At 45.2% G+C, this 72,089-nt stretch overlaps 1 protein-coding gene across 1 annotated transcript; it reads left to right on the top strand.

The window, feature by feature from the left end:
- Window positions 1-35,044: 35,044 nt before the first annotated feature.
- LOC123411830 (sucrose:sucrose 1-fructosyltransferase-like) lies at window positions 35,045-39,545 on the top strand. Its single transcript, XM_045104783.1, has 4 exons — window positions 35,045-35,571; window positions 35,746-35,754; window positions 36,519-37,357; window positions 38,426-39,545. The coding sequence occupies exons 1-4, from the start codon at window positions 35,139-35,141 to the stop codon at window positions 39,125-39,127; spliced, it is 1,983 nt and encodes a 660-aa protein (XP_044960718.1). The 5' UTR covers window positions 35,045-35,138; the 3' UTR covers window positions 39,128-39,545.
- The last annotated feature ends 32,544 nt before the right edge of the window (window positions 39,546-72,089 follow it).

Here is a 72,089-nt window from a genome sequence, read left to right as displayed (position 1 = left end):
CGTAACTGGATGATTATAAAGGTGCACTACGAGTATCTCCGAAAGTGTCTATTGAGTTGTACGAACCGAGACCGGGATTTGTCACTCCATGTGACAGAGAGGTATCTCTGGGCCCACTCGGTAATCCATCATCATATTGAGCTCAGTGTGACTAAGGGGTTAGCCACGGGATGCTGTGTTACGGAACGAGTAAAGAGACTTGCTGGGTAACGAGATTGAACAAGGTATAGCGATACCGACGATTGAATCTCGGGCAAGTATCATACCGATAGACAAAGGGAATTGCATACGGGATTGATTGAATCCTTGACATCGTGGTTCACCCGATGAGATCATCGTGGAACATGTGGGAACCAACATGGATATCAAGACCCAACTGTTGGTTATTGGTCGGAGAGATGTCTCGGTCATGTGTGCATGTCTCCCGAACCCGTAGGGTCTACACACTTAAGGTTCGATGACCGCAGGGTTATAGGGAAAATAGTGTACGTGGTTACCGAAGGTTGTTCGGAGTCCCGGATGAGATCCCGGACGTCACGAGGAGCTCCGGAATGGTCAGGAGGTAAAGATTGATATATAGGATATGAGGTTTCGGACACCGAAAGTGTTTCGGGCGTCACCGATAACGTACCGGGACCATAGACCGAAAGGGTTCCGGGGGTCCACCGGGAGGGGCCACCAGCCCGAAGAGGCTTCATGGGCCAAAAGGTGGAAGGAGAGACCTACCCAAAGTGGGCTGGTGCGCTCTCCCCTCTCAGCCCAAGACGCAAGGAGAGGTGGAGGGGGCAAACCCTAGGCGCACAGGGGCCCAAGGCCCACCTAGGGCGCCGCCCTCCTCTCCACCTTGGCCGTCGGCCCTCCGTAGCCATCTAGGGCTGCCGCCACCCCTAGGAAGGGAACCCTAGGGGTGCGCACCCTCTCTCCCTCCCTCCTATAAATACCCAAGTTTTGGGGGTGATTTAAGATACGAAAACTCTATCTCTCTCTCTTGGCGCAAAGGAGAAAGGGTAAGCAATTCAGTATGTCTGATATTAGAAGGAGAAAGGGTAAGCAATTTAGTTTGTCTGATATTAGACAACTCGGTTTACGGAAGCTGATGTTATTTATCTTCCTTGCCGTTTGCTAGTGACGTACTCTGGTCTTTGAACGCCTGGCCAGCCTTCGGCTGCACGTTGTAGCCTTCGGCCTTCATTCCCAAATCACTAATCGAGGATACTCCTTTCAAAAGTCACTTTTATCTTTTCAGATTAAGACAAGTGGCATGCTGTATGTACCAGAGAGTTCTTTTTTTCATAGATCCATTTATTTTAAATGTTTTATTTCTTAAATCATGCGTCCAAATTTTGAAAATTAGATTTTAAAAGATTTTGATGGTTTTTTACACACAAAAACGGACAAAAAAGACGTACGAAACCAAACCGGGAGCACATTCTTAGAGGCACGACCATGCTTCCCGTGGAAGCAAATTCGTGCTCCTCGTAGAAGAAGAAAAAGGAAAACATGTTTTATTTTTTTTCTTTTCGAAAGGCATCACGGAAGTAAATCCTTGCCTCTTGCGGAACCAAATCCGTGTCTATTGAAAAAAAACACGTTTTTTAAAGGCACAATGCAGAAGCAAATCCTTGCCTTTTGCGGAAGAAAATAAAGAAAATACGCTTTCTTCGTTTCGAGAGGCACCTGCCTCTCGCAGAAGCAACGTCGTACCTCTCGTCTCCGTTTCCAAGAAACACAGTCGTGCCTCTCGAAAAAGTAGTTTTGTGCCTCTTGCGAAAGTAAAAAAATGCATTTTTCTCATCCAATTGTTTTTTATTTTTCTTTGTTCAAAATTTGAAAAAAAAAGTGAAAAACAGAGAAGCCAAAAAACCCATGAAAGCAACCATCTAAAAACCAGAAAACGCATGAAAAAAATAAAATAAAATAAAATACGAAAAAAATGCCCAGAATGCGACACGTTTCGGGGCTTAAGCAAGTGACTCGCTCCAAGCGTGGCCCTTGGGAGGCTTGCGAAAGGGTGCACCTCCATAAGTATTACAGGCCGGGCACTGCTATGGATCGCTTATATAGCAAGCAATACGACAATGCGTCGCTCACAACCACACTCGGAACCGTTCGCTACGCCTGCCTACATGGGCCTGGCCCAGAATATTCAGCACGACAATCTTGACCGAACCACTGAACGCGCTTTAAAGTTACTAGCACAAATGCCCGTGCGTTGCAACGGGAGAAAAATGAACAATGAAAAAAATGTAGTCCATTGGTAAAAACGTACGTGGATACTGTAAAAAAAGAGGCACGTACGTAAGGTCGATTATAAAATATGTACAAAGAAAGAACCTAGTGCAAGTACATCATGTCCAAACATTTATCAAATATTGATGCTTAACATGTCCAAAGATTATAACATTTATAAAATATTGATGCTTGAGTTAACATGTTACGATACAAATAGTCGATACAAAATAAAGACAAATATTGATTAGCAATATATTCTATATAGTATTTTTAAAAATATTTAACATGTAAAATAACAACATATTCAAACTCTACACATTTTTCTAATCAAGTTTCATATATAACATGTCTAAATTGGATTTACGGTTTAAAAGATATTGTTATTTGAAAATTTATATTTATTCTGAATGGACTTCGAGGTTATTAACACATATGTAAGGGGTTTACGTATAAAATTTAAAAAACGATTCACTGGCTACAGTTTGGACCGTGGGTTATTTAGCATGAAAGTAAGGGGGTCTTTTGTAAAATGTGAAAAAAACGGTTGGCCTCATTTATAAACGGACCGCGGGTTATAATAGCTTAACTCTATGCGGGTTATAAACGGACCGCGGGTTATAATAGCGGGTTATTCACGGGCTACAAGAAGCCCACCTACGCATCGTGTGGCCCATGAATCGGTCGAATAGCTTAACGACGGGGCGTACCACAACTGCAACTGAGCTCATAAGGACTGTAGAACTAAATCATACCACACATGCGAACTGAGCCACAGTTCAGAGCAACAAAAAAAACATAATATGCTTCTCACCGATGATGGGCATCCCTCTTTTCTTGAGCAGCAACTCTATGTGAACTTATTTACAATTGAAATACAAACACATAGAACAAGCAAATCAAAAGCGTCAACTGCAGTGAGAACCAAAATAAGGTAGAAATGAACTACACGCCTGCAGCTCACCTGACATGTGCAGAATCAGTGAAACTAATTGAATCAGTCACAACGAAACTCAGTAAGTCTCACTGTCTCTCTGCTCAACACCTAGCACATAGTAGTAATAAATAGCGACAATGAACAACCAACAACAACACCCCAAAGCAGTCTGAAGGAACCTCCATTACTTTCTCTCTTAAGCATAGCCTGCACTTCAACATCAAGTGTTGCGATAGCAAAGTAGTCTTCACGACTATAGTTTCCTCCTCTCTAATGGCGGTGAGCGTGAGCCATCTTGCCGTCAACTTATTGTCCTCAATCACAAGAATGTTTCCATTGTCCATAGCGATGACCTCCTTCAATCTGCATCATCATCACAACATATTAAGCATCCGAGTAACTACGATTAATTGATACCTCTGGTACTAAAGGTGTAATCTAGGTGTGTTTGGCCGTGTGTGCAACAAATTCTGTGAAAATCAATCCTACAAGGATTTGAAAGAAAATCTGCAAATTTGTGAGATTTTTTTTTGTGATTGTGTACATCACCGCCGTGCAGATTGCAGAGTACTTGCAAAATATTAAGCTTATGACGAACTGAGATTAAATGTACTTGATAGTTGATAATGATGCTACCATCATCGATTGTAACTGCTGCCAGCTACTTATGAGGCCTAATTAAAAAAAATTTGGAAGGACGTTTGTGTGTGCTCTGCTTACGCCAAGTGCCTACTAACACGTGCATAACACAAGCCATTTAAAGTAGACAATCTTATTCCCTTTACCTTTACAATTCAGCTATAATTATTAATTATTATTTTGAAACATGTATCATAAAAGGGTAAGGATGCAGATTAATATCTAAGTAGTAGTAGTAGTGAGTAGTTGATGGTACGCAATGGCAATCTGTGTACCATGAAAATCTGCATAATATAATGTGACAAAAGAAAAGAACCACATAATAGAATATCAACAATATGATCCAACATATAATTAATGATCTTGATTCTCCTTTCTGTAACATAGGGATCTTAGAAATAATAAGTTTAATCCGAGTTTTAGATTAATAATAAGTTTAGTGGCTGAAACACCCAAGCTCCACATCAATACTTAACATGAATTTCTTCAAGTTGCACCTCTTTTAGATAACAACACAAAAGATGGTAGATGAATTCCTCCATGGTCAGTACAACCGCTGGAGTCGTGCTCCTCAGTGCTAGTTCAAAAGAGGGAGAGAGATTGGTTAGTTCATACTGGTTTTTTAGGAGGCAAATGACTTTGTGCTTCTTTGTGCTACTTGCAGATAAACAAAAGAGAGAGAGAGCAGGTCAGATCGGCCTCACCAGTTCCGCCACATGTTGCCGCCGGTGAAGACTTCCCACTCCTCCCCAATCTTGCTTGGCAGACCACATGACCTCGCCATCTACTCATCAGAGGTCGCACAACCGCATGTGTCCATCTCGTGCAGCTGCGCATCATAAGTCGAGGCGGAGATCCGCCGACGCCACTCGCTCTGCCTTCATGCCGATTCTCCTCCCATACAATCTTTTCTTGCCACGCTATGTGCTCTCCAGCATGCCCTTGCGGGTGCTCGACGTTCGCGCTGCCTCCATCCGCAAGCGCCAAGCCCCACCTCTCGCGGCGAATCCAGTCCACCTCAGATGGCTGCACGAGATCCCGCCGTTTTCTTGCATTGCCACATGCACACAGAGAGGAGCGGGAGCCCCGCATGTCGCGCCTCCTCTTACTCCCTGCTGGCAACCAACACCATGTCCGTCGCCACCTCGTTGTTGCCGGGGATCTGGATGCCGGCTAGTAGAGATCACCACCTCTATTTTCTATCAGGCGACAGACGCGGTGGGTTGGGGGCGACGGGGGCGTTGCGTCCGTCCGGCTCCTTAGGAGCGACTTACGTCCGGAGTGCGGGTTGAATAGCCAAAACAGCAGGGGCTCTTTTACAAAACGACCACGACGGGTTTTCCGACAGAAGCAATATTCGCTTTATTATTATAGGTAGAGATAAACGGATATATAAAAATGGTCAGAACTTTCCAAACCAGGTTTTTACCACTCCCTCTGTCCACTTCTATAAGCCGTTGTAGACATTTCAGACAGCGTGCAAAACAATTCAATTCAGTTGTCTGAAATTACTTATAATTTGAATTGAGGGAGTATAAAAAGTTCACAAGTTCAAACGAATTTCCATTAATTTTAAAAGTGTTCACTGATTTTAAAACTTGTTTGCAAATGCAAAATAATATTTACAAATTTTAAAATATGTTTGTGAAATTGAGAAAAATGCTTAAGAAATCTAAAAGTATTTTTTAGTTAATATGATAAAAAATCATGAATTTCTTTTTCATGAATTACAAAATTTCTCATGGATTGACAAACTATTTTTTAATTCAAAAGATGTTCACACATTAAATATTTGTTACTGTATTGGAAAACAAATGGCTGAGTTTTTTTTGAAGGAATTGACGGTGAGTTAAAAAAATGAACTCAAAAATGTTTGTGAATTTGACTAATCTACACTAATTAAAAAGTATAGAAAACATTAATTAGAGGGGAAAAGAAAGAGAAACAGAAAATAAAGGTGAAGAGAAACTTCTGAAGCCTTTCTAAAATCGGTCGAAATCTCGTCCCAGCGAACCGCTAGCTGTCCAAAATGGGCCGGACGAAAGAGTAGCCCTAGTGGGCCATATCTCCTATACATATCTAAAGGCGAGTTCTCTAAAACATTTTAAAAAAAAAAGTTGTCTCAAAAACAAAAACCTGTATCTATAGGCGATATATTTAGAGCAGTGCTATGCGTACGATATTTTTCTTACGATTTTTGTACGACACTGCTCAGCCACCCTTGGATCAGATGTATGCATCAATGGTAATCGTGGGATCAGAACGTCGGACGTGAATCGTAACTATCAGGTCGTACGCAGAGCAATTTCGATATATTTATACCCAAAACGAGACGCATGCAGCATACATATGCCAGGCTACAATTAATCAAGTTGGTAGATGGTAGTAGACACGGAATCATATCGATAATCCCATAATGTTGATCTTAAAGAATTCTTTATATTTTTTTGAACGGTGATCTTAAAGAAATGTTAGCTAAAGAATTGGATGGAGGTGGCAAACCGCAAAATGCATGGCCAGGGATGCACCCGCAAACCGCAAAGTACATATATATACATGGCCGCGAAAGTTGGTTGTATAATTCCATTCACTTGCCCCCGCGCGCGCGCCATGCATATGGATCGGATCGGATCGCATATATAGCATCAAAGGCAGTCGACTCATCACGTACTCAGCACATGCACAGGTCGACATTCATGGATGGTTCCGCCACCCATCCGTCTCAACGTGGCGTTGCTCCTCCGTACAGAGACAGCCGGCGTGAACTACCCCATCATCCAATGCATATACGCTCATGACTTGCCTGATTGGTGTTGATGATCGACATGGTGGCATATATACCCAAATGGGCAAGTTGATCCATCACTTGCATGCTCGATCTATGCCTAACTGGCTAACTCTGTCTCTCTCTCCCTCTCTCTCTGCGTGTGTGTGTGTGTGTATGCCCCTAATCAATCAATCAATCAGTAGATCGATTGATTGCTTGTAGCAGGGGTTTTCAGTACGCGCGCACCTAACGACCGATGAATCCAATTTGAGGCCGGGCGGCACATGCAGCTCATCAGCTCCGCTCCACATGCATGTATAGAAACTGTTACGTTAAGCTGGCCGCAAGAGATGAGGGAAAGTAAGTTGGCCGCATGCATAGCCATCCATACCCGGACGGGGATTTTTTGGAGCATGCATGCATGGTTTCATGCAGTGCCCAAGGGAGAAACTTTTTCAATGTATGGCCGGTGTAAGCATTCAGGCCCACAAAATTCAGACCATCAGGTATTCCTAGACCCCAAAGTGCATATAGTATGGAAGTGCAAAGTTTTGTGGTGTGGCGGAGGCCAAAGCTTGCCAGATTGCTGCCTCCGACACTCATTTCATGCGCACCGGTTAGGACAGTAATAAAATAGAAAAGAAATACTAAGATATTTTTTTTATCAAAAAATCTATTTTTTTTATTTAGTATACTTATAATCGATTGTTATATTTGTGTTTGAAGTTTTGCAAAGAAATGACATCCGTGATTCTCTGGGCAAAAATACCAAAATCAAAGCTGTATTAAAAATATTGATTAATGAATAGTAAGACCACAATTGTATTTTCTTCACTAAGAGCACCTACACACGGGCACCCTAAACCCCTCTCATACGCCCGGGCGGACGTCTCGATCAGTGGTCAAAAGAAATGATGCATACGGGCGTCTTAAACGGGCCTCAAATGCTCGGGTTGGCCGCCCCCTTCATATCCAATCCAAATGTAGGTCGGATATGGGGAGGCCCAGACACGACCGGGCGTGTTTGCCGCGTCAGGCAGATAAGAGGGTCCCATACGAAATCGCCCGGAAAATCGAACAGTTCAACCGACGTTTTCCTCTAGTGGGGATGTGAACCCCGCATGGGGCCACTCTGCCCTGCCGTTCGAGGCCAAAGTCCAGAAATTTATGCCAGCCAGCGTTCTCCAACCCTAGTCACACCCACCTCCTTCCCTTGTGCCGTCATCCCCAACCCATCCACATCTCTCCCGCTCCATCGCTTTTCTCGCACCGTCCGGTTTCGCCATGACCCAACAAAAGAAGACGATGTAAGATATGCTCATGCCCGAGCGTCGGTTCCAAATTGAGGTGGATATTTGGGTAAGGCGCGCCGCCTGCATCGCAGCTGGCCTGCCTTCGAACTCGCCAGAGCTAGATGAGCAACAAGAGGAGGAGGAGCCGGAGCAACATGCGGATCCGGAGGAGGATGACACGAACCAGTCGGAGGATGAGCTCGCGCCGGTTGTGGCCATGGCAGAGTTCACGGTCGCCCAAGCAGCGAAAATGGCTTAGCAGCAGGCCATCTTCGAGTCTTTCCACCATTAGGCCTATGTCGAGGCGAACCGACAGTTCATCCGACAAGAACTGGCGGCGACTGACACGCTTTTGGCATAGAGGCGGAGGCAGAAGACGGGGTGGAGCAGCCGGAGGAGCCGTAGTTGAGGCTACCGCTGTCGTGGGTATAAGTCTGACAGTAGAAGTGTAGGGTACGAAAGGATGGGTAGAGCCTTAGCTACGGCGAGGATGTATGAGTTCAGGCCCCTCTACGGTGGAGGTAAAAGCCCTACGTCTCAGTACTCTTGGGAGCTTAGTGTCGAGTGGATTATAGGATTGCAGCAAGTGCCAACCCTTGCACCAGTGGGGAAGGGCGGCTTATATAGAGTGCGCTGCCCTTCATAATGGCCCGGTGGACAGGGGTGGAATAGTGGCGAATAAATGCTTACGTTACAGGTAACGTAAGCCTTAAATGTTAATAAGGGTGTATGAAAACGTATGTCTGTTGCCCTCCTGGGACGTTACGATGTATAGAGTGGATTCCAGTCGGTACGTTAAATATGCTCCGAGTGCTCGTCGCCGACTGGATGATGGAGGCGTCCTTAGTTCAGTCGGAACTGTCTAAGGGCCTTGTCCTCTATGAAGGGTAGTCCTTGGGTAGGACCTATAGGACAGACCTATGACCCTACCCTGGGACTATAACCCCATCATTAGTCCTCGAATGGATCGGGGTTGGAACGATGAAGTGATGTCTGGAGTATGGAACCGACTGGTATGGAGGTGACTTTAGTGTTGTTTGCCTCGATCCATTTTATCCTTTCAACCAGTGATCCGAGTGGATATACGAGTGAAACAAACCGTTAGGGACCGAGTGCTTCCGCGAAATCTTTCGACGTGACTGGTCAAACTGATAGCGCCGGATTTTCCGGGATCCTCAAATTTCGGTTGCCGCGCGCTCAGCGGGGATGGCGACATCGCCATCGAGTAGGTTTTGCCTCCTCGATTACCGCGCCTTTATCTTCTCCAGTAACATCGCAGCGGCCGGTTGGGGAGATAAGATTTCGGGTCCAGCTGTTAGTGATGTTGGAAATATTTGTTTCCCATGCGACGTTCCCCAACAAGTGACCCAGTCGGAAGCTTATTTAAGCCTCTCCGGCGGGATTTCCTGTTGCGCTGCTCATCTTCCTCGCATTAATCCCGCAGCTCTCTGCACGCCTCAAGCCTCCTCCTTCCCCTCCTCCTCTGCGGATCCGTCGCCTTCGCCATGACGAAGGGGCAGACCAGCAAACTCGAGTCGCAGAAGAAGAAGAAGAAGAAGAAGGGGGCGGCCCCTACTCAGCGGCGGCAGCGGGCGGTGCCGGCGGGTTGGATCCAGGGGGATTTCCTCCCCTCCTCGGTGACAGAGGATGACTTGCTAGAGTTGGTGGAGCACGGCATGATCGTCAACAAGTCCTGGAGGCTGCCGGAAGGCGAGACGGAGCCGACTCCAAAGGAGGGGGAGCACGTTCTGCTGCTCAACCACGTGTTCAGAGGCTTCTCCCTGCCTCCCCATCCTTTCTTCCGAGGTATCATGACTTATTTCGGGGCGCGGCTCCATCATTTTCCTCCAAGCGCAATAGCCCACCTTGCTGCATTCGTCACCCTTTGCAAGTGCTTTATTGGATGTGCCCCCCCCCACTGGGGGCTCTTTAAGTACGTCTTCTCCGCTAGATCCCAAACCGTCAAAAAGCTTAGCCAGTCGGACGATAAGACCCATATCCTCCAGCTCTGCGGGGGTTTAGGCTTCCAGAAGAAAACAAAGAGTAGCTACCCCCTCCTCCAGTTGTCCGAGTCAGTTAGGAACTGGCAATCGTCCTGGTTCTATTGCCAGGACATTGCTTGTCTGGATGCTTCGAGTGGGTTGCCACCTTTTAGCCTAGACCGTCCGGGCCCTCCCAGGAAGCTTGTGCTCTCTAAGGGGGAAAGGATCCAGATCCAGCCTTTGGTCGACGTGCTGATAGCCGTCGTCCGCAAGGGAGTCACCGGCACGGACCTGCTCGAGACTTTTTTGGGTCGGCGCATCCAGCCGCTGCAGGCCCGACACCACGCCATGTGGCACTACGCGGGGCCTTCAGACTCCACTCGGTCTCATCCCGAGTGCGTGAGCGGGGAGACTGTGAGAGCGTGGGTCCGCGACATCACATGCGCGTGTTATAACCCCGAAGGAGCCCGACGGGTGAAGCCCTTCCGCGCCGACAATCCTCCTCCGAATGAGGTGAGCACATCTTGTCGAGTGCTTTTAATCTTCTTAGATTTATTGCTTTTCTTGTCCCGCCGAATGACGTTGCCGACTGTGTTTTGTGCAGGAGTGGACCAACTGGTATTCTGCCGTCTTGAACGGGAATCCAGCCGAGGAAGAGGAGGGCAGCCAGGAGGGCAGCGTGGATAGCGTCGAGTACGTCTCCGACAATGGGGAGACGGAGGAGGAGACGGAAGAGGAGGAGGAGGAGGATGGGGAGCAGAGCTCGCCACCTTCACTACCAGAGCACCGAACTAAGCGCCGTCACGATCCCGCTGTTCCGCCGGCTCCTCCAGCGGTCCCGAGTGCTCCGCCAGCCCCTCCCGTGGCTCCGAGTGCTCGAAGTATGAAGAGGACTAGGGACACTGCTGCCGAGCCCGTGAACCAGCCGTCCAAGGTGGCCAAACCTAGTGGGCCTAAGCCTCGGAAAGCTTTGCCATGGATGAGGATCGTTGTTCCTGTCGCCTCAGCGTAAGTGTCTTGTTCTTCCATCTTCCTTCAGTATCCGATTGAACTCATGCTTATCCGTCGAGTGGATTTCACTCAACAGAGCTGCTACCTCTGCCACCTCTCTGCCGTGCCAGGACGATGATCCCATGGACATGGATAACGCCGCCACATCCCAGCAAGGTACGTTGTCACGACTCTGAGAGCTGCATTACTGTTTCACAAGTGTTGTCCTTGATCTTGACCTTTTTCTGTAATTTCATTTTGTTCAGTCGGGCTTCCTTCGGAGGTGGTCCATCTGGAGGACGACGACCAAAGGGGGTCGGAGCCAGTTTTGGTGCCTGTCCCTGGGGTTATCCCATCTACTTCCGCTCCCACCATGAACGTGCCGCCGACTGAGATGGTGCCGCCGACTAAGACGGTGCCCCTCATGGCAGAACCAACTGGAGCGGAGCTCGGGATGCCCAGGGAGTCTTCTGTCGCGCCCGCGCCGGGTCCATCAGTTGTTCAATATGACGCCCGACGCCTCCCGGAAGACCAGGTGGGGGCCGCCAAGGACGCCATGGTGCAGGTGGAGCTGATGGTGGGTGACGCCAAGGGAGCGTATGACTCCATCGCGTCTCTGTATAAGAAGAGCTTGGAGCTTCGGGACGACATCCGAGTAAGTGCGCTAGTAAGTGTTTATAATCCTCTTGGCACCCACTGGGTGTTTCAGCGATACACTCGGATAAAGTAGGATGATTTTGCAGTGGGTTCACTCCGAGTGAACCCAGTGGGTGTAGTCCCCGAGACTTCTGCCGAGTGCTTGCACCGACAGTTGTCTTTATATGTATTTTCCGTAATCTGAACAGATCAGAGCTGATCTGCCCGAATGGTACCAGTGGGGGCACTCCGAGTGCACCCACTGGGTGTAGTCCCCGAGAGTAGTGTTACTCGGGTCGAGTAATAGTAATCTCATAATGTTGTTTGTTTGCTATGGAGCTCGATAGGGCCGACCTGTTCGAGCTTCATACCAGTGGGGTCACTCTTAGTGAACCCACTGGGTGTAGTCCCCGAGACCGCTGTCGATTGCTTGCATCGACAGGGGTCTGAAGAGTTTTGGACTTTGATTGTTTTGTCATATGTGTCGATACTTTTTCCTTGTTGAATGTGTCTGGTCCTCCCTTTGTGTCTATTTGGCACAAGACTTGCGAAATGGGATATGCGTACAATGCTCTGAAGGCTGAGAAGATTCAGCTTGCTGCGGACTTGGAGGCGGCTATGAATGACATGGCTGGTGTGAAGGAGGCTCTTGCTGACCGAGAGAAGTCTTTGGAGGAGTCTCGGGAGTCCAACAAGGCATTGCTAGCCGAAGTTGAAAAAATGAAGAGTCAGAGATCTGAATGGATGGGCAGCTGAAGGTGATGAACACTCGGTGCATGGCGCAGGAGAACTACGATAGCGACTGGGCGAGGAAGATGGTCACACTGCTTGGTGGTAAGTTGTTGCCGAGTGCTTCTTGACTTTGGAGTTCACTCTGCGCTTACTTTCTGCTTGTCTTTTCTGTGCAGAATTCTGTCGGGACGTTGAGGCTGAAGCAGCCGAAATTGAGCGGTCGGTTGTTCCGAATGTTCCACTCAGCGATGAAGCTAACCGGGACATGCTCCGAGCGCATTATCGCCTTAACAGGGTGGGCCCTTTCATTGGCCGCCTGAGAAAAGTTGTCGGCCGGATCGACAAGGAGCTGTGGCCTGAAGACGACTCCCGACAAGAAATAGATGGGTTGATGACTCGGCTGGAGGACGTCCCAAGCAGAGTGCAGGCATGGAAGAAGTCTGCCGCTCGGTGTGGTGCGGACGTGGCGCTATCTCTGGTCCGAGTGCACTGCAAGGAAGCCCGCGAAGAAAAGATGAAGACGTTGCATGTCGCCAACACCAAGAAGCTTCGATTCGAAGATTTCATGGAGACCTTCCTCGACACAGCCACCCGCATTGCAGACAGAATCGACCTTGACACCTTTGTGGAGCCTGCCAGTCCCGGCGACGCGTGAAATACTTTATGGTGAACGCACATTTACCTCGGTATGCCGAGTGGTATCTGTATTAAACTTTGGCCACTGCTGTTGGCCGTCAAATTTGTGGTTCGGTGTGGATAAGCTTGATTCACACCGAGCCGACTGATCGTAGATCCAACTTTGAATTCGAATCGGATCTTTTGCTCTTCCTTCGCTGAGTTTTTTTTGACACGATTTTGGTTCGTGGTTTTTGTTTGGCGTCTCTTGGTGAAGCCAATGGCAAACATGCGGAGCATGTAGTTATCAGTTGTCTTTGTTGGGGAACGTCGCATGGGAAACAAAAATTTTCCTACGCGCACGAAGACCTATCATGGTGATGTCCATCTACGAGAGGGGATGAGTGATCTACGTACCCTTGTAGATCGTACAGCAGAAGCGATGTGAGATCGCGGTTGATGTAGTGGAACGTCCTCACGTCCCTCGATCCGCCCCGCGAACAATCCCGCGATCAGTCCCACGATCTAGTACCGAACGGACGGCACCTCCGCGTTCAGCACACGTACAGCTCGACGATGATCTCGGCCTTCTTGATCCAGCAAGAGAGACGGAGAGGTAGAAGAGTTCTCCGGCAGCGTGACGGCGCTCCGGAGGTTGGTGATGATCTTGTCTCAGCAGGGCTCCGCCCGAGCTCCGCAGAAACACGATCTAGAGGAAAAACTATGGAGGTATGTGGTCGGGCAGCCGTGAGAAAGTCGTCTCAAATCTGCCCTAAAAGCCCCATATATATAGGAGGAGGGAGGGGGACCTTGCCTTGGAGTCCAAGGGACTCCAAGGGGGTCGGCCGAGCCAGGGGGGAGGACTCTCCCCCCCCAAACCGAGTCCTACTTGGTTTGGTGGGAGGGAGTCCTTCCCCTTTCCCACTTCCCCTCCCTTTTTTTTCCTTTCTTTGATTTTTTCTTCCTTGGCGCATAGGATTTGGTGGGCTGTCCCACCAGCCCACTAAGGGCTGGTGTGACCCCCCCAAATACCTATGGGCTTCCCCGGAGTGGGTTGCCCCCCTCCGGTGAACCCCCGGAACCCATTCGTCATTCCCGGTTCATTCCCGGTAACTCCGAAAACCTTCCGGTAATCAAATGAGGTCATCCTATATATCAATCTTCGTTTCCGGACCATTCCGGAAACCCTCGTGACGTCCGTGATCTCATCCGGGACTCCGAACAACATTCGGTAACCAACCATATAACTCAAATACGCATAAAACAACGTCGAACCTTAAGTGTGCAGACCCTGCGGGTTCGAGAACTATGTAGACATGACCCGAGAGACTCCTCGGTCAATATCCAATAGCGGGACCTGGATGCCCATATTGGATCCTACATATTCTACGAAGATCTTATCGTTTGAACCTCAGTGCCAAGGATTCGTATAATCCCGTAAGTCATTCCCTTCGTCCTTCGGTATGTTACTTGCCCGAGATTCGATCGTCAGTATCCGCATACCTATTTCAATCTCGTTTACCGGCAAGTCTCTTTACTCATTCCGTAATACAAGATCCCGCAACTTACACTAAGTTACATTGCTTGCAAGGCTTGTGTGTGATGTTGTATTACCGAGTGGGCCCCGAGATACCTCTCCGTCACACGGAGTGACAAATCCCAGTCTTGATCCATACTAACTCAACTAACACCTTCGGAGATACCTGTAGAGCATCTTTATAGTCACCCAGTTACGTTGCGACGTTTGATGCACACAAAGCATTCCTCCGGTGTCAGTGAGTTATATGATCTCATGGTCATAGGAATAAATACTTGACACGCAGAAAACAGTAGCAACAAAATGACACGATCAACATGCTACGTCTATTAGTTTGGGTCTAGTCCATCACGTGATTCTCCCAATGACGTGATCCAGTTATCAAGCAACAACACCTTGTTCATAATCAGAAGACGCTGACTATCATTGATCAACTGGCTAGCCAACTAGAGGCATGCTAGGGACGGTGTTTTGTCTATGTATCCACACATGTAAATGAGTCTTCATTCAATACAATTATAGCATGGATAATAAACTATTATCTTGATACAGGAATTATAATAATAACTATACATTTATTATTGCCTCTAGGGCATAATTCCAACAGTCTCCCACTTGCACTAGAGTCAATAATCTAGCCCTCACATCACCATGTGAATTACATTGTAATAAATCTAACACCCATACAGTTCCGGTGTCGATCATGTTTTGGCCGTGGAAGAGGTTTAGTCAGCGGGTCTGCTACATTCAGATCCGTGTGCACTTTGCATATATTTACGTCCTCCTCCTCGACGTAGTCGCGGATGAGGTTGAAGCGTCGTTTGATGTGTCTGGTCTTCTTGTGAAACCTTGGTTCCTTTGCTAAGGCAATGGCACCAGTGTTGTCACAGAACAAGGTTATTGGATCCAGTGCACTTGGCACCACTCCAAGATCCGTCATGAACTGCTTCATCCAGACACCCTCCTTAGCCGCCTCCGAGGCAGCCATGTACTCCGCTTCACATGTAGAATCTGCTACGACGCTTTGCTTGGAACTGCACCAGCTTACTGCACCCCCATTAAGAATAAATACGTATCCGGTTTGCGACTTAGAGTCGTCCGGATCTGTGTCAAAGCTTGCGTCGACGTAACCTTTTACGGCGAGCTCTTCGTCACCTCCATACACGAGAAACATCTCCTTAGTCCTTTTCAGGTACTTCAGGATATTCTTGACCGCTGTCCAGTGATCCACTCCTGGATTACTCTGGAACCTGCCTGCCATACTTATGGCCAGGCTAACATCCGGTCTAGTGCACAGCATTGCATACATGATAGAGCCTATGGCTGAAGCATATGGGACGGAGCGCATATGCTCTCTATCTTCATCAGTTGCTGGGCACTGAGTCTTACTCAATCTCGTACCTTGTAACACTGGCAAGAACCCTTTCTTGGACTGTTCCATTTTGAACCTCTTCAAAACTTTATCAAGGTATGTGCTTTGTGAAAGTCCTATCAGGGGTTTTGATCTATCCCTATAGATCTTAATGCCCAGAATGTAAGCAGCTTCTCCTAGGTCCTTCATAGAGAAACTTTTATTCAAGTAACCTTTTATGCTCTCCAAAAGCTCTACGTTGTTTCCAATCAGTAATATGTCATCCACATATAATATTAGAAACGCCACAGAGCTCCCACTCACTTTCTTGTAAATACAAGATTCTCCAACCACTTGTATAAACCCAAATGCTTTGATCACCTCATCAAAGCGTTTGTTCCAACTCCGAGATGCTTGCACCAGTCCATAAATGGATCGCTGGAGCTTGCACACCTTGTCAGCATTTTTAGGATCGACAAAACCTTCGGGTTGCATCATATACAACTCTTCCTGAAGAAAACCGTTAAGGAACGCCGTTTTGACATCCATCTGCCAAATTTCATAATCGAAAAATGCAGCTATTGCTAACATGATTCTGACGGACTTAAGCATCGCTACGGGAGAGAAAGTCTCATCGTAGTCAATTCCTGGAACTTGTGAAAAACCCTTTGCCACAAGTCGAGCTTTATAAACGGTCACATTACCGTCAGCGTCCGTCTTCTTCTTAAAGATCCATTTGTTCTGAATAGCCTTGCGGCCCTCAGGTAGTATCTCCAAAGTCCATACTTTGTTCTCATACATGGATCCTATCTCGGATTTCATGGCTTCTAGCCATTTGTTGGAATCTGGGCCCACCATTGCTTCTTCATAATTTGCAGGTTCATTGTTGTCTAACAACATGATTGTCAAGACGGGATTACCGTACCACTCTGGAGCAGCGCGTGATCTCGTCGACCTGCGTGGTTCAACAGAAACTTGAACTGGAGTTTCATGATCATCATCATTAACTTCCTCCTCAACCGGCGTTGCAATCACAGGGGTTTCCCCTTGCCCTGCGCCACCATCCAGAGGGATGAGAGGTTCGACAACCTCGTCAAGTTCTATCTTCCTCCCACTCAATTCTCTCGAGAGAAACTCCTTCTCGAGAAAAGTTCCGTTCTTAGCAACAAACACATTGCCCTCGAATTTGAGATAGAAGGTGTACCCAACTGTCTCTTTTGGGTAACCTATGAAGACGCACTTTTCCGCTTTGGGTTCCAGCTTCTCAGGCTGAAGCTTTTTGACATAAGCATCACATCCCCAAACTTTAAGAAACGACAACTTTGGTCTTTTGCCATACCACAGTTCGTATGGTGTCGTCTCAACGGATTTTGATGGTGCCCTATTTAAAGTGAATGCAGCTGTTTCTAATGCATAACCCCAAAACGATAACGGCAAATCAGTAAGAGACATCATAGATCGCACCATTTCTAACAAAGTACGATTATGACGTTCGGACACACCATTACGCTGTGGTGTTCCAGGCGGTGTTAACTGCGAAACAATTCCACATTGTCTTAAGTGAGCACCAAACTCGAAACTCAGATACTCACCCCCACGATCAGACCGTAGGAACTTGATCTTCTTGTTACGATGATTTTCCACTTCACTCTAAAATTGTTTGAACTTTTCAAATGTTTCAGACTTGTGCTTCATCAAGTAGACATAACCATATCTACTTAAATCGTCAGTGAAGGTGAGAAAATAACGATATCCGCCGCGTGCCTCCACGCTCATCGGACCACACACATCGGTATGTATGATTTCCAACAAGTCACTTGCACGCTCCATTGTTCCGGAGAACGGAGTTTTAGTCATCTTGCCCATGAGGCATGGTTCGCACGTGTCAAGTGAATCAAAGTCAAGTGACTCCAAAAGTCCATCAGCATGGAGTTTCTTCATGCGCTTTACACCAATATGACCCAAGCGGCAGTGCCACAAAAATATGGCGCTATCATTGTTTACTCTAACTCTTTTGGTCTCAATGTTATGTATATGCGTATCTCTATCAAGATTCAATATGAACAATCCTCTCACATTCGGTGCATGACCATAAAAGATGTTACTCATAGAAATAGAACAACCATTATTCTCAGACTTAAAAGAGTAACCGTCTCGCAATAAACAAGATCCAGATATAATGTTCATGCTCAACGCAGGCACTAAATAACAATGATTTAAGTTCATCACTAATCCCGATGGTAGTTGAAGTGACACGGTGCCGACGGCGATTGCATCAACCTTGGAACCGTTTCCTACACGCATCATCACTTCGTCTTTCGCCAGCCTCCGTCTATTCCGCAGTTCCTGCTTTGAGTTGCAAATGTGAGCAACAGAACCGGTATCGAATACCCAGGCACTAATACGAGAGCTGGTTAAGTACACATCAATAACATGTATATCAAATATACCTGATTTTTCTTTGCCCGCCTTCTTATCTGCCAGATACTTGGGGCAATTGCGCTTCCAGTGACCCATACCCTTGCAATAGAAGCACTCTGTTTCAGGCTTAGGTCCAGCCTTGGGTTTCTTCGACGGATTGGCAACTGGCTTGCCGCTCTTCTTCGAATTGCCCTTCTTGCCTTTGCCGTTTCTCTTGAAACTAGTGGTCTTGCTCACCATCAACACTTGATGTTCTTTACGGAGTTCAGACTCTGCGACTTTCAGCATCGCAAACAACTCGCCGGGAGACTTGTTCATCCCTTGCATGTTGTAGTTCAACACAAAGCCTTTATAGCTTGGCGGCAGTGATTGGAGGATTCTGTCAGTGATAGCTTCTTGCGGGAGTTCAATCCCTAGTTCAGCTAGACGGTTTGAGTACCCAGACATCTTGAGCACATGTTCACTGACAGACGAGCTTTCCTCCATCTTGCAAGCATAGAATTTATCGGAGGTCTCATACCTCTCGATCCGGGCGTTCTTCTGAAAGATAAACTTCAACTCCTGGAACATCTCAAATGCTCCATGACGCTCAAAGCGACGTTGAAGTCCCGGCTCTAAGCCATACAAGACTGCACATTGAACTATTGAGTAGTCCTCCTTACGTGCTAGCCAAGCGTTCTTAACATCCTGATCAGCCGTAGCGGGTGGTTCATCTCCTAGCGCAGCATTAAGGACATAATCCTTCTTTCCAGCTTGTAAGATTAGCCTAAGATTACGAGCCCAGTCTACAAAGTTGCTTCCATCATCTTTCAACTTAGCTTTCTCTAGGAACGTATTAAAATTGAGGATGACACTTGCGTGAGCCATGATCTACAACACAAATATATTCAAAGCGGACTTTAGACTATGTTCAAGATAATTAGAGTTCAACTTAATCAAATTATATGCTAAACTCCCACTCAAAAAGTACATCTCTCTAGTCATTTGAGTGGTTCATGATCCACTTACGCTATCCCAAGTCCGATCATCACGTGAGTCGAGAGTAGTTTCAGTGGTAAGCATCCCTATGCTAATCATATCAACTATATGATTCATGATCGACCTTTCGGTCTCATGTGTTCCGAGGCCATGTCTGCACATGCTAGGCTCGTCAAGCTTAACCCGAGTGTTCCGCGTGCGCAACTGTTTTGCACCCGTTGTATGTGAACGTTGAGTCTATCACACCCGATCATCACGTGGTGTCTCGAAACGATGAACTGTAGCAACGGTGCACAGTCGGGGAGAACACAATTTCGTCTTGAAATTTTAGTGAGAGATCACCTCATAATGCTACCGTCGTTCTAAGCAAAATAAGGTGCATAAAAGGATTAACATCACATGCAATTCATAAGTGACATGATATGGCCATCATCACGTGCTTCTTGATCTCCATCACCAAAGCACCGGCACGATCTTCTTGTCACCGGCGCCACACCATGATCTCCATCATCATGATCTCCATCAACGTGTCGCCATCGGGGTTGTCGTGCTACTTATGCTATCACTACTAAAGCTACATCCTAGCAAAATAGTAAACGCATCTGCAAGCACATATGTTAGTATAAAGACAACCCTATGGCTCCTGCCGGTTGCCGTACCATCGACGTGCAAGTCGATATTTCTATTACAACATGATCATCTCATACATCCAATATATCACATCACATCATTGGCCATATCACATCACAATCATACCCTGCAAAAACAAGTTAGACGTCCTCTAATTTTGTTGTTGCATGTTTTACGTGGTGGCCAAGGGTATCTAGTAGGATCGCATCTTACTTACGCAAACACCACAACGGAGATATATGAGTTGCTATTTAACCTCATCCAAGGACCTCCTCGATCAAATCCGATTCAACTAAAGTTGGAGAAACCGTCACTTGCCAGTCATCTTTGAGCAAAGGGGGTTACTCGTAACGATGAAACCAGTCTCTCGTAAGCGTACGAGTAATGTCGGTCCAAGCCGCTTCGATCCAACAATACCGCGGAATCAAGAAAAGACTAAGGAGGGCAGCAAAACGCACATCACCGCCCACAAAACCTTTTGTGTTCTACTCGAGAAGACATCTACGCATGAACCTAGCTCATGATGCCACTGTGGGGGAACGTCGCATGGGAAACAAAAATTTTCCTACGCGCACGAAGACCTATCATGGTGATGTCCATCTACGAGAGGGGATGAGTGATCTACGTACCCTTGTAGATCGTACAGCAGAAGCGATGTGAGATCGCGGTTGATGTAGTGGAACGTCCTCACGTCCCTCGATCCGCCCCGCGAACAATCCCGCGATCAGTCCCACGATCTAGTACCGAACGGACGGCACCTCCGCGTTCAGCACACGTACAGCTCGACGATGATCTCGGCCTTCTTGATCCAGCAAGAGAGACGGAGAGGTAGAAGAGTTCTCCGGCAGCGTGACGGCGCTCCGGAGGTTGGTGATGATCTTGTCTCAGCAGGGCTCCGCCCGAGCTCCGCAGAAACACGATCTAGAGGAAAAACTATGGAGGTATGTGGTCGGGCAGCCGTGAGAAAGTCGTCTCAAATCTGCCCTAAAAGCCCTATATATATAGGAGGAGGGAGGGGGACCTTGCCTTGGAGTCCAAGGGACTCCAAGGGGGTCGGCCGAGCCAGGGGGGAGGACTCTCCCCCCCCAAACCGAGTCCTACTTGGTTTGGTGGGAGGGAGTCCTTCCCCTTTCCCACTTCCCCTCCCTTTTTTTTCCTTTCTTTGATTTTTTCTTCCTTGGCGCATAGGATTTGGTGGGCTGTCCCACCAGCCCACTAAGGGCTGGTGTGACCCCCCAAATACCTATGGGCTTCCCCGGAGTGGGTTGCCCCCCTCCGGTGAACCCCCGGAACCCATTCGTCATTCCCGGTTCATTCCCGGTAACTCCGAAAACCTTCCGGTAATCAAATGAGGTCATCCTATATATCAATCTTCGTTTCCGGACCATTCCGGAAACCCTCGTGACGTCCGTGATCTCATCCGGGACTCCGAAAAACATTCGGTAACCAACCATATAACTCAAATACGCATAAAACAACGTCGAACCTTAAGTGTGCAGACCCTGCGGGTTCGAGAACTATGTAGACATGACCCGAGAGACTCCTCGGTCAATATCCAATAGCGGGACCTGGATGCCCATATTGGATCCTACATATTCTACGAAGATCTTATCGTTTGAACCTCAGTGCCAAGGATTCGTATAATCCCGTAAGTCATTCCCTTCGTCCTTCGGTATGTTACTTGCCCGAGATTCGATCGTCAGTATCCGCATACCTATTTCAATCTCGTTTACCGGCAAGTCTCTTTACTCGTTCCGTAATACAAGATCCCGCAACTTACACTAAGTTACACTGCTTGCAAGGCTTGTGTGTGATGTTGTATTACCGAGTGGGCCCCGAGATACCTCTCCGTCACACGGAGTGACAAATCCCAGTCTTGATCCATACTAACTCAACTAACACCTTCGGAGATACCTGTAGAGCATCTTTATAGTCACCCAGTTACGTTGCGACGTTTGATGCACACAAAGCATTCCTCCGGTGTCAGTGAGTTATATGATCTCATGGTCATAGGAATAAATACTTGACACGCAGAAAACAGTAGCAACAAAATGACACGATCAACATGCTACGTCTATTAGTTTGGGTCTAGTCCATCACGTGATTCTCCCAATGACGTGATCCAGTTATCAAGCAACAACACCTTGTTCATAATCAGAAGACGCTGACTATCATTGATCAACTGGCTAGCCAACTAGAGGCATGCTAGGGACGGTGTTTTGTCTATGTATCCACACATGTAAATGAGTCTTCATTCAATACAATTATAGCATGGATAATAAACTATTATCTTGATACAGGAATTATAATAATAACTATACATTTATTATTGCCTCTAATTCCAACAGTCTTCACATCCACATGAGCCTCAATGAGGGTCTGCTAAGCCTCCGAGTGCACACTCGGAGCGAGCTTTTACTTAGGCGACTCTGGGTCGCGGCTAAGTCTCCGAGTGCGACTGTTAGTGCGCACTCGAAGCGAGTTGTTACTTAGGCGACTCTGGGTCGCGGCTAAGTACCCGAGTGTGACTGTAAGTGCGCACTCGGAGCGAGTTGTTACTCATGTAGTTGTGAGTTGTCTTCACATCCACATGAGCCTCAATGAGGGTCTGCTAAGCCTCTGAGTGTATCTCGGAGCGAGCTTTTACTTAGGCGACTCTCAGTCGCGGCTAAATCTCCGAGTGCGAGTGTTAGTGCGCACTAGGAGCGAGTTGTTACTTAGGCGACTCTGGGTCGCAGCTAAGTCCCCGAGTGTGACTGTAAGTGCGCACTCGGAGCGAGTTGTTACTCATGTAGTTGTCAGTTGTCTTCACATCCACATGAGCCTCAATGAGGGTCTTCTAAGCCTCTGAGTGTATCTCGGAGCGAGCTTTTACTTAGGCGACTTTGGGTCGCCGCTAAGTCTCCGAGTGCGACTGTTAGTGCGCACTCAGAGCGAGTTGTTACTTAGGCGACTCTGGGTCGCGGCTAAGTCCCCGAGTGTGACTGTAAGTGCGCACTCGGAGCGAGTTGTTACTCATGTAGTTGTCAGTTGTCTTCACATCCACATGAGCCTCAATGATGGTCTGCTAAGCCTCCGAGTGTATCTCGAGTACACACTCGGAGGAAGCTTTTTTACTTAGGCGACTCTGAGTCGCAGCTAAGTCCCCGAGTGTGATTTTTCGTACACACTCGGAGTGAGTTGTTACTTAGGCGACTCTAGATCGCAGCTAAGTCTCCGAGTGTGACTTTTAGTGCGCATTCGGAGCGGGTATTTACTTAGGCGACTCTGGGTCGCAGCTAAGTCTCCGAGTGTGACTTTCAGTGCACACTCGGAGCGAGTTTGTACTTAGGCGATTCTGGGTCGCAGCTAAGTCCCCGAGTGTGACTTTTAGCGCACACTCGGAGCGAGTTTGTACTTAGGCGACTCTGGGCCGCAGCGAAGCCTCCGAGTGCGACTTTTAGTGCACACTCGGAGTTAGTTTTTTACTTAGGCGACTCTGGGTCGCAGCTAAGCCTCCGAGTGCGACTTTTAGAGCACACTCGGAGCGAGTTTGTACTTAGGCGACTCTGGGTCGCAACTAAGTCTTCGAGTGCGACTTTTAGAGCACAATTGGAGCGAGTTTGTACTTAGGCGACTCTGGGTCGCAGCTAAGTCTCCGAGTGCGACTTTTAGTGCACACTCGGAGTTAGTTTTTTAGACCGGAGTCTGCAAACGCGGAAGAATTTTGAATCGGCAAGAGATCAATCTGCTTTATATTACTTCAATGATACTTGTTCTTTACATTGTCTCCGTCGGCGGTTATGTGTAGAAGCGCTTCAGGAGATCTCCATTCCATGCCCGCGTCTCGTCCGTTTCCCTGTCGAGGTTGTAGAGTCGATATGCTCAGTTGTTCAACACCTTAGAGATGATGAAGGGCCCTTCCCACGCGGGGGCCAACTTGTGTGGCCTCTCCTGATCCACTCGGAGCACCAGGTCGCCTGCTTGGAATGTACGGCTCCTGACGTGCCGCGCGTGAAATCGCCGCAGATCTTGATAAATTGTTGAACGAATCAGTGCCATCTCGCGCTCTTCTTCTAGAAGATCCACTCCGTCTTTCCTGGCTTGCTCTGCTTCGGCTTCGGAGAAGAGTTCGACTCGTGGAGAGTTGTGAAGCAAGTCACTCGGAAGGATTGCCTCTGCTCCATAAACGAGGAAGAACGGGGATCACCCTGTAGATCTATTCGGAGTTGTGCGGAGGCCCCACAGCACCGAAGGAAGCTCGGTGACCCATGAGCCGGCGGCATGTCCAACTTCTCGCAGGAGTTGAGGCTTCAACCCTTGAAGAATAAGTCCATTCGCCCGCTCTGCTTGCCCGTTTGTTTGGGGTGCACCACGGATGCAAAATCCACTCGGATACCTTGGCCTGTGCAAAAAACTTTGAATCTGTCCGAGTCAAAGTTTGTCCCATTGTCGGTGATTATGCTGTGCGGAACCCCGTATCTGGCGATGATGTCTCTGATAAATTTGATGGCAGTAAGGGCGTCAAGCTTCTTGATGGGCTTTGCTTCAATCCACTTGGTAAACTTGTCAACTGCTACCAGCAGATGAGTGAATCCTCCTTGGCCTGTTCTGAATGGTCCGACTGTATCTAATCCCCACACGGCGAACGGCCAAACAAGAGGAATTGTCTTCAGCGCAGATGTTGGCTTGTGGGACTTGTTTGAATAGAACTGACAGCCTTCGCATCGGTCGACCATATCTTTTGCCATTTCATTCGCCTACAACCAGAAGAAACCAGCTCTGAATGCTTTGGCGACGATTGCTCTTAAGGAGGCATGATGACTGCAGGTTCCCGAGTGAATTTCTTCCAAGATTAACTGTCCCTCCTCAGGGGAGATGCACCGCTGAAGGACGCCCGAAACACTTTCCATGTACAACTGGCCATCAATGACGGTGAAAGACTTAGACCTGCGGACGATCTGCCTAGCTTGGACTTCGTCTTCTGGTAACTCTTGCCTCATGATGTATGCAATGAACGGCACAGTCCATTCGGGGATGACAGCTAGAATCTCCATGATCAAATCAACCACAGCGGGGACCTCGACTTCAGTCGGATCTGTTGAGCTCTTCGGTTGTACTGGTTCCTTTGTAAAAGGATCTTCTTTCACCGAGGGGAGGTGTAGGTGCTCGAGACAGACATCACTCGGGACCGGTCTCCGAGTGGAGCCAAGCTTTGCCAATTCATCTGCTGCTTGGTTTTTCAGTCGGGGAACATGGTGAAGTTCCAGACCTTCAAACTTCTTCTCGAGCTTCCTCACTGCGTTGCAGTATGCAGTCATGGTGGGGTTCCTTACGTCCCATTCCTTCATCACTTGATTAACCACCAGATCTGAGTCGCCATAGACCATCAGGCGACGGACGCCGAGTGTGATGGCCATGCGCAATCCGTAAAGGAGAGCTTCGTACTCTGCTTCGTTGTTGGAAGAATCAAAATGTATATGCAACACATACTTGAGTTTGTCACCTTTTGGAGATATGAGCACTACACCGGCGCCGGAGCCATTCAACATCTTGGACCCATCGAAGAACATGGTCCAATGAGCCGAGTAGATGTGAGTCGGTTGCTGTTGTTCTACCCATTCTGCTATGAAGTCAGCCAGAGCTTGAGACTTTATAGCTTTCTTGGCTTCGAACTTGATGTCGCAGTATAGCATCTCCATTGCCCACTTTGCCACTCGGCCTGATGCGTCCCGATTGTGGAGAATTTCCGACAACGGAGCATCAGATATGACAGACACCGAGTGGTCTTGGAAATAATGAGCCACCTTCTTTGCAGTCATGTAGATCCCATAAATAAGCTTGTGATAATGGGGATACCTCTGCTTGGAAGGAGTCAGGACTTCGGAGACATAATATACTGGTCGTTGAACCTTGTACGCTTTGCCTTCTTCTTCGCGTTCGACTGCCAGAACGGTGCTGACGACTTGATTTGTAGCCGCGATGTACAGAAGAAGGGGTTCTTTACTGAGCAGGGCAGCAAGAACTGGCCGGGTGGAAAGCAGGGCTTTGAGGTCGTCGAATGCAATTTGGGCTTCGTCTGTCCACTCAAAGGTATCTGATTTCTTCATGAGTCGGTACAGAGGTAACGCCTTCTCGCCGAGTCGAGCGATAAACCTGCTCAAAGCCGCTAGGCAACCTGTGAGCCTTTGAACATCATGTATTCTTATCGGCCGCTCCATTCGGATGATGGTCCCGATCTTTTCGGGGTTGATATTGATCCCTCGTTCGGAAACGAAGAAACCGAGTAACTTCCCGCTGGGAACGCCGAATGAACACTTGGCTGGGTTGAGCTTGATATCGTACCTACGTAGGTTGGCGAATGTTTCTGCCAAGTCAGTCAGCAGGTCGGAACCTTTGTGTGACTTGACTACGATATCGTCCATATATGCCTCCACATTTCGACCGATCTGGTCTAGGAGGCATTTTTGGATCATGCGCATAAAAGTTGCTCCTGCATTCTTCAAACCGAATGGCATAGTGATGTAACAGAAACACCGAATGGGGTGATGAAGGCTGTTTTTAATTCATCCGAACCATACAGACGGATCTGATGATAGCCCGAATAGGCATCAAGGAAGGATAAACGCTCGCAACCCGCAGTCGAATCAACAATTTGATCAATGCGGGGGAGCGGGAAGTGATCTTTCGGACAGACCTTATTGAGATGCTTGAAATCGATGCACATACGGAGAGACTTGTCCTTCTTGGGCACCATGACAACATTAGCGAGCCACTCGGAGTGGTGCACCTCGCGAATGAAGTTGGCTGCCAAAAGTTTAGCCACCTCCTCTCCGATTGCCTTCCTCTTGTGCACGGCGGACCGACGCAGTCGTTCTCGGACGGGCCGAGCAGCAGGATCCACATGCAGTCGGCGCTCAGCCAACTCCCTGGGTACACCTGGCATGTCAGCAGGCTTCCATGCAAAAATGTCCCAGTTCCCACGGAGGAATTGGATGAGCTCGGCTTCCTATTTTGGATCAAGGGTGGTGAAGATGTTTGTCGGGGCAGCGGCGTCGTCCGTCGGGTGGATGCTGACCTTCTTCGTGTCTCCCGCCGACTGGAATGCGAACTCGGAAGCTGGCTTCTTTGAACGCATCAGGTCAGCGTGGTCGGCGCTCTTCTTGTACTCATCCAACTCGAGAATAGCCATCTGCTGATCGGCAATCCTCGACCCCTGCTGCAAACACTCCTCGGCGAGCTGCCGATTGCCTGTGACCGTAATCACACCTTTGGGACCTGGCATCTTCAGCTTCAAATAGACGTAACATGGATGGGCCATGAAACGCGCATATGCCGGGCGGCCCAGAATCGCATGGTATGCACTCTGGAAGTCCACCACCTCGAATGTCAGCTTCTCCTTGCGGAAGTTCTTGTCTGAACCGAAGACGACGTCCAACGCAATTTGGTCGAGTGACTTGGCCTTTCGTCCTGGGACGACTCCGTGGAACTGCATACTGCTCTCGCTAAGTTTGGACATCGGAATGCCCATCCCCTTGAGAGTGTCGGCGTACATGATGTTCAAGCCGCTGCCGCCGTCCATGAGGACTTTGCGCAGCCTGACTCCTTCCACCACCGGGTCGACGACCAGAGCTTGCCTCCCTAGGGTGGGTACGTGTGCTGGGTGGTCCGACTGATCAAAGGTGATCGCAGTCTGTGACCACTTGAGGAACGTGGGGGTGGTTGGGGTTGGCATGTTCACCTCCCTGTTAACCAGCTTCAGGTGACTTTTGCTTTCCACATCAGCAAAAATCATCAACGTTGCATGGACTTGGGGGAACAGATCCTCCTTGTCCTCATCATCCATCTCGGTGTCTTTTTCACTCGGCTGCCCTTCACCGAATCCTTGGATCAGGAGGCGACACTGCCGAGTGGTATGCTTCGGGAATATGGCATTGCCTTCTTCGTCCATCTTCGTGTGGATTGGACACGGCTGATCCAGGATGGAATTTCCTGACTGCCTCTTCTTGGGGGTGTACTGAGCTTTCCCCTTGCCTTCGAACTTGGCATTGGTAACGGCCGCTGCCTCTGCCTACGGAGTGGATTGAGCCTTCTGCTTCTTCTTCCGATTGATGTTCCCATCTCCGTCGGCGACTGACTTATGCTTGCCGCTACGTATGCAGTCCTCCTCTTTGCCATTTGCATAGCGTGCGGCTATCTCCATCATCTTGCTCATGGAGATGTCGCCTGCCCGACCGAACTTCAGGTACAGATCTTTGTACTGCACGCCTGCCTTGAAGGCGCAGACTGCTTGGTGTTCTGTGACGTTCTCCACCGTGTGGTAGAGGGTCGTCCAACGCTGAATGTAATCGCGCAGGGGCTCGTTCTGCTTCTAGACACAGTGCTGGAGCTCTACGAGACCAGCAGGGCGCTTGCACGTACCCTCGAAGGTCTTGATGAAGACTCGGGACATATCTGCCCAGCTGTAGATGCTTGACGGAGCTAACTGGTTCAACCAAGCTCGCGCCGAGCCGTCGAGCATCAGGGGGAGATGTTTCATGGCGACCTGGTCATCTTCGCCACCGATCTGGACCGCCACTCTATAGTCGTCCAACCAAGTTTCTGGCTTGGACTCTCCTGTGAACTTGTTGATTCCCGTCGCCAATCGAAAGTTGGAAGGGATGTCAACTGAGCGGATGGCCCGATTGAAGCACTCGGGACGAGAGACGACGGTCCTGCTTCCACTCGTACGGTCTCTATCGTGACCATCACGATGGGCTCGACTTCCGTCGACCTTCTTTGGCGATGTACCCTCTCGCGTCGGGCCTTGGATCATGCGCGTCACCGACTGAACGACGATCATCGTGATGCCGGGGCCCGTAAGGCCCACCCCGCGGAGGGGTGCGTGAACGGCGACGATCTTCGGGATTCCTGGAACAGCTGCCCCCTCTGCATCGCTGATGAGAGTCGGGGCTGAAAAACGACCGATGCGTGTTTGCGTGAACAGAACTGTTGTGGATCCTGTTGTGCAACTAGGAGACCGCCGAATTTTGTTGCTGCGCCGTATGCAACAGGGCATGGATCTGCTCAATCCCCCTACCAGCCTCTGAATCCGTCGGCTGGAGAGAATCGGCTATCCTGGCAGCCGCAGCCAGGTTGAGGATGGGTGTGCGGAACACCTCGACGTTGCTCTGGCGAGTGCGTCGACTGGCAAAACGATGGTGTTGACGACGAGCGCCGGATGATTCTCCGACCCCATGCTCGTTCCAACCAGTCCGGAGGGGACTTTCATGGAATCGGCCATGAGAACTTCGGCTGCAGGCCCGCGACCCAGGTACTCGGAAGGTAGCTCAGTCGGAACTGAGTCCAAGCACTGGGATGGCGGCGCGACCACAACTGATTCGAGCACCGCCACTTGAGAGGACACACTCTGTCGCGCCTGGGCGTGTCACACCCAACGCTGGAGCCGCGGACGGCGAGATCGATTGTTGCGGCGCGTGACGGGGGCGAAGATCGACACCGGGGCCGATGGCTGCAGAAGAAGGACGCGGCGGGAACCGGCACGGAAGTGCGTAGCCCCGCGATTGGGGAGCGCCTCGACGTCGAGGGGCGCATCCCGAAGCCATGCGAATCGTCGACGATGAAGGAGAGTGCACCGAAGAGGATCTCATGACCCATGCACATATCTCCGCCGGACGACATGATGAATAGATGAAATCGCAAACTCGCCGGAAGTCGCTTAGACGCCTGCCCCACGGTGGGCGCCAACTGTCGTGGGTATAAGTCTGACAGTAGAAGTGTAGGGTATAAAAGAATGGGCAGAGCCTTAGCTACGGCGAGGATGTATGAGTTCAGGCCCCTCTATGGTGGAGGTGAAAGCCCTACGTCTCAGTGCTCTTGGGAGTTTAGTGTCGAGTGGATTATAGGATTACAGCAAGTGCCAACCCTTGCACCAGTGGGGAAGGGCGTCTTATATAGAGTGCGCTGCCCTTCATAATGGCCCAGTGGACAGGGGTGGAATAGTGGCGAATAAATGCCTACGTTACAGGTAACGTAAGCCTTAAATGTTAATAAGGGTGTATGAAAACGTATGACCGTTGCCCTCGTGGGAGGTTACGATGTACAGAGTGGATTTCAGTCGGTACGTTAAATATGCTCCGAGTGCTCGTCGCTGAGTGGATGATGGAGGCGTCCTTAGTTCATTCAGAACTTTCTAAGGGCCTTGTCCTCTATGAAGGGTAGTCCTTGGGTATGACCTATAGGACAGGCCTATGACCCTACCCTGAGACTCTAACCCCATCAACCGTCCATGTACCCGGAGCCGGGCCTGGAGATAGTGGACATCTCCCATGAGGATTAGGGTAGTATAGGCTGATGTACATAGGGTTTCCTCGTTTGCATGTTTTGTATGAATTTAAGGTTTTAAATATGAGTTATATAGATCCACATGAGTAAATTTGGGGAGTGATCGGGCTGCCTGCGCCTGTGCCCGAATGAGTCCTCAGACATTTCAGGGTCCAGATGCTGTCCGCATGACCGTAGATGTTCTAAGAATACCACATGTGCCAATACTTGTCGAAACTTCATAGAGTAAAATGGTATACCAAGTTTATTCAAAAGAATATAGTTTTCTCTACCAGTATAACTTCAGAATTTACTATTCACGCGAGTCTCAAAGATGACTTGTTTGTATTAACTTTAGTATAAAATTAATACAAATTTTAGTCATTTATTTTGTGACAGGGGAAGTACTTGTTTGCAGGCCCGTCGATGAGGGGGGCCAAATTGGCCGATGGCACAGGGCCCCCAAGATATCTCAAGGCCCCTGATCGGGGGAGAAACTGTCGCGCAGGTGAAACCGCCCGACTCTGATGCGACCGCTCCCTCAATCTTCGCACAAGTCTGCTGCGTGACGTAGCGCCGCAGCGCTCCCCTAGTTCCCAACCCCCACCTCCGGTCGTCAACCTTGCATGCTCGTGTCGCCTCTCATCTCGTTGACGGTCTATTGCACTCTGCTGCCGGCCGTTGCTCTCTGTTAATCTAGATCGGCCTGCTAGCTGTCGTTCACACAAGTGCTTAGAGTATGCCCGACCCGTCCAGCCCCTGTACTGCTGCTTGCTGGGCGCCTTCCTCTGCTTCCCCCTCGAATAGGATTGGATGCGCCTCGGAATTCAAGAGGACACTGTTGGGTAATTTCTTTGACAGAGACACGCATATTAACAATAGTAGATGCAGTTGAACTGACATGGTGTATGTGTTGATTTGTGAATTGATGCACCTGAAAATTGGACTGAAACTGAAGTGAGAAATAGTCATTTATCCATTAAAGTCAAATTGCCCCCATTTTAATTTCAATATCACTTCATGTTGTAGAAAAACAAGATGACGATACCTTTTTATCGAAGCCCGCAATAGGAGTGTCTACACATATAAGAGAGGCATGGACTAAGCAACAAGTTGATCGGGACATCGGGTACTCTTTTGTATCTTCCAATTACTTTTATCTATTTTGTCTGATCATTCTACATCACGTTTCAGTTCTACTCATATTGTGTATTCGAACAAATATTTGAAGGAGTGTGCTATGCGTCACCCGATGAATTTTTTTAAAAATAACCACCGGCTCACGAGTCGTCAGATCTGGCTCATCGCTTGAGCGACCGAGCTGCTTCCTTCACTTTTGTAACTTAGGTTTTGTTGCTGTTTTTCTGCAACTCCAATCTTGTTGCAGATTTTGCTTTTGCAATTGAGGCCGTTGTAGATTTTTTTCTGCAACTGAGATTATGTTGCAGAAGTGTCGCATCATCATACTATCAAATTTCAAAGATCCAGATCCTTGTAATAGAGCCGTTGTTGTGATGAGAGATTGCAATAATATGCTAGTTGCAAAAACTTATTGTGATGGTCATGAGGCACGTGGCGTGCAGAGAATAGGGCGGACGCCAACTTGCGATCCGCTGGATGATTTATAACATTTTCCATATTCGAATGCTTTGCCCTAAGGAATTTCTTGGGTTGGTATGGGACCTTTTCAAGATAGTCATTTAGTTATATGATTTTTCAAAAAAATTGGGGCTGCAATTTGAATTTCGCCCCGGGCCCCAAAATTCCTGGAGACAGGCCCTGCTTGTTTGCATGTCTGATATATCCATCCAACGCATTATACACATCCAAGTTTAACCTCAGAAGCACCGATCAACCCGCTCATCTAAATAATGCTCCTACAACATTTTCCTCTCAATTATGCTCCCACGACATCTTAAACTATATAAATAAACATTATTATCTGCTCTTATACTTGCTCCATATATACGCATTGATTCATTCCGATCCTACACATCCATGCCGGTGTGCATCATGCCGACAATAATATACTCCACCACGTACGCCACCTGTAGGCCGAGTCAGCAACGTGCCACTTGGTGGTCTGAATGGGCCAGCCAATCGCATGTCTCTGCCAGCCTGACACTTCGAGACCCCATGAGCCACCCACCCACGTGGCTCCGCTGATTAGTGATTACCATATGCATGCATGCAGCCACTGCTCGTGGACCCGACCGGCGATGGTTGACCAAGAGGAAAGCGAAAACCAACTTACCACTTGGAGCAAGGCCGACGTGGCACCACGTGGAAGACAGTATATATAGTTTCCTCACTTGCGTCCATTGGCTTTCGCTTGCTTCGGCCACATGTACTCTAGCGACGCATTGTTTCTCTATTCGAATATTTGATCCATCCATCCGCATTATTTGCACTAGTAAATTGTTGCTTTGAATCTTGACAGTTTGATTCCGGTTGGTGGCCGGCGTCTATCAGGTGGCAGATGTGGATAACCCGGAAGCAACCGATTCCGCGATCGCGTAGGCCCCAAACCACATCCGTTTGTCTATTATTGCACATATTTTAAGCCTGCTGTATTAGCCAGTCAAAAAACGATGGTGCGTGCCAACCTTCTTCATGTACAAGAAACATGCGTCTGATGTGGTCATGGCCTAATAGATGTCTTCATGTATGTAGCAGTACGGGCTTATTTCTCTTCTGTCAGGAAGAGGGGACATGTGATTCACGTACGGCCACCTCTAATCGACAACAACCGTGTTGACAATTCCAACTTCTGGATTTGATCAAGTTATATATCATGGTGCTTCCTCATAAGTGCCATCACCTCGAGCTAGCTAGCTAGGGACTTTTCAAACGTGTATAAATTTCACTTAACGAAATTCAGTTGCTTCGTCTGCTTCCATCTATTCTGCTGGATGTGCTTCTCTCTCGTCTACTATAGCTGTATCATTTCGTTTGGATACATATCAGCATTATTGGAGTACCATTAATTGAGCTTTGAATCTTTGACAGTTAAGACCGAATCCGGTTGGTGACCGTCATGCATCAGCATCAGGGAGATGGATAACATGACCTGGAAGCAACCCATACCCACAATCTTGTGGGCCCCAAACTATATCCATATTGCTGTCATATATTTTGTTTTGTTTTCGGTGGCATTGCTGTACATGTTTAATCCATGATGTGGCAATGCTCTTCGGGGTAAGAGAAACATGCATGTGTGCGGCGCACGACCATGGCATATAATTGTCATAACAACTTGGATTTGTATATTATATATTCTTACGAGATAACATGTGACTAGCCATCGTTTCTAACAAATAATTGTGCTCACAATTTGAATTTTTTTTCACATCCAATTTATCTTGCACCCCACGTCCGTTATACACATGCATGTGTGATTTTTAATCAATGAAGAAGTAGGTCATAAACTCTTCGCCAAGTAATTTCGAAAGGCGGAAAACTCGATAAAATTAACTATCCTCCATGTGTTCATGAGTAACACTACATCGACGAAAGGTTACAGACGTTTTATAGGGTGATATTGATTTGTCGCATTATGATTGGATTAAGGAATGATGGAGGGACCCACCCGGGTGAAAATCAGGGGGTGAAGAGGTTATTGGGAAAGGGTCCGTAAAGCACCTCTAAGAGGCCCATACGTTTAGCATTTTTGATGTGTTCTTTCATGGTTATCTCTCCTTCCATCTATAGGGTTCTCCGAACCACGCAACCCCTAGATTTTCAGTCGACAAGGAAGGCAATGCAGCAATGGTTGGCATCCAGTATCAAGCACACATGCATGCTCCTGACGTACTGCTTATTTGACCCGATCTTTTATGATGCAACAATTTCTAAAATTCCATCAATAAAAAAAAACTTCTAATTGCACGAGCGATATGTTTAACTCGAAGTCAGGGTTTCAATGACCAACAGACAGTCCCTCGATACACAAGAAACCCCGCGTTGTAGTAGCCATAACCAACACGCAACCCTCCGGTGAAGACGAACCTCGAGCCAATAGCTAGAAAAATCTTCATGTATGCACGAGAATCCTCTTGACTAAGTAAAACTATTCAATTAGAAAATGTCAAAAAGATAGATCGAAATTGACTAAGTAAAAATATTCAATTAGGAAATGTCAAAAAGATAGATCGAACGAACACCTTGAGGGCCGCTTCACTGGACGTGTCAATTCAATCTCATACTTTTCATTAAAGCCTATATATCTTGGCGCATATATCCCATCGGTCTCCAAGCCGGGCACAACTGAAACATCTCTAACTACTTGAACAATTGGATTAATATCTTTAGCGATTGGCTTAGTCAATGGTCATATTGCTCCTGCTACAAAACACGAGCACTTGTTTAGTCAAATCGGTGAATGTAGTCCCTTCCGCAAGCGATTTCTTGAAATGCCGATAAAACACGTCTAAAACTATTCACCCACGAGTGCATCTTGTTTGGGTTCTAGGGTAGTCCCAAGCCACGACTTCAAACAGTCGAGCTATAGAATTTGTGGCGGTTGTCGAAGGCATGGAGATACCGGCAACTAGTTAGAGACCAACAAAAGCACATGTGTGGTTGTAAAAAGAAGAACATACTAGGCGAGTCGAAAATAAGATAGGAAAGAAATGCCCAAAAGCTATATTGCAATGTATGCACGAAGAACCACCCTGTGGTTGGATGGTAACATGGACGTGGGTGTATACAATCTTTTTTCCTCTCCATTCAGAATGTAATTAATAATACAGGTTGTCTAGCAATGGACTGGATGGCAGCTAGTTTCTTAAAACGAAATGGATCCCCGATCTTGTTGGGTCAATGTCCTTGCGTTCCTTTCTAAAAAAGAAATGGAAAAATAATTTGTATCCCTGACCTGGTTGGCCCACGCAGCTGGGAGGAGATGAGAGGCGAGTCGCCGCATCCTACGCACGCGCTTGCATCCCGCGGCTTGCCATTTTTACTCTCCCCGCCAACTATAAATCGCGCTCGCCGGGTCCATCCATCCATCCATGCCTATCCACCCGTCCACCGATCCGCCGTAACTGATTCCATATTGTTTTCCTTGATTGATTGATTCAAGATCGTCGATCGTCGTCAATGGAGCCCCGGGCCGTTAGCCCCGGCGAGACGGCGCTGCCGTACGCGTACGCCTACGCGCCGCTGGCCCCGTCCGACGTCGCGGACGAGCGACGGACCGGCGCCGGCGGCGGGGTGAGGTGGCGCGCGTGCGTCGCCGTGCTGGCCGCCTCGGCCGTGGTGGTGCTGGTCGTGGCCAGCGCGCTCGCCGGGTCCAGCAGGGTGGACAGGGTCGTGGGCGGCGACGTGGTCGCGGACATGCCGCCGCTGGCGGACACGGCGCGGAGCCGCGGCAGGGACGCCGGCGTGTCGGAGAAGACCTCCGGCGCGGCGTACGAGATGGTGGGCCTCCTCGCCGCCGGCGGCGACGCCGACGGCTTCCCCTGGAGCAACGCCATGCTCCAGTGGCAGCGCACCGGATTCCATTTCCAGCCCGAGAAGAACTGGATGAACGGTACGTGCACGATCCATCCATGAATCCTTTCCTTTTCGGCTCGACTCAGATTCACATTCCATTTTCGGATCGATCGAGAACCTGACTGGCTTTGCTATCTGTTTGCTGGCGGCGACCGGCGGCGGCCTCCTCCACTCCGGCGATTTACATCTATGGATGGATGCATGCATGCAGATCCCAACGGTAAGTGCTACCGACTCCTGGTTAACCGATCGATCTCAGGGCATGGATAGAATATTCCTGCTCAGAATCTTTTTTACAGTAGTACCACTTGCTCAGAATCTCATCGCCGGCTGTCGCGGAACTGAAACGATATTTAAATATCACCGTACCGATCTAGATAAACCATGCATGCATCTAGCTTTGGAGTTTGACCCAATCCCGATCTACGTACTACACTTCTAGATGGTCAGTTTCTCACAAGAGAAACCGATCGATCGAATGGAGAAATAAAACCGGTAGATGGATACAAGGTCCGCGTGCGCGTCCGTGTTGCACGCACGTCTAGCTACCAGTAGCTAGCAACGTGCCAACAGATCCAAAACAAAAGGCCGGTACAGTTGATTATTCAGTACAGATGGATAAAGAGATGATAATACACGTGTGTCTCGTGTACATCTACGCACTCCTTTCCTTCCGTTCCATAATATAAGAACGTTTTTGAAGCTATATATATATCATGGAACGGAGAGACTACATCCGTTCAAACTTTCTTTCTTTTGTTGTTGTTGCAAATGCAAATTTGACATCCGTTCAAACTCGATCGATCCACCGGTCCTAAATGCACATCATATGGATATATGGGACCACCAACGTGGTTGCAGTGATGTGCCAACAAGGCACCCATGATTACTTTCCTTATAATCCACCACCCCGCATCCACCTAATCACCCGAATAGACAGATTAATTTCATGATCTAATTTCATTTCTTCATGTTGTACCGCAGGTCCTGTGTACTACCGCGGATGGTACCACCTCTTCTACCAGTACAACCCGGAGGGGGCGGTGTGGGGGAACATCGCGTGGGGGCACGCCGTGTCCCGCGACCTCATCCACTGGCGCCACCTCCCGCTCGCCATGGTGCCCGACCAGTGGTACGACATCAACGGCGTCTGGACCGGCTCCGCCACCGTGCTCCCAGACGGCTCCCTCGTCATGCTCTACACCGGTTCCACCAACGCTTCCGTGCAGGTCCAATGCCTCGCCGTGCCCACCGACCCCAACGACTCCCTCCTCCGCAACTGGACCAAGCACGAGGCCAACCCTATCCTCTTCCCGCCTCCCGGCATCGGCGACAAGGACTTCCGTGACCCCACCACCGCCTGGTTCGACGAGTCCGACAAGACGTGGCGCATCGTCATCGGGTCCAAGGACAACCACGGGCACACCGGCATCGTCATGACATACAAGACAAAGGACTTTATCAACTATGAGCTCATCCCCAACTTGCTCCATAGCGTCTCTGGCACTGGCATGTGGGAGTGCATCGACTTCTACCCTGTCGGTGGGGCCGATGGCTCGGAGGAGTTGTACGTGATGAAGGAGAGCAGCGACGATGACCGCCACGACTGGTACGCGCTCGGGAGGTACGACGCTGCTGCCAACAAGTATACAGCGATAGACGCGGAGATGGATGTTGGGATCGGTCTGAGGTACGACTGGGGCAAGTTCTACGCGTCCAAGACCTTCTACGACCCTGCCAAGAACCGCCGCGTGCTGTGGGGATGGATCGGCGAGACCGACTCCGAGCGCGCCGACGTGGCCAAGGGATGGGCGTCCCTAATGGTATATCAATTTCTATCAGTCATTTTGTTTACCTTGCATTATGCATCATTGTATATTTCCATGGTTAATTTGTGTGGATAGATGAATGCATCGTTCTGGTCATTGGGATTTGGGGCTGCTAGTTGGCTGTGGTCGATCGTGGGTAATGTCGATCGCTGTCATGCATATTGACTGGGTTAAACATGTCGATGTTGCTAAGCTGGCTTGATAATTAGCTAGTTGTCGCGGTCTCGTCGTTGCACGTTTCTTTCTTGTTTAATTACCCATATGTTGGTTGTGCGTCGCTGCCTTGCTGTTGAAGATTGAAGCCTTCAGCTTTAAGATGACAACAACGACATGGTCGGTCGGTCGGTCGGTTGTGGCAATTTTTCTGGGAAATGAATTGAAAACGTGCATGCATGTTCGCTTCAAACTTTTGTTAATTCCAGTTGACCAACCTGCAAACAAACGCGTACTACATTTTCTTCTCCAACCCCTGTACAACAAAGACCTTTTTGTTAATCTTTTAATCCTCGTGGTACGCGAGACATGCTAATTAATCACTAACCTACTTATCAATGGATATGTGATGGATAGGTTTGTCAATGAGTGCAGATCAAGACTGCTAATTTCTCTCTAAACATGGCAACTTGTGCAGCCCTACGGCTACAACACATGTGCATGCCACGTCAATCCCACGTGTAACCATGTGCATGCATGCCTAGATAAATGATTAGTTTTTTATAATTATAATTGTTTAGACACAGAAGGAGTATTATTGTATGGATTGGCTGTTGACCATTGATATGATTGATGGACGCAACCGTATCTTAATTTGTCTGGTCCCAGCTAACCACCAAATCCAGACTTTCTATCCGGAGTTGTGGATCTCTATGTTACCCTACTTAGATTAATTATTACTACTTGGTCGTGCAACCCCATTTTTCTATGCTTATATGTGAAGCATCTCACACCATTTTTGTTCATGTTTATTTCTTCCCCAAGTTATTGTTTCCAACGTGCATTGTTCATGATTGATTCGATGGTACAAGTATCTAACTAATCTGTGTGTGTGCATTTGTAATACAGTCGATCCCAAGGACGGTGGTGCTGGACGAGAAGACCCGGACGAACCTCATCCAGTGGCCCGTCGTGGAGATCGAGACGCTCCGCATCAACTCCACCGACCTCGGTGGTACCACCATCGACACTGGGAGCGTGTTCCCTCTCCCGCTCCGTCGCGCCACCCAGCTCGACATTGAGGCCACCTTCCACCTCGACGCCTCAGCCGTTGCCGCTGTCAACGAGGCTGATGTCGGCTACAACTGCAGCACCAGCGGCGGCGCCGCCAACCGTGGCGCGCTCGGCCCCTTCGGACTCCTCGTCCTTGCTGACGGTGCCCTCCAGGAGCAGACGGCCGTGTACTTCTACGTGTCGAGGGGCCTCGATGGAGGCCTCCAAACCCATTTCTGCCAGGACGAGTCGCGATCGTCGCTGGCCCAGGACGTCGTGAAGCGGGTGGTCGGTTTCACCGTGCCTGTGCTTGACGGTGAGGATCTATCCCTCAGGGTGTTGGTGGACCACTCGATCGTGGAGAGCTTCGCCATGGGTGGCAGGTCCACGGCAACGTCGAGGGTGTACCCGACGGAGGCCATCTACGCCGCCGCAGGCGTGTACCTTTTCAACAACGCCACCAGCGCCGCCGTCACCGTCGAGAAGCTCATGGTGCATGAGATGGACGACTCCTACAACCAGATCTTCACGGCCGAAGACGCCTCAGCCGCCTTGTAGCTGAAATTAATCAAGCTCTTGGCCAGGTAATGCATATTCACCTATACAACATGTTATGATTCGATCGATCACATTGATTGATCGGAAGCTTCCTCCCTCATGGATGGATGGAGATGGAGTACTAGCTACTCTAGTCATCTTCCTGTCTGTTTGTTTGTTTGTTGTTGTTTTTTCTTTTTTCTTTTTGGATTTTTGGGTTCTTGGCGAGATGAATTAGGTAGATGATTTGTTGGCAGGATGATCACTGCCTTCCAAGTGTAACTACTGGCAGGATGGATATGTATCCTGCAGCGGGACTATGATGATGATGATGATCATATTGATCAATCAATTGTAAATGGAATTATTTGGGGAACGAGAGGGGCACGCGGTTGCGCTGCTACCAAATTTTTGAAATGAAATCTTCCGACTTCCTTTCTATACGTGCGACGACAGATTTAATCACAATACAATCTTCGCGGCACCTTTTCTATCTGTTGATAAGATTTCAGAATTGTTGTAACTAGGACGGTCTCTTTCTATCTGTTGTTTTGTTGGATCTGTATTCTATTGGGGCCTTTCATCAAAATGAAAAAGTAAATAGTTTCGGTGGAAGGTTCGGTAACCATGGAAAAGATTCGTTGATTCGGGTTATTTTCGAGGTAATAATATGGTTCAACTTCAATTTTGGTGGAAGGTACGACGTGTGGCCCTCAAGTTTGTTTTTTGTTGAGCCATTGTCTAATCCTCAAGATTTTTTTGTTTGGTTGAGAAATGTCTGATCCTCAGGTGCACTGTCCTGACAGATTTGTGGCGTTATTGGGCTGGGCCAGAAAGCCGATTTCATACGGTCACATCAAAAATAAATTAAGCCTGCTGGGCCTTGGGATTATGTTCTTATGCTTCACTGCCTTGCAGTTTTCGCCAGTTCACAGAGGCTGGGCTGCAGCCAGAGCCATGTTCACAGAGGCGCGAGCTGTAGTATTGTCGTCCTTTCAATTTTGGGAAAATTCTATAAGCTTTGTCCACTTGCTTTTATTTTTCTTTTGCTTTGCTTTCCCGCTTTTCTGTTTGGTTTATTTTTTATTCTTATTTTTAAAATAAACTCAAGATTTGTTTTTCAAATCTACAAACAAATAAAATTCACTATTTTTTTTCTAAATCATGAACTTATTCCAAATTCACGCTCTTTCTTATATTCATGAGTTTTTCACAGCTTTTAATGTCTAACCACTGGTGGCTAGAGGGCCAAGGAGAGATTTTTAGATATTTTTGAGGATTCAACGATTTATTTTAGATAGCGAACGAAACAATATTGAGGATATTTTTGAGGATTCAACGATTTATTTTAGATAGCGAACGAAACAATATTGAGGATATTTTTGAGGATTCAACAATTTTGGAAATGATAACATGTTATAAAATTCCGAATCAATATTGGAAATTTTCAAACAAAGGGCAAATGAAAAAGAAAAAATGAAACAGCAAGAAAAGAAAAGGAAGCAAGAAAAAAAAAGCAAAAACGAAAATAAAGGAAAAAAGAAAACAGAAAAAAACAAGAAGCAAAAAGGTGAAATGGAAAAACCGTTTCTGGAACATCCTAGAAGGTTCTTAAAAATAGGAAAAACCAGCTGGTAACCAAGATTCCCCAAACCGAAAGCACTCAAATGTTCGTACAGGCCGGTCCACCTGACTACTTGCGGCCATAAGCGGTAAATAGGAATTTGCGATTTAGTTTTCCTATTCAGCACCCGACGCGTTGGGGGAGTCCGAGTGCGTAACCCTCGCTCCCCGTCATGTGGCCATTTCGGCCGGACCATTAGCAGCTCTGTGGGGCCCCCTATCTTACCTTTTTTTTTCTTCCATTTTTATTTTTCCTTATTTAAATAATTTGGAATTTCGAAATAGTTTTAAAATTTATAAAAACTGAAGAACTTCACCGGAGCCAAAAAGTTCCCTGAATACGAAAATGTTTTTGAATTTCGAAACTATTCGTGGTTTCAAAAAATATTCGTTATTTCAAAAATGCTAGTGAATTTGGGTATTGATGAACATTTTTAAACATTATGTTGAATTTTGTTTGAATATGATGAAAAAAGTTCAGTTTGATGAACAATGTTTTTTTTATTGAAAAGAAGGATGAACAAAATTTGAATTTTATGAACATTTTTTGAAGTCGATAAACACTGTTCAAATTTGATGAACATATTTGGAAAATGATGAATAAATTTTGAACATGATGTACAAATTTTGAATTTTGATGACATTTGTGAAGTCCCGGTGAACAAAAAATGAATTTGATGAACATTGTTTTGCGAGCATTTTTCAATAATGATAAAATTATTTGGTATTCGGTGAAACAAATTTTGAATCCGATGAAGATATTTTAAACTTCGTGAAAAAATTTGTATCTTAGAATATTTATTTTGAAAAAATAAATCAACAAAATTTGAATTCGATGAACAAAACATGAACTAGTGCATCCCGTGCTATGCAAGACATTATGCCCTAGAGAAGTTCTATTTTGATGACGTGGATAAGATGAATGAGAGGACAACTTACCTTAAGGCGAAATATGATTTCATTTCCGAGGCTACCATTTACAATGAAGTAGGTCACACATATGTTGCTTGTGCAAATTGGAGAGGATTATGCATGGCTTGCGGATCTGAGGAGGGTATAAGCATAACCTTCAAGATTGGCATCGTTCATATGATAAATAAATTTGGGTGGATCTGGACATGATTCAAATTCTACCTTCTTGTGACTTTGTTAAATAATTGATATTTCTTATTTAAAAATAGTTGCTATTCACCCCTAACTTAATTCGTTTATTTATAATTGAAAACTTAGTTTTTATCCTCAATAAATACATCGGATATAACAGACAAGACCTATTACACTATTGACTCAGAGCTTACTTGGGAGGGGAAGAATTATATTTTCTCATTTTTTAATGATGTCCTTTCGTTTAAGGGCACTTATGTAGCTGACCAAAATACTACGTCCTCCGTTTTTAAATATAAGATCTTTTAGAAATTCTTAATATGGACTACATACAGATATATATAGACATATTGTAGAGTGCACATTCACTCATTTTGCTCCGTATTAAATTTATATTGGAATCATTAAAAGGTCTTATATTTAGGAACGGAGGGAGTACATGATACATGCCACTAGTCCACAAGTTGAGCCATACTAACACAAGCTATGCCAAATGAGTCCATCATACCTACCTTTATGCGGTATTACCCTATAGTTCTAAGTAAATTTGCACGTGCCAACTCTAAACATTCAATTAAACATCTGTTTTGTGTGCTCGTACAACAAACAATGGGTTTGTAAAGAGAATATGATGTTTAATTGTTATCATACATATGCAACGAGAACAATTGACTTTGTAAAAGTTTTCTTTATCACTTTCAGTTTATCAACTGAATTGCTTAAGGGCAAGCAATGGGTTAAGCTTGGGGGAGTTGACACGTCTCAAACATATCTAGTTTTCCAAATATTTTTGCTCTTGTTTTGGACTCTAATTTTCAAGATTTGAATGAAACTGACCCGGACTAACACTGTTTTCAGCACAATTATCTTGATGTTATTTTTATGCAGAAATAAAGTTATTGGAATTGGGCGAAACTTTTTGTGTTTTTTTTGGAATATATGAACAATTATAGAGCGAAGACCTGCCAGAGAGCGTGCAAACCCCCTGGGCGCGCCCTGTTAGCTTGTGGGACCCACATGGCTCCCCCGACCGTAATTTTAGTCCTATAAATTCACAATCACGGAGAAAAAAAATCAGAGATCATTGCATTTTTAGAGACGAAGCCACATGCACCCCTTGTTTCTTCATTGGGAGGGGTGATCTAGAGTCTGTTTGGGGCTCTGAAGAGGGGGATTCGTCGTCGTCGTCATGACCAACCCTTGTCCATCAACAACTCCATGATGCTCACCACCGGGAGTGAGTAATTCCTTTGTAGGCTTGCTAGAGATTGATCATGTAATTCAGTTATTTTGATAGGGCTTGATCCTAGCATCCACTATGTTTTGAGATTGATGTTGCTATGACTTTGTTATGTTTAATGCTTGTCACTAGGGCCCGAGTGCCATGACTTCAGATCTAAACCTATTATGTTTTTTCTGAATATGAAAATATGTAGATCCTATCTTGCAAGTTGTATGCGCCTATTATGTGTCATGATCGGCATACCCCAAGGTGATTATAATCGGGATTCTTTTCGGTGATTGCCGTAGTTTGAGGAGTTCATGTATTCACCATGGGTTAATTCTTTGTTCCGGTTCTCTATTAAAAGGAGGCATTAATATCCCTTAGATTTCCTTATAGACTTCGCTACCACGGGACGGTAGGACAAAAGATGTCATGCAAGTTCTTATCGCAAGCACGTATGACTATATACAGAATACATGTCTACATTATACTGATGAATTGGAGTTAGTTCTTTGTATCTCTAGTGTGTAACTGTTACATGTCACCCTGGGCGTTCCGGTTATTGGTTATTTCGGTTCGACTAGTTTGGGTTATTGGTAATTCGGGTACTCAAAAATGGGAACCGGAATTTTTTGTGTTAAAAAAGTACCCGAACCCAAATTACCCAAAATTTTGATTCGGGTACTGAAAGAACCTAAAATATTCAGAGCACACATCAATTTTTGGTATGAGTAATTTGGGTAGTGTGTGTATTTTGGATAGTCTGGCTACTTTAGTTAGTATGGATAACATGTCAGTGTAATAATAGCATAAATAATTTGGCTAATATGAATAATTCGGGTAGTGTGGGTATTTCGGATTTTTTGAGACTGGACCCCCAACCCTAACCCGAAAACCTAATAACTAGGAAATGAGAACCGAACCCTAACCCGATAATCGAATTACTCGGGTAATTCGGTTCAGTTTGGGTTCGGGTACCCAAATGCCCAAGCTGAGTTACATGAATGATGTCATCCATAACTATCCATCACTGATCCATAGCCTACGCTTTTCATATACTAAATCTTACTAAGTTACTATTGCTGCTACTACTGATACAATCATTACAAATCTCCTGCTGTTACCGTTACTACTACTATTTTGCTCTACTACTAATATCTTTGCTGCAGAGAGATATCCCCGGGGTGGTTGAATTGATAACTCAACTGCCAAGACAAATAAATATTCTTTGGCTCCCCTTGTGTCAAATCTATAAATCAGGGTGTAATACTACTCGCGAAGACTGTTGTGATCCCCTATACTTGTGGGTTATCAAGACCATTTTCTAGCACCGTTGCTCGGGAGCATAGCTTTCTTTATTTTGTTCACTTGAGGATATCCAATTGCTATTTGATACGTCTCCATCGTATCTACTTTTCCAAACTCTTTTGCCCTTGTTTTGGACTCTCATTTGCATGATTTGAATGGAACTAACCCGGACTGACACTGTTTTCAGCAGAATTGCCATGGTGTTGTTTTTGTGCAGAAATGAAAGTTCTCGGAACGTCTTGAAAATTTACGGAGAATATTTCTGGAAAATATGAAAAATACCTGCGCAAAGATCCACCGGAGGGGACGGGCCAGTGGGCCACAAGCCGTGTAGCCGCCGACCCCCCTGGTGGCGGCTACCAAGCTTGTGGGGCCCACGTGGCTCTGCCGCCCCCAATTCCAGCGTTATTTATTCCCTTTCGTCCCAGAAAAATCGAGAGAGAAGATTTCATCGCGTTTGTGATACGGAGGCGCCGCCACATCCCATTCTTCATCTGGAGGGCAGATCTGGAGTCCGTTTTGGACTCCGGAGAGGGGAAATCGTCGCCATCGTCATCATCAACCTTCTTGCCTCTCCAATTCCATGAAGCTCTTCATCCTTCGTGAGTAATCTATTTGTAGGCTCGCTGGGCGGTGATGAGTAGGATGAGATCTATCATGTAATCTAGTTAGTTTTGACGGGGATTGATCCCTAGTATCCACTATGTTCTGAGATTGATGTTGCTACTACTTTGCCATGCTTAATGCTTGTTACTAGGGCCCGAGTGCCATGATTTCAGATCTGAAATTTTTATGTTGTCACCAATATATGTGTGTTTTAGATCCGATCTTGCAAGTTGTAGTTACCTACTATGTGTTATGATCCGGCAACCCCGGAGTGACAATAACCGGAACCACTCCCGGTGATGACCATAATTTGAGGAGTTCATGTGTTCACCAAGTGCTAATGCGTTGTTCCGGTTCTTTATTAAAAGGAGAACCTTAATATCCTGTAGTATCCTTTTGGACCCCGCTGCCACGGGAGGGATGGACAATAGATGTCATGCAAGTTCTTTTCCCTAAGCACGTATGACGACACACGGAATGCATGCCTACATCACATTGACGAACGGGAGCTAGCCACATATCTCTCCGTGTTATAACTGTTGCATGATGAATGTTATCCAACAAATCACCGACCCATTGCCTACGAGTTTGTCCCACTACTGCTGTTACTTGCTTTGCCCTGCTGCTGCTGCCACTACTGTTACTTGCTGTTGCTACTTGCTACTGCTGTCACTACTGCTGTTCCTTGCCACTACTGTTACTCGTTACACTGCTGCTACCTGCTACAATACTTTTTTGGCGCTATTGATACAACAGTTAGGAACAGTCTGCCGTCAACAGATCGTTTCTGGCACCGTTGTTATCATACTACTTTGGTGTTGACACTTTGCCTGCAGATACTAATCTTTCAGGTGTGGTTGAATCTGACACATTCATCTGTTAATACTTGAGAATATTCTTTCACTTCCTGTCGTGCGAACCAATAAATTTGGGTTGAATACTCTACCCTCAAAAACTGCCTCAATCCCACACGCTGGTGGGCTATTGCAAGACAATTTCCAATTGTTGAGCAATTGGGAACGTCATTTTTCTGGCGCATTTGCCAGGGATCTGCTAACAACATTTTTCTGGCGCCGTTGCCGGGGATCTGCTAACAGCATTTTTCTTGCGCCGTTGCCGGGGAAGGGATTGCTATATTCTCTGAGTCACTTGGGATTTATATCTGCTGATCACTATGAAGAATCTGAAAGATCCAAAAACCAAAGTTTTGCCCTCAACTACGAGGGGAGGTAAGGAACTGCCATATAGCTCTGCACTTGATTCACCTTCAGTTATGAGTAAGTTTGCGACACCACCTCCTGCTAGAAAATTTTGATATGTCACCTGTGCTTGATGATGCTTATGATGCTGCTATGCCTGATACTGCTAGAGATGCTATGCTTGATACTGCTTTGCGTGATAACGCTAGAGATGCTATTTTGCCTGATGATGCTATGCTTGATACTGCTAGAGATAATACTTTGCCTGATATGCCACTAGGGGTATTCCTTGATGCTCATATTGCTAGAGTTACTGCCAATGCTCGTGATGCTTCTGAAACTGCCGATACTATTGAGATAAAACTTGCTTTTGCTCCTGCTAGATCTAGCTCTCCTAGATATGAATTGCCTGATATACCCGAGGGTTACGTTATGGAGGGAGAGATAGCTGAGGATTTTCTTGCGTGTAAGGATGCCTATGACGCTGAGAAATTACTTCTCAAGTGGAAGGAAAAATCTCTGAAAGCTAGGATGAAATACGACCCGAAGTTTGCCACTTGACCTATCTTTATCACCGATAAGGATTATGAATTCTCTGTCGACCCTGATATAATCTCTCTAGTCGAATTTGATCCTTTCCACGGTTATGAGTCTGAGACGGTCGTAGCCCATCTTACCAAACTACACGATATAGCCACCCTTTTCACTAGTGAGGAGAAGATCCGCTACTACTATATCCTTAAGCTGTTTGCTTTCTCCCTAAAGGATGACGCTAAAGCCTGGTTCACTTCGCTTGCTCCTGGATGTGTGAGTAGTCCCCATGATATGGTCTATTACTTCTGTGAGAAATATTTCCCTGCCCACAAGAAGCAAGCTGCCTTGCAGGAAATATACAACTTTGCTCAACTCAAAGAAGAGAGTCTTCCACAAGCTTGGGGGAGGCTCATCCAGCTACAGAATGCTTTGCCTGATCACCCTCTTAAGAAGAACGAGATACTTGATATCTTCTATAACAGACTCACTGATGCTTCTAGAGACCACCTAGATAGTTGTGCCGGTTGTGTTTTTAGGGAACAAACTATAGAACAAGCTGAGGTCCTTCTGAATAACATCTTGATCAATGATAATGCTTGGACTATTCCCGAACCACCTCCTAAGCCAACTCCTAAAAAAAGAGGTATTCTATTCCTCAGTCCCGAAGATATGCAAGAAGCCAAGAAATCTATGCAAGAGAAAGGCATTAGATCTGAAGATGTCAAAAATCTACCACCTATCAAAGAGATCCATGATCTCGATAACCCGATACAAGTAGTAGAAGTGAATTCTCTCCGTAGGTTTGATGAGAGTGATATTCCTTTTGACAAACCTGCTAGCCTATGCTTTGATGAATTTGACAACTTTGTTGCCAAACAACAGAGTTTCAATGATTATGTTAGCAGACATTTGGAACAAAGTACTCGTATTCTTAGTCATTTAAGTGCTTGTGTAGATAGAAATGTCAATGATCTGAAGCTTCTGAGTAAACATGCCTCTATGATTACTACTCAGGTAGAACAAATACTTAAAGCTCAAAATGACTTGCTCAATGAATTAAATGACAACTCTGTCAGAGTCATTACTAGAGGAGGCAAAATGACTCGGGAACCTTTGTATCCTGAAGGCCATCCTAAGAGAATTGATCAAGATTCTCAATGAATTAATGCTCATACACCCAGTCATCCTAAGAAGAAGGATGATAGAAACCTACATGTCAGTTCACCAAATACTGTCACACCTGAAGAACCAAATTATATTTCTGCGTCTGATGCAGAAACACAATCTGGTGATGAACATGAACCTGGTGACAATATGGACAACGATGTTCATAATAATGCTCAACCTAGCAATGATAAGGATGTGGAGATTGAACCTACGGTTAATCCTGATAACCCACAACCTAAGAGATACTATAAGAATGACTTCGCTGCTAGGAAGCATGGTAAAGAAAGGGAGCCATGGGTTCAGAGACCCATGCCCTTTCCTCCTAAGCCATCCAAGAAAAAGGATGATGAGGATTTTGAGCGCTTCGTTGAGATGATAAGACCCGTCTTTCTGCAGATGTGGTTAATTGATATGCTCAAAATGTCTCCGTATGCCAAGTACATGAAAGATATCGTGACTAATAAATGGAAGATACCAGATCTTGAGATCTCCACCATGCTTGCCAATTACACTTTCAAAGGTGGAACTCCTAAAAAACTTGGTGATCCCGGAGTGCCCATTATACCTTGCTCCATTAAAGGAAACTACGTAAGAACTGCCTTATGTGACCTTGGAGTCTGTGTTAGTGTTATGCGACTCTCTCTTTATCGTAGACTTGAACTAGATAAGTTGACACCCACTGAAATTTTTGTGCAAATGGCCGACAAATCAACTGCTTTCCCTATCGGCATTTGCGAGGATGTGCCTGTTGTGGTTGCTAACACCACTATCTTAACAGACTTTGTTATCTTGGATATTCCCGAGGATGATGCCATGGCTATCATCCTCGGAAGACCCTTTTTAAACACTGCAGGGGCTGTTATAGATTGCAACAAAGGCAATGCCACTTTCCATGTCAACGGTAATGAGCATACAATGCACTTTCCGAAGAAACGATATCAAGTACATTGCATCAATGCTATCGAAAAAACTTCATCGATTCTTATTGGGAGCTTTGAATACCCTATTCCTCGTGTCAAGATGAAGTATGATTTGCTTGTTGGGGAGATACATATGCCCATTGAGGTGACTTAGTGGCTATTTGAAAATTCTCCTTTCTCTTTTGCGATCCGAGAAGGTTTTTTCATGAGGATTTGATCAACCCAATTGACGGATTTCTTCCGATGACCATGCAATGGATGAATCAAGGAGTCACATACCTCTGTTTTAAGCTTTCACTTTCTGTTGCTTAGAAGAAAAATGATAGATTTAGTTTAATTTTTCCTGCTTTCTGTTTTAGCGTCCCGGAGAAAAATACCCCAAAAATAAAAGTTGTCCGATGGTCCTGAAAATAAAATATGATTTTTTCTGGAATATTTGAAAAATACTGGGACTGAGAGCTGGCCTGGGGGGCACACCAGTGGGCCACAAGCCCTGTAGCCGCCGCCCCTGGTGGCGGCTACCAAGCTTGTGGGGCCCACAGGGACCCACTCCACTCATTCCAGCTCCCATCCTCTTCTTCTATCTCCAGAAAAAATCGTTTCGCAGCTCAAACCCGTGTTCTTGCTCATTTGGCTGAGATTTTCGATCTCCTTGCTCAAAGCACCATTCTCCGAACCGTTTTGGGGAAATTACTCCTTGGTAAGTGACTCCCCCATTGGTCCAATCAGTTTTTGCTCTAGTGCTTTATCCTTCGCGTATTCTTGCTACCTTGGTGACCCTGTTCTTGAGCTTGAAATGTTGATTTTAGCTGGTCCCAAGTAGTTTTAGCGCGTGATATGGTCTCTAGGCACTAGTAGGAGTAGTTCCTACGAGTTGGGTTAATCCTTACTCACTTTTCTTTCGAAGTCTCTAAAAATTTTAGAATTTTTCAGAGTTAGAAAAGGGAAATTATGAGGAGGTTCTTGAGAGGCTCTTCAAGCCGTAACCCCAAGGAGGATGAGAAGAACCACCCCAAGTACGTGGTTCCTCGAGTCACAGAAGTTCGAGCGTGCGAGTGGCCAAGTGATGAATTTTTGCGCGCCGCTGGGCTTTATGAAGACTTTTATTACTTGGCGGAGAACGCAGGTCTTACCGCGTTCGTTGAAGATAAGTGCTCAAAATACCTCCTCCTCACCAATATTTTCGTTCAAAGCTTCATCTTTAATCCAAGGAAGAATCCTCCCATGGTTGAGTTCATGTTATACGACATCCCCCAGTGCATGACATTACATGATTTTTGCAATGTATGCAAATTACCTTATGTTGGGGATATTCATGACCCTCGTCCACGGGACTTGGAGGATTTCATAGGTACTATTGCTGTTGGAGAGGAGAGAGGAGTGTCTCGCGCTAGAATTGCTAGCATACATTTTCCTGTGCTTCGGTACTTCTCATTATTTGTGGGAAAATGTTTGATTGGCCGTGGGGAGGCTGGATCACTTAGCTCTCCAGACCTTTCGGTTTTGCGCGAAGGCCTTTATAATGATAAGACTTATAGCATAGGTGCTATAGTAGCTCAGCGGTTGAACACAAACCGTTCCAAGGGTGTCGTCTATGGAGGTATCTATGCTACCCATCTTGCCAGACACTTTGAGATACCCGTTAGACTGGGGGAGGAAGGAGAGATGCTTCTTCCTAAGAAATATCTGGAATATGACATCATGGTTCGCCATGATTTTCTGGATAGAGATGCTAGTAGACGGATTATTTATAACCTGGTATTTAGTCAGGGTACTCGAGAGACTATTACTTTGCCTGCTCCTTCTTTGTTTGATCTTCATGCAGGCAGATACACTATTATGCTCTCGGACATCTACGCATATTGGGGCTTGGCCCAACCACAGGTGCCCGTGCCCGAGCCGCCAGTCGAGTACCAGACGCCAGTTTATCAATGGGAGCCAGAGGAGCTCACACAGCAGTGGCATCCACAGTCCGCTCCGGAGTATCTCGGAGCTGGTTATTTCCCGCCTTGGGAGTAGACCAAGCTAGGCCAAAAGCCTAAGCTTGGGGGGAGTACGTGTTCTCACCGACCTTACATTCATGCTTATGCTTTCACTTTGTTAGTCGGTGTTTACACTTTGCCACTCTATTATCCATGCTAGTTTATTTTCGTTTTCTTGTTTTCTTGTTTTGTGTCCTTTTGAGAAACCCAAAAAGATTTTCCTTTCTTCTTTTGCTTGTTGGGAGTTTTCCCGTGTAAATAGTTTTCTTTTTCTTTGGGTCAAGGTAGAAGATATTGGTTACAATGTTTAGTGGCTCTTGCCTGCATACCTGTTTAGCTTTCAAGAGCCATATTACTTTGTCTTCTCCTTTGTGTTTGCCTGCAGATTCAGCTTAGTCCAATGCACGAGCACTCTTATTATTGTTCACATCGTTCGATCGTGCAAGTGAAAGGCAATAATGATGATATATGATGAAGTGACTGAGACTGGAAAAGCTGGTATGCACTCTATCTATTTTGTTTTTGTAAATATGACTAGCTTGTCGTCCCAGATTCAGCTTTGTTGAGAGAGAACCATGTTTGCAATGACAACTTAGAGATCATAGTTTGTGATGCCATGCTTAATTAGCTGAGAGCTTATAATGGTTTGTCTTGAATGCCAACATAGATTTTGAGATGACTATGATGTAGTATGATAGGATGGTATTCTCCTTTGAATGATTCAAGTGGCTTGACTTGGCGCATGTTCATGCATGTAGTTGAAACAAAATCAACATAGCCTCTATGATGTTCGTATTCGTGGTGATTTATATCCTGCTCATGCTTGCACTCAATGTTAGTCAAACTCATTGCATCTTGATGACTATTGTCGCTCTCTAGTTGGTCGCTTCCCAGTCTCTTGCTAGCCTTCACTTGTACTAAGCAGAATACTACTTGTGCATCCACTTCCATAAACCCAAAAGTTTTTCCATGAGAGTCCACCATACCTACCTATTTGCGGTATCTACCTGCCGTTCCAAGTAAATTTGCATGTGCCATTCTCTAAACCTTCAAGAAATAATCTGTTTTGCATGGCCGAACCGCTCATGTGGTGACAGGGGGCTATTGATATCTTCCATGTTAGGCGTGTTATCCTCGACATGTGTTTATTCACTGTCATTCACGAGAAAGGGGCCGGTAATTGGAATGCCTAGTTCCACGCATAAATCAAAAACATAACTGTAAAACAAGACTCCTCCCAGATTGATGTTAGTATGGACGGTACCCGAGGATTCAGCTCGCCGTGGAGTGTGATTGATTGGTGGTGGGGGAGTTAAAACTTTACTTTTCTGTTTGGGAACCGCCTATAGCATGAGTAGCATGGAAGATATTGAGAACTCTTGGTCATTGTGTTGACAATGAAAGCATGCCATCCAAAATTATTATCTCTGTTTTCAAAGCTTGAGCTCTGGCACCTCTGCAAATCAATGCTTCCCTCTGCGAAGGGTCTGTCTATTTATTTACCTGTTAAGTCATCCTCCTCTTGTATAAGCACCAATTAGAGAGCACCTCTGTCATTTTTATGCTTTGCTTTTGATTGATATTGAGTATGACTATGACTGGATCTTCATTGCTATGAATTACAATGTTTAGTCAGCCCTTGATCTTTGAAAGTGCTCTGCATTTATGTTTTGCGATCTCAGAAAGAGCTAGCGAGATACCACTTATTCATATTGCTTCATGCTTGTTTTGATTGAATTGTTCGTATCTGAAACTCATTATTATTTGCTCGCTAGCTGACTATGCCATTGATATTAGTTTACCGTGAGACCTCTGTGTCACTTGCTTATGTGGTTAGCTTGTGATCTTGCTGAAATTCTGGTTATGAGTTAGACATAGTTGCAACAACAAGATCAAACAAAGTTTGTCAAAGTTTTTCTTTCTCTTTCAGTTTGTAAACTGAGTTGCTTGAGGACAAGCAAGGTTTTAAGCTTGGGGGAGTTGATACGTCTGCTACTGCAACAAAAGACCTTCCAACGGCGCCAGAAACACGTGCTGACGGGAGACTGTTCTTCTCTTGAAACTCCTCAGCAACGGCACCAGGAATCCTTCTGCTATGGCTACGCCTTTAGGGACTTCCTAGTAAAATGTGCAAAGGATTTCCCCGTGGCCTTGGAGCCTTGCGTTGGTGTTCCCTCGAAGCGGAAAGGGTGATGTAGCGCAGCGGTGGTAAGTATTTCCCTCAGTTTTGAGAACTAAGGTATCGATCCAGCGAAGGAGTATCACAAGTGCGTGCACAAACACAAAAAGCTTGCTCCCAACGCTATGAAGGGGTTGTCAATCCCTTATAGATTGTTTGCCAAGTGAGAACTGAAAGCAACAAAGTAACAAAGCGAAGTAAAAGCAAAGTGGAAACGATAGGTGTGAATAGACCCGGGGGCCGTAGTGTTTAGTAGTGGCTTCTGTCATGAAAGCAAGTAGACGGTGGGTGAACAAATTACTATCGAGCAATTGATAGAACTGCGCAAAGTCGTGACGTCATCTATGGCAATGATTATATCTATAGGCATCACGTCCAAAACAAGTAGACCGATACTTTCTGCATCTACTACTATTACTCCACACGTCAACCGCTATCCAGCATGCATCTAGTGTATTAAGTCCAAAAGAACAGAGTAACGCCTTAAGCAAGATAACATGATGTAGATGGACAATCTCATATCTACGACAAAGCCCACCTTGTTACCCTTGATGGCAACTACACGATGTGTGCCTTGCTGCCCCTACTATCACTGGGAAAGGTCACCACACGGTAAGAACCCAAAACCAAGCACTTCTCCCATTGCAAGAATCATAGCTCTAGTTGGCCAAACAAAACCCAAGACTCGGAGAGACTTACAAGGATATCAAATCATGCATATAAGAAATCAGCAAAGACTCAAATATATATCATAGATAATCTGATCACAAATCCACAATTCATCGGATCTCGACAAACACACTGCCAAAGAGAATTACATCGGATAGATCTCCATGAAGATCATGGAGAACTTTGTACTGAAGATCCAAGAGAGAGAAGAAGCCATCTAGCTACTAACTACGGACCCGTAGGTCTGAAGTGAACTACTCACGAGTCATTGGAGGGGCGATGATGTTGATGTAGAAGCCCTCCAACTCCAAAGTCCCCTCCAACAGGGCACCGGGAAGGGTCTCCAGATGAGATCTCGCAGAAGCGGAAGCTTGCGGCGGCGGAAAAGTGTTTTCGTAGATTCCCTGATTTTTTTCTTCTGTATTTTAGGGAATATATAGGCGAAGGAGCTAGGCCAGGGGGGCGCTAGGGAGGCCACAAGCCTACTAGCCGCCACCCCCTGGTGGTGGCTACAGGGCTTGTGGGCCCCCTGTAGCTATCCTGGCTTGGCCCTCAAGCCCCCTGATCTTCTTCCGTTCGGGAAAAAATTATTTCGGGGATTTTATTCCGTTTGGACTCCGTTCCAAAATCAGATCTGAAAAGAGCCAAAAACACAGAAAAACCAGGAACTGGCACTTAACACTGAATTAATAAGTTAGTCCCAAAAAAGATATGAAAGGTACATAACACATCCAAAAATGACAAGATAACAACATGAAACCATAAAAAATTATAGATACGTTTGAGACGTATCAAGCATCCCCAAGCTTAACTCCTGCTCGTCCTCGAGTAGGGAAGTGATAAAGAATGAATTTTTGATGCTTCCATGCTACCTAGCATAGATGTCCTTTGTAACTCCTCTTATGTGACTTGAATGTTCAGATCCATTAGATTCAAAACAATAGTTTGCTATTGACGTGGAAACAATAATAATTCAAGCAATCTAGCAAGGTAATCATGAACTTTCAAAATAACAAGGCCAAAAGAAAGTTATCCCTACATAATCATATAGTCTGGCTATGCTCTATCATCATTGCACAACGAATTTAAATCATGGACAACCCCGGTATTGGCCAAGTAATTGTTTTCACATCTTTACTTTCTCAAACCTTTTCAACTCTCACGCAATACATGAGCGTGAGCCATGGTTTTAGCACTATAAGTGGTGTGGAGTGTGGTGGAGGTTGCAAGACAAACAAGGAAAAGATGATCACATTAACTAGGCATATCAATGAGTTGTGGAGATGCTCATCAATAGATATCAATGTGAATGAGTAGGGATTTTCATACAAATGATGCACCAAAGCTAAGAGTATGTGAAAGCTCTTAAAGAAAACTAGTGGGTGTGCATCCAACTTGCTTGCTCACGAAGACCTAAGGCAAATTGGAGGAAGCCTACCATTGGAATATACAAGCCAAGTTATATAACGAAAATTTCCCACTAGCTATATGGTGGTGACAAAACGAGAGACTCTCAATAATGAAGATCATGGTGCTTAATATGCACAAGTGTGGAAAAGTGGTAGCATTGTCCATTCTCTCTTTTTCTCTCATTTTTTTGAATGGGCTCTTTGGCCTCTTTTATTATTATTTTGGTGGGCATCTTTGGCCTCTTTTATTTTCTCACATGGGACAATGCTCCATCAATGATGATCATCACAGTTTCAACTCAAAACTCAGAGCAACGATGACTCTATATGGAATGCCTTCGGTAGTGTACCGTGACAATGATCTAGCATGGCATAGACATTAATGGAAACATCATGCTAGCTATCTTACGATCATGCAATGGCAATGTAGAAGTGGTGGCACATGTCATGGTGGTAGTTGCATGGCAATATATCTCGGAATGACTTTGAAAAAGCCATAGTATGTAGGTATGGTGGCTGTTTTGAGGGAGGCCAATGGTGGGTTTTGTGCACCGGCGAAAGTTGCACGACACTAAGAAGATAGTGATGGTGGAAGGTGAAAGTGCATCTAAACCATGGACTCAACATTAGTCATGAAGAACTCATGTACTTGTTGCAAAAGTTTTATTAGTAATCGAAACAAAGCATTCAGCGCATACTCCTAGGGGAAGGGTTGGTAGGTACAAACCATCGCGCGATCCCGACCGCCACGCAAAGGATGACAATCAATGGACTAATCATGCTCAGATTTCATCACATAGTGGTTCACCATACGTGCATGCTACGGGAATCACTAACTTCAACACAAGTATTTCTAGATCCACAACGCCTTACTAGCATAACTTCAATATTACCACAACCACAACTCAAAACTAACTGAGATGAATCAAACTTCTCTAACTATTCAATGCACATGAAGGTGGAAGTTTTCGTATCCCTTTGGATAACTACCCCTTTTGAGACTACTTTCATAACATAGATCAACTACCAATCCACGCATCGCCGTGCTCTAAAAGATATAAGTGAAGCACATAGAGCAAAATCATCTAGCTCAAAAGATATAAGTGAAGCACATGTGAGCTGAATTGTCTACCAAAGGATATAAGTGAAGCTCGACAAAATCACGGTGAGTCCATGTCTCTCTCTCTAGGTGTGCAGCAAGGATGATTGTGGCACAACAAAAATAAAAGACTCCTACGATACAAGACACTCCAAGCAAAACACATAACATGTGGTGAATAAAAATATAGCCCCAAGTAACGTTACCGATGGATTGAAGACGAAAGAGGGGATGCCTTCCCGGGGCATCCCCAAGCTTTGGCTTTTGCGGCATCCTTGAATCTCTTGGGGTGACTTGGGCATCCCCAAGCTTGAGATCTTGCCACTCTTTATCTTTTTGTCCATAAGAACTTCACCCAAAACTTGAAAACTTCATAACACGAAACTTAAACAGAAACTCGTGATAACATTAGTATAAGAAAGCAAACCACCACTTCCTTAGGTACTGTAGCAAACTTAAATTATACTTATGGTGATGCTGGGTTACTGTATTTTCAATCTTCCATGGCTAATACCCCCGATACTATCCATAGTTTCATCAAAATAAGCAACCAACACAACAAAAACAGAATCTGTTAACAGCAGACCAGTCTGTAGCAATCTGTTACTTCGTATACTTCTGGTACTTCAAAAATTCTGAAAAATGACGACAGCCTGAAGAATTTGCGTAGCAATCAGCAGAAAAAAGAATCAACTCAAAATCTCTTACATAAAAAAGATGAAAATTCTTTTCGTGAGTAGAAAGTTTCTGTCTTTTCCAGCATGACCAAACGATCATCCCCAAGACTAATCATAACGGTTTTGCTTGGCACAAACGCAAAAAGAAACACAAAAAACACAATCATAACAGAATTATGAAAGTGTGGAAAACACAAAAAAGAAACAAAAAGGATAGATTCGTTGGGTTGCCTCCCAACAAGCGCTATTGTTTAACGCCCTTAGCTAGGCAAAAGGTGATGGAATCACGTATAGTCATCTTTGGTGCTCAAACCATAAGTAGCCCTCATCATATATTCATAAGGCAATCTTATTTTCTTTCTAGGAAAGTGCTCCATGCCCTTTTTAAAGGAAATTGAAATCTAATATTCCCTTCCTTCATATCGATGATAGCACCAATAGTCCTTAGGAAAGGTCTACCAAGAATAATGGGACATGAAGGATTGCAATCTATGTCAAGTACAATGAAATCCACGGGTACATAGTTCTTATTTGCAAAAATAAGAACATCATCGATCCTTCCCATGGGTTTATTGACAGTAGAATCCGCAAGATGCAAATTAAGAGAACACTCTTCAATCTCATGAAAACCAAGAATATCACATAAAGACTTTGGAATCGCGGAAACACTGGCACCCAAATCACACAAAGCATTGCACTCATAGTTTTTCATCTTGATTTTGATAGTAGGTTCCCACTCATCATGAAGTTTTCTAGGTATAGAGACTTCTAGTTCAAGCTTCTCTTCAAGAGATTTCATCATAGCATCTACGATATGCGCGGTAAAGGCTTTGCTTTGGCTATAAGCATGTGGAGAGTTTGCAATGGATTGCATCAAAGAAATGCATTCAAACAAGGAGCAATTATCATAATTGAATTCCTTGAAATCCAAAGTGGGAGTTTCATTACTACCCAAAATTTTGATTTCTTCTACTCCACTCTCCACACCTTTATCATCAAGATGGGTGGACTCCGAATCATTGGGGCGTTTTTCAACCAAAGTGGATTCATATCCAACCCCTTCATCAATAGGTTTGACACGCGAAAACAAAGATTCAATAGGAGTCACACCAAGCACTTTAAGATCTTCATGATTTCCATCACTAGAACGCACCCTTTTAAACCATTCATGCCTAGCGCGAATTTGGGCGGTTCTTTCTTTGCTCTCATTCATGGAGACACGCATAGCTTTCAAAGTTTCATCCAAGTTGACCTTGGGAGGAGCGCATCTAACTTTCAAAGTATCAATATCACAAGACATCCTATCAACGCTCTTAGCCAAATCGTCAATTTTGAGTAGTTTTTCCTCTATGGACGCATTGAAAATCTTTTGAGAGTTGATGAACTCTTTGATATTACTCTCTAAATCAGAGGGCAATTTGTTGTGATTTCTATAAGTGTTGTTGTAGGAATTGCCATAATTGTTAGAGGAGTTACTAGGAAAAGGCCTAGGAACATAGTTTCCTCTAAAAGCATTGTTGTTGCCAAAATTGTTCCTACCAACAAAATTCATGTCCAAACTAGCGTTGCTACTCTCAATCAAGGAAGATAGTGGCATGCCATTAGGATCCAAAGGAGCGTTTCTACTAGCAACCAAATTCATCAGCTCGTCCATCTTAGCGCTAAGCGAGTTAATTTCTTCTATAGCGTGTACCTTTTTGCTAGGAGGTGACCTTTCAGTGTGCCACTGAGAGTAGTTGGTCATGATATTGTCTAGGAGTTTTGTAGCGTCTCCTAACGTGATTTCCATGAATGTTCCACCTGAGGCGGAGTCCAAGATATTGCGAGAAGCGAAATCCAAACCAGCGTAAAAGATTTTTATAATCATCCACAAACTCAAGCCATGAGCGGGACAATTTCTAATCATAAGCTTCATCCTCTCCCAAGATTGTGCAACGTGTTCATGATCAAGTTGCTTGAAACTCATGACATCGTTACGTAAGGAGATGATCTTAGCTGGCGGAAAATACTTGGATATGTAAGCATCTTTGCACTTATCCCAAGAATCGATACTATTTTTAGGCAAAGAAGAAAACCAAGTTTTTGCGCGATCTCGCAACGATAAAGGAAAAAGCTTCAACTTAGTCACGCCATTATCCACATCTTTTTTCTTTTGCGTATCACAAAGCTCAATGAAGGTATTGAGATGGGATGGGGTATCTTCACTAGGAAGGCCAGAGAATTGCTCTTTCATAACAAGATTCAGCAAAGCTGCGTTGATTTCATACGATTCCGCACTAGTGGCGGGAGTAATCGGAGTACTAATAAAATCATTATTATTGGTACTCGAGAAGTCACAAAGTTTGGTGTTTTCAGCCATGATGACTTCAACAAACAAACAAGCAAGAAAACTGGCAAAAGAAAACGGCAAAAAGGCAAAAGCAAAAGAAAACGGCAAAGGAGAAAGGAAAATGAAAACGGCAAATGAAAACGGCAAATGTGAAGTGGGGAGAGGAAAACGAGAGGCAACTCGCAAAAAAGTAAATGCAAGAGATGAGTTTGTGAGACCTACTTGGATAGATCTCTCCTTCCCCGGCAACGGCGCCATAAATACTTCTGCTACTGCAACAAAAGACCTTCCAATGGCGCGAGAAACACATGCTGACGGGAGACTATTCTTGTCTTGAAACTCCTCAGCAACGGCACCATGAATCCTTCTGCTACGACTACGCCTTTAGGGACTTCCTAGGCAAATATGAAAAGGATTTCCCCACGGCCTTGGAGCCTTGCGTTGGTGTTCCCTCGAAGCGGAAAGGGTGATGTAGCGCAGCGGTGGTAAGTATTTCCCTCAGTTTTGAGAACCAAGGTATCGATCCAGTGAAGGAGTATGACAAGTGCCTGCACAAACACAAAAAGCTTGCTCCTAACGCTATGAAGGGGTTTTCAATTCCTTATAGATTGTTTGCCAAGTGAGAACTGAAAGCAACAAAGTAACAAAGCGAAGTAAAAGCAAAGTGGAAACGATAGGTATGAATAGACCCGGGGGCCGTAGTGTTTACTAGTGGCTTCTCTCATGAAAGCAAGTAGACGGTGGGTGAACAAATTACTGTCGAGTAATTGATAGAACCGCGCAAAGTCGTGACGTCATCTATGGCAATGATTATATCTATAGGCATCACGTCCAAAACAAGTAGACCGATACTTTCTGCATCTACTACTATTACTCCACACGCCGACCGCTATCCAGCATGCATCTAGTGTATTAAGTCCAAAAGAACAGAGTAACGCCTTAAGCAAGATGACATGATCTAGATGGACAATCTCATATCTACGACAAAGCCCACCTTGTTACCCTTGATGGCAACTACACGATGTGTGCCTTGCTGCCCCTACTGTCACTGGGAAAGGTCACCACATGGAAGAACCCAAAACCAAGCACTTCTCCCATTGCAAGAATCATAGATCTAGTTGGCCAAACAAAACCCAAGACTCGGAGAGACTTACAAGGATATCAAATCATGCATATAAGAAATCAGGAAAGACTCAAATATATATCATAGATAATCTGATCACAAATCCACAATTCATCGGATCTCGACAAACACACCGCCAAAGAGAATTACATCGGATAGATGTCCATGAAGATCATGGAGAACTTTGTATTGAAGATCCAAGAGAGAGAAGAAGCCATCTAGCTACTAACTATGGACCCGTAGGTCTGAAGTGAACTACTCACGAGTCATTGGAGGGGCGATGATGTTGATGTAGAAGCCCTCCAACTCCAAAGTCCCCTCCGGCAGTGCACCGGGAAGGGTCTCCAGATGAGATCTCGCGGAAACGGAAGCTTGCGGCGGCGGAAAAGTGTTTTCGTGGATTCCCTGATTTTTTTTTCTGTATTTTAGGGAATATATAGGCGAAGGAGCTAGGTCAGGGGGGCGCCAGGGAGGCCACAAGCCTGCTAGCCACCGCCCCCTCGTGGCGGCTACAAGGCTTGTGGCCCCCCTTAGCTCTCGTGGCTTGGCCCTCAAGCCCCCTGATCTTCTTCCGTTCGGGAAAAATTTATTTCGGGGATTTTATTCCGTTTGGACTCCGTTCCAAAATCAGATCTGAAACGAGCCAAAAACACAGAATAAACAGGAACTGACACTTGGCACTGAATTAATAAGTTAGTCCCCAAAAAGATATAAAAGGTACATAAAACATCTAAAGATGACAAGATAACAACATGAAACCATCAAAAATTAAGATACGTTTGAGACGTATCAACGTCTCCATCGTATCTACTTTTCCAAAACTCTTTTGCCCTTGTTTTGGACTCTAATTTGCATGATTTGAATGGAACTAACCCGGACTGACGCTGTTTTCAACAGAATTGCCATGGTGTTGTTTTTGTGCAGAAATGAAAGTTCTCGGAACGTCCTGAAAATTTATGGAGAATATTTCTGGAAAATATGAAAAATACCTGCGCAAAGATCCACCGGAGGGGACGGGCCAGTGGGCCACAAGCCCTATAGCCGCCGCCCCCCTGGTGGCGGCTACCAAGCTTGTGGGGCCCACGTGGCTCTGCCTCCCCCAATTCCAGCGATATTTATTCCCTTTCGCCCCAGAAAAAATCGAGAGAGAAGATTTCATCGCGTTTGCGGTACGGAGGCGCCACCAAATCCCGTTCTTCATCTGGAGGGCAGATATGGAGTCAGTTTTGGACTCCAGAGAGGGGAAATCGTCGCCATCGTCATCATCAACCTTCTTCCCTCTCCAATTCCATGAAGCTCTTCATCGTTCGTGAGTAATCTATTCGTAGGCTCTCTGGGCGGTGATGAGTAGGATGAGATCTATCATGTAATCGAGTTAGTTTTGACGGGGATTGATCCCTAGTATCCACTATGTTCTGAGATTGATGTTGCTACTACTTTGCCATGCTTAATGCTTGTCACTAGGGCCCGAGTGCCATGATTTCAGATCTGAAATTATTATGTTGTCACCAATATATGTGTGTTTTAGATCCGATCTTGCAAGTTGTAGTTACCTACTATGTGTTATGATCCGGCAACCCCGGAGTGACAATAACCGGAACCACTCCCGGTGATGACCATAGTTTGAGGAGTTCATGTGTTCACCAAGTGCTAATGCGTTGTTCCGGTTCTTTATTAAAAGGAGAATCTTAATACCCCGTAATATCCTTTTGGACCCCGCTGCCACGGGAGGGATGGACAATAGATGTCATGCAAGTTCTTTTCCCTAAGCACGTATGACGACACACGGAATGCATGCCTACATCACATTGACGAACGGGAGCTAGCCACATATCTCTCCGTGTTATAACTGTTGCATGATGAATGTCATCCAACAAATCACCGACCCATTGCCTACGAGTTTGTCCCACTACTGTTGTTACTTGCTTTGCCCTGCTGCTGCTGCCACTGCTGTTACTTGCTGTTGCTACTTGCTACTGCTGTCACTACTGCTGTTCCTTGCCACTGCTGTTACTCGTTACACAGCTGCTACGTGGTACAATACTTTTCTAGCGCCATTGATACAACAGTTCGGAATAGTCTGCCGTCAATAGATCGTTTCTGGCACCGTTGTTATCATACTACTTTGTTGTTGACACTTTGCATGCAGATACTAATCTTTCAGGTGTGGTTGAATCTCACACATTCAGCTGCTAATACTTGAGAATATTCTTTCACTTCCTCTCGTGCGAACCAACAAATTTGGGTTGAATACTCTACCCTCGAAAACTGCGTCAATCCCACGCGCTAGTGGGCTATTGCAAGACAATTTCTAATTGTTGAGCAATTGGGAACATCATTTTTCTGGCGCATTTGCCGGGGATCTGCTAACACTACTATGAAGAATGTGAAATACAATAGAACCAAGTTCATACCCTCTAAGATGAGGGGAGGTAAGGAACTACCATCTAGCTCTACTTTTGATTCACCTACTATTCTGAATTTGCTTATGACACCACCACTTGCTACCTATTCTAATATGTCACAATTACATGATGATGCTACTTCTAAAAGTCTTGAAACATATGATGATGCTAGTGCTATGCTTGATAAAAATAAGACTATGCCACGTGGTGAGTTACTAGATGCTCATATTACTAAAGCTAGAGAACTTGAAAATACTAAAACTGATGAAGATTTTGAATCGCCTATTATATCTAGTTCCCCTAATAGATACGAATTATCTGATCTACCCGAGGTTTTGTTATGGATGGGAATTTAGCTAGAGACTTTCTTGCTTGTAATGATAGAGAGAATTTTAAGTAACTACCATGCAAACTACTATGCAATGTGTGATCTTAACGACACGTTAATTAGTCCTAAAACCAGCTAGACGATAACTAATTTATTATGATCATGTTCTCACAAACAAACATGACGTAAAAACGCACATTCAAAATTCACTATATCATTTCTTTTCAAGCTTTGACATACAACATAAAAAGTACAAACGTACTTCCTCACATCACTCGATAGCCAACACATACAACTAGCAATCACATCTAATTACGTCATAAAGTTTCACGAATCTCTTTTTAATTGATGACATCAATGGCCAAACCTTCTCAGATTCCTTATTGCATTTCATCTTGAAAAACCAAGAGAAAGTGTGACAAAGTAAAAAAAATACATCATTACACAAAACAATGATTCGGTGCCAAGAATCATCTGCACCTTTGATGCTTAAAAAATCAAAACAAATACTAGGGAAATTCAAAAAATTCCCAATTTTTTTGCATGGTAGAGAATTTCGTGCATGAGGTGCGCTCCAAATTTTAGATGATTTGGACATCTGAGTATCCCTCAACAAAAAAGGCAAATTAGGGGTCTGTAAAAACATTTACTTTTCACGAATTGTTCTGGCCAAATTTGTATTTTGCTGACAGCTACTCATATTTGCAAATGTGCTGAAATTTGGAGCGCACCTCACGCACTAAATTGTGTACCATGCAATTTTTTTGGATTTATGTTAAGTTTATTTTTATTTTTATGATTTTTTATATTACATACTTAAGTATCCTACTTGTAATTAGTTCTTACACTAGTTAGGCATAATTCTTTTTCTCAAAAGGGATTGCAAGATAAAGTGTGGCATGGAAGAAGTATGTATCATGTCCGTGGTCCTACAGGAGGTTGGATTAATGCTAGCTAGATATATGTGTGGATGTGGTAGAGTATGTGGTGAAGAGATAAGACTAGAGTTTTTTTGGTGTGGAGTATGGACGGATGGATTCATGCCATGTCATCGATCCACGGCTTCAATCTCTTACCAATAAGAATTCAGTACACACATCTGTTAGAAATATGCCCTAGAGGCAATGATAAAATAGTTATTATTATATTTCCCGTTTCAAGATAATCGTTTACTATCCATGCTATAATTGTATTGAATGAAAGGATAGATACATGTGTGGATATATAGACAAAACAATGTCCCTAGTAAGCCTCTAGTTGATTAGCCAGTTGATCAAGGATGGTTAAGGTTTTCTGACTATATGCAAAGTGTTGTCACTTGATAACTGGATCACATCATTAGGAGAATGATGTGATGGACAAGACCCAAACTATGAACGTAGCATGTGATCGTGTCAATTTGTTGCTATTGTTTTCTGCATGTCAAGTATTCATTCCTATGACCATGAGATCATGTAACTCACTGACACCGGAGGAATACCTTGTGTGTATCAAACGTCACAACGTTACTGGGTGACTATAAAGGTGCTCTACAGGTATCTCCGAAGGTGTCCGTTGAGTTAGCATGGATCAAGACTGGGATTTGTCACTCCCTGTGATGGAGAGGTATCTTGGGGCCCACTCGGTAATACAACATCACATACAAGCCTTGCAAGCAATGTGACTCAAGTGTTAGTCACGTGATCTTGTATTACGGAACGAGTAAAGAGACTTGCCGGTAACGAGATTGAAATAGGTATAGAGATACCGATGATCAAATCTCGGGCAAGTAACATACCGAAGGAGAAAGGGAATGTTATACGGGATTATATGAATCATTAGCACAGAGGTTCAACCTATAAGATCTTCGTAGAATATGTAGGATCCAATATGGACATCATGGTCCCGCTATTGGATATTGACCGGGGAGTGTCTCAGGTCATGTCTACATAGTTCTCGAACCCGCAGGGTCTGCACACTTAAGGTTCGGTGACGTTTCGGTATAGTTGAGTTATAGGTGTTGGTGACCGAAGGTTGTTCGGAGTCCCGGATGAGATCACAGACATCACGAGGGTTTCCCGAATGGTCGGCAAACGAATATTGATATATAGGATGGTTTCATTTGGTCATCGGAAAGATTTCGGACATTACCGACAGTGTACAGGGAGTGACGAATGGGTTCCGGGTATTCACCGAGAGGAGCCCACCCACCCGGGAGTGAGCCCAATAGTCCAAGGGTGGCGCACCAGCCCTTAGTGGGCTGGTGAGTCCAGCCTAAGTGGGCTATGGTGCCAAGGAAAGAAAAACCAAAAGAAAAAAAGAGAGAGAGGGAGGTGAGAAGGAAGGAGTGGATTCTTTCCCCTCCAAACCGAATTGGAGTGGGAGTCCATCTCCTCTTTCGGCCGGCGCCCTTGGGGCTCCCTTGAGCCCCAAGGCTAGCCCCTCCCCTCCTCCTATATATACTAGAGGTTTTAGGGTTTTTGAGACACAACTTTGCCACGTGCAACTCAAACCTATACCTCGTAGTTCTTCCTCTAGATCGGATTTCTGCGGAGCTCGGGCGGAGCCCTACAGGATTAGATCATCACCATCACCGGCGCGCCGTCACGCTGCCGGAGAACTCATCTACTTTCACGTCTCTCTTGCTAGATCAAGAAGGCGGAGATCGTCATCGAGCTGTACGTGTGTTGAACGCGGAGGTGCCGTCCGTTCGGTGCTAGATCGGGACGGACCGTGGGACGGATCGTGGGACAACGGTGATTTGAATCACGAAGCTGTACCACTACATCAACCACGTTTCTTAACGCTTCCCGCTTGGCGATCTACAAGGGTATGTGGATCCGATGTCCCTCTCGTAGATGAACATCACCATGGTAGGTCTTCGTGCGCATATAATTTTTTTTGTTTCCCATGCAACGTTCACTAACAACATCTATGCTTTCTTGCCATTTGACTGTTGCCCTTACACCATCAAAATAATTATGAAAACCTTCTCAACTTTTTACTGCAGTACATTGAGGCCATATCTAGATATGAGGCCAAGTTTCGTATTTATTAGACATAATTTACATTTTCTAAAATTGAAATACCAATAAATTTCATGTTCATGAATAATTCTTACCACATAGCATTTGAATTTTATATTTATTTCTTTTATGAGGCATACACATATACACGCTGCCCTAAATATGATTTTTCAAATAATTCTTGTATACTATTTTTGTATTTGTAGTTCAAATTCCAATATATCTGTTAAATGACTAGAAATGTAGTTAATAACTCAAATATAACAAATATTCTTCAAAAAGTGCCAAATTTTAATATGAAGGATTCTATGGTGTGTATCTTAATTGTAAAAAACAAATTAAGGTCAAATTACAAAGGAAAAATATAAGTTCACCTACAACTTGGTGCATTGATATGTCTCAAACGTATCTATAATTTTTGATGGTTTCACGCTATTATCTTGTATTATTTGGTTGTTTTATGTACCTTTTATATCTTTTTTTGGGACTAACTTATTGATTCAGTGCCAAGTGCCAGTTCCTGTTTTTTTTCTGTATTTTTGACTCTTTTCAGATCTGATTTTGGAACGGAGTCCAAACGGAATAAAAACCCCGAAATGATTTTTTCCCGAACAGAAGAAGACCAGGGGCCTTTGGGCCAAGCCAGGTGGGCTCCAGGGAGCCCACAAGCTCCCACCACGCCACCAGGGGGGAGGCGGCGGTGGGCAAGCTTGTGGCCACCCTGGCCGCCCCCTGACCTAGGTCTTTGGCCTATAAATTCCCAAATATTCCGCAAAAAACCAGCGGAGCCTCAAAATACTTTTCCGCCACCGCAAGCTTCCGTTTCCGCGAGATCTCATCTGGAGACCCTTTCCGGCACCCTGCCAGAGGGGACTTTGGAGTTGGAGGGCTTTTTCATCATCATCATCGCCTCTCCAATGACTCGTGAGTAGTTCACTTCAGACCTACGGGTCCGTAGTTAGTAGCTAGATGGCTTCTTCTCTCTCTTGGATCTTCAATACAAAGTTCTCCATGATCTTCATGGAGATCTATCCGATGTAATCTTCTTTGGCGGTGTGTTTGTCGAGATCCGATGAATTGTGGATTTGTGATCAGATTATCTATGATATATATTTGAGTCTTTGCTGATTTCTTATATGCATGATTTGATATCCTTGTATGTCTCTCCGAGTCTTGGATTTTGTTTGGCCAACTAGATCTATGATTCTTGCAATGGGAGAAGTGCTTGGTTTTGGGTTCTACCATGTGGTGACCTTTCCAGTGACAGTATGGGCAGCAAGGCACACATCAACACTAGTAGAAAACGGGCCTTTGGCCTGGACCATTTAGTCCCGACCTGCCTCTGGGCCGGGACTAAAGGCCCGGCCACGTCGCCCCAATTCTCGATGCCTCCCTCGAGGCTTTAGTCCCGGCCCGTAAGGAGCCTTTAGTCCCGGTTCGTGTCTCAAACCGGGACTAAAGGGCTACGCGGCGGGCAGTGGTGGTGGCAACCGTTCGTATCCCCCTTTAGTCCCGGTTGGTGGCTCAACCCGGGACTAAAGGACTAACACTTGGCCTGCCGTAGTGGTGGCGACCGTTGGTATACCTCTTTAGTCCCGGTTGGTGGCTCAACCCGGGACTAAAGGCCTAACACGTGGCCTGCCGTAGTGGTGGAAACCGTTTGGTATACCTCTTTAGTCCCGGTTGGTGGCTCAACCCGGGATTAAAGGCCCAAACGGTTTGCATCCCGCGTCGTTTCGGGCGATGAAAAGCACGAACCGAAGCGTACATTCGCCATTTCTCTGTTCTACTTCTCTCTGGCGTCGCCCTCTCTGTTCTTCTCCTCTGTTCTTCCCTTCTCTTCTTCCACCATGCCAACTATCTTTCGCGAGGTGCTCGCACATGGCACGACCAAGCTCCGTGTCGTGTACACGAACCTGAGCAGGGAGGTGTTGTTTTTTCTTCAACAGTTGAAGGAACGATGGTTTGACCACGCAGCGGATCATGAGAAGTTCTTCGGGCTTGATCTGGAGTACACGGCCGATCAACGCGGTGTTGCCGTCATCCAACTATGCTTCGCACGCCATGTCTTGATCTTCCAATGGGCGAGGTAAGTTTTGAGGCTTTCTTTGATCCAAGATAATGACATTGTAAGTTTATTTGTTTCAATCATAGTTGGTTCCCTTCAAATAGTTGTAGTGAAACAATTTTGATTAGTTGAAGGGGAGCACAATCTAATTGGAATAGTGTTCCATAATCTGAAAAATCGTATTAGAATCAACTAGTGTTTAATATGTTCCATTGGAATCATAGTTGGTTCCCTTCAAATAGTTGTAGTGAAACAATTTTGATTAGTTGAAGGGGAGCACAATCTAATTGGAATAGTGTTCCATAATCTGAAAAATCGTATTAGAATCAACTAGTGTTTAATATGTTCCATTGGAATCATAGTTGGTTCCCTTCAAATAGTTGTAGTGAAACAATTTTGATTAGTTGAAGGGGAGCACAATCTGATTGGAATAGTGTTCCATAATCTGAAAAATCGTATTAGAATCAACTAGTGTTTAATATGTTCCATTGGAATCATAGTTGGTTCGCTTCAAATAGTTGTAGTGAAACAATTTTGATTAGTTGAAGGGGAACACAATCTGATTGGAATAGTGTTCCATAATCTGAAAAATCCTATTAGAATCAACTAGTGTTTAATATGTTCCATTGGAATCATAGTTGGTTCGCTTCAAATAGTTGTAGTGAAACAATTTTGATTAGTTGAAGGGAACACAATATGATTGGAATAGTGTTCCATAATCTGAAAAATCTGATTGGTTCAATATGTTCCATTGAAATCATAGTTGTAGTGATACAATTTTATGCGGTTTTCTTTGATCCAAGGTTATGAAAATTGAATATAGCTAGTGATCTCTCTAGGTTCCATTGGATAGCAATATGATATGTCATAGTCATGAAAATTGCATATAGCTAGTGATCTCTCTAGGTTCCATTGGATAGCTATAGTGATCTCTCTAGGTTCCATTGCATATGTTCTATTTGAATCATAAAGATAAGTTTCCCTTTAGTTGTAGTGAAACATGTTTCCTTATTGCAGCAGTATGTAACATTTGTTCCATTTTAATTTGTTTCTGTTGAAGGAGTGACAAGCATTGTCCAGAACTCATGGAGTTCCTTCGCAGCAGCATCACTTTTGCTTCCGTTGACATAAGGAACGACAAGCTGAAGATGAGGCACAGCTTCGGTATTGAGATACCAGCTGGTTGCCTCGTTGATCTCCAAACGATATTCAGGCTTCGACATGACAGGACTTCGATGGCTCATATGGCAGTTGCCTTGATCGACGAGTCATATGGTGATATGAAGACCAGTTTCCCAAAGTATCAGCACAAACTTTGGGAGAAGGTCCCACTTGATGATATCAACATTGAGTATGTAGCAAAAGATGCATACGTTTCATACGAGTTGTACCGCAAGATTCGAGTCGTCAACTATGGCCAACGTCACCTCGAGGAACGTGGACATTCTGATTTAGATGATTCAGACGAGTAGTGTTCTGAACATCGAACACTTGTATATATATATATGGTAGCTATTATTATGTACTGTTTGGACTAGTATCATGTACTTCTTGGACCAATTTATATATGTCTAGTTTCTGTTTGTGCCATTATAGTTTCCAAATTTGAATGGTTTAGCCCTTTCTAACTTCATTTGCTACTTTTGAATGGTTTAGCCCTTTCTAACTTTATGGTATCATGTATTTCGACCACATATATATACAAAAAGTCTTTAGTTCAAATAAGTTCAAAAAATGAAATCCCTTTTGTAACAGATCTGTTTTTGATTAAAACAATCATTTAAAAATGAAAGACCATTAGTCCCACGTGGCGTGCAGCGGAACCACGTGGCTTGCAGCAGAACCACGTGGCGTGCCGCGGAACCATTTTTGTTGTGGGGGTCCCTTCTCCTTCTTCTCCTTGTACTAGATATTGGTTATACACTAGGGGAAGTAGGAATAGCGACCATCATCGACGGTTGAAAAATCAGGTGAGCTAGTGTCCACCATATATGAGAGAAGAAGAATGTCGTCTCTTATTGTGGGGGTCGCTTCTACTTCTCTAATTCTTATTTGTCAAATTCTCAAATATGCAAAAAGAAATTTTAATAAACATAGTTTTTAATTGAAAATAACAAAATAGATAATAGTTTGGATAGTCAAAATTATTAATTATGAAAATAGAAAATAGTTTTGCATTATTTATTCAATTTGAAACACTTTTCATTATCATAGTTTTGTCAAATTCTCAAATATGCAAAAAGAATTTTTAATAAACATAGTTTTTAATTGAAAATAACAAAATATGTAATAGTTTGGATAGTCAAAATTATTAATTATGAAAATAGAAAATAGTTTTGCATTATTTATTCAATTTGAAACACTTTTCATTATCATTGTTTTGTCAAATTCTCAAATATGCAAAAGAATTTTTAATAAACATAGTTTTTAATTGAAAATAACAAAATAGATAATAGTTTGGATAGTCAAAATTATTAATTATGAAAATACAAAATAGTTTTGAATTATTTATTCAATTTCAAACACTTTTCATTATCATAGTTTTGTCAAATTCTCAAATATGCAAAAAGAATTTTTTAATAAACATAGTTTTTAATTGAAAATAACAAAATAAGTTAATAGTTTGGATAGTCAAAATAATTAATTTTGAAAACAGAAAAAATTGAAACTATATGAGAAATCATGGACAAAATTCAACCTGAATTCACTTTGAATTCAAATTGAATTTTATCCACAATTTCGAATATAGTTTCAATTTTCAGTAAGTTTAGGCCCGTAAGCCTGCTTTAGAGAGGAGCTCGATGGACAAGCTGCGACGGGGCTTATAAACAAGTGTTAGTCCCCCTCGCTGGACGAGGTGGGACTAAACTTATCGTGCAGCGGAGGAGGGGGCTTTAGTCCCAGGTGGAGCCACGCCCCGGGACTAAAGACACCCTCTAGTCCCGGCTGGAGCCACGCGCCGGGACTAAAGGCCCCCTGCTTCCCGCCTCTTGGTCTGCCCGAAAAGAGGCCTTTAGTCCCGGGTCGTGGCTCCACCCGGGACTAAAGGGGGTCTTTAGTCCCGGCCCGAGCCACGCACCGGGACTATAGATCCACCTATATAAGCGGGACTTCGAAAATTTCCAACCCAATTCGTCCAATTCTCTTCTTCTTCCTCTCGTTCTCCTGCCCGGCGCGGCACAGCGACGAACTAACCGACGCCGTCAGGCTGCCCGCCGTCCTGCTCGCCGTCAGCCATCCTCCTCGCCGTCGCGCCGTCCTCCTCGCCGTTGCGCCGTCCTCCTCGCCGCGCGCCGTTGACACCTCCGGCCGGTAAGCCCCCCGCCCCCTCCTCCCCAACACTCCGGCCAGTATAGAAGAAAAGAAGAAAAAGGAGAAGAGAAGAAGAAAAAGGAGAAGAAAGGAAGAAAAAGGAGAAGAAAAGAAGAAAAAGGAGAAGAAAAGAAGAAAAAGAAAAGGTTTTTTTTTGTCATTTAGTTCCTATTGTTATTAGGTTTGTGCTAGATTATTAGGGTTACTAATATTTAGAATTAGGTTAGGGTTACAAGAAGAAGAAATATGAACATAAATAAGAAAATAAGATTAGGAAAAATGAAAATAAGAAGAGGAGGAGAAGAAAAGAAGAAAAAGTGTATATTGTATAGTGTATATGCTTAAGTGTATAGTGTATATAGTGTATAGTGTATAAGGAGAGGAGGAATTTTGCTATAGTGTATATAGTGTATAAGAAAAGAAGAAAAGAAGAGGAGGAGAAGAAAAATGAAAATAAGTGTTAATAGTTTAATTTTTCTATTGTATATGCTTAAGTGTTAATAGTTTATTTTTAGCAAGAAAATTAATAGAACTAGTTTATTTTTTAGTACATTTTACGATGCCTATCCCGCATCCTCGTCGTCGACTCGGCGGAGGACACCTGCTTGATCAGAGGGGCCCTGTTCGGGACTGGGCTCCGCCCGGCTGGTATTGGAAGGTGCTACCTTCCGGGGGGCGTAGGTTGGTGAGGAGCCAGCCCGTCGTTGACCCG

Source organism: Hordeum vulgare, chromosome 7H, assembly GCF_904849725.1.
Source record: "Hordeum vulgare subsp. vulgare chromosome 7H, MorexV3_pseudomolecules_assembly, whole genome shotgun sequence".
Classification (NCBI taxonomy): domain Eukaryota; kingdom Viridiplantae; phylum Streptophyta; class Magnoliopsida; order Poales; family Poaceae; genus Hordeum; species Hordeum vulgare.
Note: the sequence above shows the minus strand (reverse complement) of the source record. Positions and strands in the feature narration are given on the sequence as shown.

What these genes read in the sequence shown, in the direction of transcription:
- LOC123411830 (XM_045104783.1), top strand. Translation starts at nt 35,139, where the DNA reads ATGGAGCCCCGGGCCGTTAGCCCCGGCGAGACGGCGCTGCCGTACGCG. An exon ending in AGGGATGGGCGTCCCTAATG is followed by an intron (nt 37,358 to 38,425) that starts GTATATCAATTT and finishes TTTGTAATACAG; the next exon opens with TCGATCCCAAGGACGGTGGT.